This window comes from Porites lutea, chromosome 3, assembly GCF_958299795.1.
Source record: "Porites lutea chromosome 3, jaPorLute2.1, whole genome shotgun sequence".
Classification (NCBI taxonomy): Eukaryota; Metazoa; Cnidaria; class Anthozoa; order Scleractinia; family Poritidae; genus Porites; species Porites lutea.
The window spans coordinates 50,922,010-50,982,957 of NC_133203.1; the positions used below are offsets into that span (position 1 = coordinate 50,922,010).

A 60,948-nucleotide genomic window follows, 5' to 3' on the forward strand; every position below is an offset into this window, starting at 1 on the left:
TCTTATTTTGTGCTATTACCCTCTCCCAAAGCGCTCCGCGTGTTGAGTGCTTGGAAGAGGGATTTTAAAAAAAAACGTGATAGACCCGTAGGTAGATAGGCAGACAGGCAGACATAAACGTAATTAAACGAACTCTTTTAAGATGGGTCTCTAAGTCAAGCTCCGTCACCTGTAAGTCGGCTATCACTCTCTTAGTGATTCCGGATGAGTCTCACCTAATTATTAGCAATAAAACCTTGTATATTCGCACATTTTATATTTAGCCTGGGACCAGGCTCTGCACTGGGGCAAAATGGGAGGGGGGGGCGGGGAATCGGCGAGCGAAGCGAGCCGAGCGGTAGACTGGCTCGCTTCGGTCGCTTCGATTTTTTTCGCTGCTTCACACGTTTCTGGTTTTTTCCCCCACTGCAGAGCCTGGTTTCAGGCCATTCTTATTCTGCTAAGCAAACGTTTCCGCGCGCAAACGGAGCGTTTGGAGTGAGGAGAAGGCGAGAGCGCTTGGTACAGGTAGACACTTGACCAAAGTGGCTATAAAGGCCTTCTGACTGCTGATAATAAAATACTATAAAATTAAGCTATCGATCATTCTAGCGCTTTGTGTGTTTTTCTCTAAACAGCTATTTTGCTGCGGCCCATCGACAGCGATTGTTACACCATATTCTTTGCCGTTGTGCTGAACAACCTTTCCAAGAAAAAACCTCTTAAACACACTTTCAAACTTATATACGGGAATCTGTTTCCTGGAAACTTTGATAAAGTTTCTGTTTAAGGAAGACATAAAAATAATATACAAAGCTTGTATTTTACTCGGTATTAAATAGAACTAAAGAGCTAAAGCGGCTTGTTAAGGATTAATTAGGGCTACCCACACAGTCTCCATAGTGAAGAACGCTTTAACTTCGGCAAAATTACCTTTTATTCTTATCAAGTTATGATAAAACTTGCTCGAATTTTAGTTATCTTTACTCATGTTTACTTGCGGGTTATTAGACCGTTATGTATTTCCAGCGAAGGCAAGAATAACGCAAAAACCATTGTTAGAAGGCACGGCTGCTCGTGGGGTTAAGTGATCGAAGAGAGTTTGTGTCATAGACATACATGTGCGCATTTCTTATAAACTACTCTTCTTTGAATTTTCAGGGCTCACACGTGTTTCAATCGGCTGGATCTTCCACTTTATCGTTCTTATGAAGAACTACTGGAGAAGCTTACCTTTGCGGTGGAGGAATCCGAAACGTTTGCTATGCAATAATCTGACAGTGAAATAACTGAAGAAGTTGTGTATAAACTCGTGTATCTGGTTACTCACCACAAATGGGTTTTCTTAAATATTTCTACAATACTTAGCTTTGCGGTTACGTTTTATTTTGTGGTAACCGGTTTACCGCAGTTTTTGTGCCCTGAATGCGAAACCTCAGAAGGAAAAAAAATAATCTCCTCTGCGCTTAGTTTTATTATCAAAAAGTTTTGTGCGATATTGAAAAGTTAGAATAATTAATTTAAATTGAAGTAATTTAACATTTTCGTGGAGCGAAATGTTACGTTAAAATTAAGATGAAGAATTATTTAAAAAGGTTTCGTTAAAAATCAGATACATGTTTTGTTGCTGGTAGAATGATAATATTTTTTGGACGAATTCGGTGTTAGCGATTCGTTCGTTGTGTAAATAATCTCACACGTCTGTCCCTAATTCTCCAAAAAGGGAATAGCTTAGTGGATAGACATAACATAAAGAACACAATGATTTTTTATCCCTTATATCTCCAGAGAGTTCTAAACGTTAAAATTTAAATCCTTATTTCCATCGTGTAAAATTTTGAAAAAGAATGCTGCCAACGAGGTTTTTAGTTTCAAATGGTTGCAGCGTGGTCAGTATTTCGTCCACAGAATAAAAAGTGAGTTCTACTTGACATGAAATGAAAGAGTGAGTGATAAGTTAACTGAATGACGGTTCATGCATTCGCCGTCTTTTGAACGACTTGGCTTAGAATCGAGCCTCTTCCCTTGTGTTATTGTGGTAACTTTAGAGTCGCTTCGGAGAAACCAAAAAGGATATTTTGCTAAGTTTGTTTCTATCTTTGAAGGATCTTTTGAAGCGTAGGAAATGCGTTTAAGTATGGGCGAGGTATGGCGTGGACGGAAAAGTGAGATTATTTGAATAAATTTATCTTCTAGCAGATCAGATATGAATCATTAAAGTATGTTCAAAGAATCCGTACAAATCGTGGGTAGCTGTCTTGCTTACTCATAACAATTTGAGGTTAAAGGGGTGATTAATAAACAACTTAGCAAGACATACGGCAATTTCACTCTAAAAATATCAAAATCTAACTGAAGAAAATTCTCTAACCCGCTCAAGGTTCCATTTTGTCGGCATATATTCTCGCATACCCTCCCCTCCCCCCCCCCCCAACATTTGACAAAAGATAGGATCACCTCGCTTTTTACAGACTAAAAATGGTTCTCGCAGGGCCACTTGTCTTTTAAAAATGTGGCCGTTAAAAATATCTCGATATCTTGGCTATGTATATAACTGTCATTTAGGAATGCGCTTAGTTTATCTTGAGTTCATAGACGGTGTGTATTAATTGCGCTATGCCCCATGCGTGCAAATTTATGCACGATGAAATGTATTTAAGGTTTTTTTTTCTCGTAACAAGCGTAAGTGGAAATGTGATTCTCAAAACATTTTCGGCAGTAAAGAAGAATGCTGGAAATGTAACAATCATTTTCCTGAACTGGAAGATGTATATCAGAAGAATTAGATGTAGCGACATCGTCACTTAAAAGAGAAAGATCATGAAACCTTTAATTTAGAACTTCTCTCACTAAACTGTCAGTACAATTTTTAACCATATGAAATAAAAAAAGGTTATAGGATTTTTCTCTTTCTCTATGTTTTGTATTGTACGTTTAAGTACCAATAAAAATGAATTGCTTTTCTTCTGTTTCTCTCCTTGCTTTTGTGTCTTCAGCTTCGTAGAGACGAATTCCTGCATCGATCATGTTTATATAACTGTTTACTGTAATATATTATACTGAGCTGGAGAGGTCTCTTTCCATTTTGAATCAAATCCTCAGATTAGAAATGTTATTCACTAGCTGCCATGTAGCTTTGACTGATGGTCAGTGATTGCAAGCGGCAAGTGTATCATAGCAGTTTAGCCAAAACATATTTAAAGGATATTCTGAAATCGGTAGCAAAACAGTACTAATATGTAACAGAAGCAGAAAGGGTGAACATTAAAGTTGTCAAAAGTCTACAACTGCCAAAAATAATTGTTAACAAAAATCGCAAATATAGCGAGAAAAAGTATTTTTAACAAGGAAGACGAAAGTTAAAAAAATTAAGGCGATTTTAACATTATCTGTTTATGAGCGTAGTATAATGCAAGTTGATGCTGTGAGTAAATAAGTAATCGGTTTGATAACAGGGTTTCCACATTGCGGCTCTTCATCTGTTACTAACTACAAAAAATGTATCAAAGAGACTTTTCTAAATCATATAATTGAGGAGATTTAATGTGGAACACAGTAAATAGGGTATGCTTGAAAGAATGATTGGTATGACAACACCGTTTCCCATTGAAATAATGACTCTTTAGTCGATAACACTAACCCCATCCCGTTTTTGGTATGCAAATACAGTACTTCAAGTGGATCTAATGCCAAACATTTCCTAATGACTTAAATCTGGTTATAAAAAATGAGCCACAAGGACTTTGAACTTTTTCGAATGAACTTTCTAGCTGGAGTATCCGATATCTCTTCGAGTTATCATGCCCTAAAACAAAGGCCGTGGGTATTACGGCCTCCCAACATGTTGAAAAACTCTCCCTGAGAAACAGACGGTAGAAAACAACACAAAAGTTAACTGTTAACTTGATACAGGGCAAGAGGCTATTTCGCTTGATTGTTTGTAAACCTCGGGTTGTCTCTATTTTCTGAACTTCTCCTGACCGTCATCACCTCGAAGCATGTGGTAAAAAACACCGGATATGCGCCCAGACTGTGCAATTACACTTAACAGGTAATGTTTTTCTATTTTGCATGATATTAAAAAATATATATTGCATTTTTCTAAAAAAAAAAAAATAAGATAGTTCCGCCCTGAAGAGCCGCAAACCACATAGGAATACATTTGTTCAGGTTGCTCGAAATGTTTGGTTGCTTGTTGGGTTTAAATAATCATGAATAATATTTCTGTCACTATTCAAGTTAAAACTAACTACATGATTGGTGCTTTTTGAAGAAAGATGAACTTTTCGTTCGTCTTCGTTCCTAGTTTCATTTTGGCAAATGTTTGCTGAGTGAATGTTTATTGTGAAACAGTTTTGTCTGGTTTCATAAGCACCCTTCCAAAAACTTGCTTTACGAGTTACAACATGTATAGAAGTCACAACCGAGTCACAGCAAGATCTATTGTGATCGCCTGATGAAAGGCGACATTCCTATGCAAGTTCCATACGGGAACTATGGCCGTAAGCGGAAGTGACGATAAAGTGAAGGCGTAGACGTGAATAATTTTCCCATCTGTGATTGGTCGATCAATTAAGCGAGGAAAGAAGTCATCGGCAAAGAGTTATTTTAGCATTCTCCAAGACAGATGGAGTGTGACAGACTAAATATTTCCAGCGCAGGTCTAGTTCTCTTTGAAATAAGCTACTGACTTTGGATAGCCAACGCTTTCACTTATAGATTTGCGATAAGCGAGTAGCGCTTAAGATCGCTTAAAATGGCTCGAACGCCTCGTACCGAACATATTGAAAATTTTTTCGACATTTTCGATGAAATCGGCAGGTAAGCTGAAGCTTATATAAAAGTTCACGTTGATCAAGTTTAGTGTCACCATATGAAATACCTGTTCTCTCTTTGGCGAATACCCAACGAAGTAAATCTTTTTTAATTCAGAGGGCAATATGCTGTTGTCAAACGTTGTAAGGAAAAGTCATCTGGAAAGGAGTATGCAGCGAAATTTGTGAGGAAAAGAAGGAAAGGCAAAGATTGTAGAGCAGAAGTTTGGCATGAGGTTGAAGTGCTCAACGCCACAAATACGCCTTATCAACATCCTCAGATAATCACACTGTACGATGTCTTCGAAACCAGGAGCGAAATTATCCTCATCTTAGAACTGTGAGTAAACGGTCGATAATTTTTTTAGCGTTTAATTTATTCAAATGAGAATGTATTGTATTGTGACTTTTAAATCAACAGCGCTCTTGGCGGAGATCTGCATAGACATTGTATAGCTTATGACACAGAGGAACCTTCGTCCAGTAGAAGCGAAAGGGAAGTTGTTTATCTTCTGAGACAGATTTTAGAAGGGGTGAAACATTTGCATGACCAGGACTTCGTACATCTAGATATAAAGGTGAGAATTGTCTGTGTGTTTTGAGACGATATTGTGTTTGAATATTACATGTTACCGAATGTTTGTTTGGCTTAGCATCTCCCGTGATGGGATGTCGTTACGCTTCAAGCGTTTGCTAAACATCCTTACAACATTTCCTTTGTTACAGTACAAATAATATCATTGAACCGAAGGAAGATTTTTATTTATTAACGTCTTTGTTTTCTTTTACCGCTTCTAAATTTTTCTCGTGAGCTTTATTCTAAACAAACGTACATTTATGTTTAAAGTCTTTCAATACTGACGGCTTTTCATGCTTTTTCATATTGCTCATTCTAATCATTCACGATATTTTAGTATTACATGCTTTGATATACCACTTATTATTTCATTTCGTACACATTTCATGAAATTTTTCTTAATGAAAACGATCGTATTCATATAACTTAGACTTCTATAAACATTTAATGAAAACCCTCTTAATAATAAGGCATCTAATCAAAGAGGGCTTAATTTTTGGCTGCCGCGAAATGCAAAGGCTTGAGTGGAGCATTTATTCTGTCGCATATATTTTAAATGCTTTCGGTATCGCCGCCTTGTTAAAAAGATAAAATCATGTACATTTGCGCCATGTCGGCCGGGTATGCGATTTTGATATTTTTCCTATAAGCCAGAATTACCTGTCAGTTATACCACAATGCGACTAAGGAAATTATAATCGTGTATTTCCGACTTCTAAAAGAAGAACAAATACTGTTGGACCTTTTTTAAACGAGAAACAAACGCCGGAATGACCTTAGTTTGGAATTTTAACAACCATTACACAGAAGCTTAATGATTTATACCTTAACGGAGTCTGAATTGGTTTTACTGTGGCCTTAATCAAGTGTGACATGCCATAGCGGGAGTTGATTGCTTTTCAAGCGCCTCAGTCCTATTTCTGTAAATAATACCATTTAGGGAGTTTTGAAGTGATATGTGCAGATTATTACAAAAATGTTGAGTACAAGAAAAAATTCAATTTTTCCATGAATATACATGTATGATTTACTGTATATTGAAATCACTTTAAAGTTACTTAAAATAGAAAGATCATCCATATTTTAAAAAAGTGTCAGTAAATCCGTGTTAATTTCATACCCTTCCCAAATTGTTTTTGCAAACATAATTGCCAGAATTTTTTCCGTCATAACACAATCCAGCCCTGTCAGTAAAGTTACCCATATATGGCATTCCTGAAATAGACTTATCAAAGACCTATTACATTTCTTTGGGGTACTCAAGCCTTGGAGTTTATTTTAATTATGAATGTTCTGTTTATAACAACCACAAGAGTCTAATATCTTTCATTAGCCTCTTCTCTTTGAAATTCCATGGATACCTAGCTAGCAGCTAGCAGTGCCTTCTTTATGCTCAGTGGCAACATAGACATTTCTGTGGATTTACCTTGTTAATTTTGTTTGTTCATTTCCTAACTGCTCCAGTTGATAATGTTTTTACACAGCTCTGCCCCCCCCCCCCCCCCCCCCCCCTTAACACACACACAGAGTAAATAAATATTTCTGGTTCAAGTCAGCCCTTTTTAATTTTTGCAGGCGGTTCAAGCTTTAAGAAGATTTTTTGGTCTTTACATTAATTTTGTGTCAAACCAAATTGGTGACAGTAGCACTGTAAAAAAACCCAGGCTTTACACTTTTTTTCGAAAGTAGCCAATGATAAGAACTCTCTGGAAAGGAAAACACATGAAACTACTTGAATAATCTATCACTAACCTTACTCTATTTTAATCAAAATTTTTTTATTCCATTAAATTGGCATATATATATATCTGTGGCTGAATTTACTATAAATGAAAAAATTAACTTTTTGTCAGGCATGATATTTTTCTAATAACTATTTTTAGTACTCTAAACGTCTAGATAGTATTAAGCCAGTGTAATTTTTTTAATTAAAAATAACATGTGCCTTCAGACACTTTAAGCCTTACCTTTGCTATTAGTTCTAAGTAAAATTTTTCAATGTGATCAGTCAAGTGAAATCTTAGATATTTCGGACAGTATGAAATTTAAGATTTGCATTTGTTGAATTTAGCTTTTAAATAACTCATTTTTGTCATTTCATTTTTTTTTCTCCCAAGCCAAACAATATTCTGCTAATGACTGAGCATGCCTATCCTGAAATCAAGATCATAGATTTTGGTCTGGCTCGAAAGATCAAGGATGGTGAACAAATATGTTTAATTGTTGGAACACCAGAGTATGTTGGTAAGGTCCATTTATGTAAACTCATGGATGTTATTATGTAGTGTACCCAACTAGTTAATGTAGGGGTTGTGTGTCACAAATGTGTAGTTCCAGAAAAAGTGCGTACGTCCCCCCACAGTAGCCTGCAAATACAGCTGTCTCTCCTCAGTCCTTGCCACTAGGGGCATTTCACAGGAAAGAGGTCTGTGCCTTAGCAGTGGAAATTCCATACTGATGACGTAAATCAATGTTAACATGACTTTGGTGAGGTTGTCATGGTGCTGCACATGTAAATTTGTTCGATTATGTTTCTCCTGGATGATAATGGTAAAGTTTTGTTTTCTTCTGCAACAAACTCCAGCAAAACTCAAATGCTTCTCAAAGAAGAATATATTCCACGAATATTATTGACTGTTTTGAAGCAGATTCATCGTATTTACATCTGACCTTTTCTGGACTTTTATCTTTTGTCTGTCATTCGTAAACAATAGCTAAAACAATTTAACTCCCACATCGACCAATTAGTACCCCTAGCCAGATTCTGGACAGATACATTTTACCTCATCAGTCATCTGTATGGAATTTCTGTCAGTGAGGCAGGTTCTATGAAATGTCCTAGTGGCGAGGCCTGAAGAAAGACAACTATTACCCCCAAGGAATTTGCATTCCAGGGGCTGCCTGTCAGACCCTTCATCCCGTGGAATTTTCTTGATTTTGCCACTTTATTGAGTACCTCCTGAAAGGAATATTTCCATCTAGAAATTTGTTGCACTGTACGTCTATCTGAAAAGTATCCATGTTTCTACAATAAACTGAAAAAAAGTATTGCTGTTCATGTTAATACAGTGTCTAATAGCAAATATGTCATCCTTTGAACTCCTTAATTTTGCCTACTTACCGGTATATGGATTTGGGAAAACAATACTCATATATAATTTGTTGAAGTCTTTCTTAGCTAATAACGGTAAGTCACTGATAATCATGGGGGCAATACCTTACACTTTATGAACGATCGGCCATGTAGAGCCAATGAACTATGGTGTATAGCTTTGAAAAAAGGATTTAGCCAACCACGAATAAAAGATCATCAATGACAACAATAATCCTTGTTTTGAAATTGTTTAACAGTAAAATGACTGAAAGCAGGTTCAACAGAGCAGCTGTTAGTTTTGATTAACTCAGCAAAATCTTATTAAGAACCCTGGAAAAAAGACTTTTAGAAACCATCCCCCACCCCCACCCCCTCAAAAACTACCTCATTTTGGACCCCATCTGGCCCCAGAATCATCAGTGCAGTGGGTATTAGAGTATTTTGTCTCATTAAAATTGTACTCTTTACAAAGAGTGCTGAATCAAGTTGCCTTTCTTTAACTCTAGCTCCTGAAATTGTTGAATTTGAGCCTGTGGGAAAGCCAAGTGATATTTGGTAAGCTGAAAGACTATGCATTAAGTTGCAGTCATAGGATAGCTAACTCTGTTTATAGCCTCAAATCCTACAGTGATGGCGAGAATTTGCCAGTCAGTAAAATTTTGATGGGTGCTTCCTTAAATGCCAGGCCAAAATTTACTCTTTTAGTCATTATTATCAAACCAGTGGATTACAAACAAAGGATTAAAATTGAACATGACAGTCAGGGTATAGTATATTTTATTATGGCCAAGAGAACATGGTTATAAACTATTCTAACTTTTAGGACTAAGTGGCTATTTTAGTTGAGGTTTTACTGTATCAAGAAAATTTCAGCTGTCCACCACATACATTTTCATAGTACAGTGTATATTTCCCACATAGTAAATCCTCAACATGACAGTGGTACGTCAAGTAAATTTCAGTCAACTCTGATAAATGTTGCTGTAGTACATCAGGTACAGTTAGAATAAGTAGTGCCTTAAATTAACTAGTCTTGATTTCCTTTCAGGAGTATTGGAGTTGTTGCTTATGTGATGTAAGTGCTTTCTATCCTATCCATCAATTACCTTTCAAAAATTTATTTTTAACCCATTTATATTCATTAGGGTTTTGGAAGAGTGGGAAACTGAATGAACACAAGACAACAAACACAAATTATTCTATGGTATCATGGCCAGTAGGGTTGAGTAGGGTTGATAAGCATTCCTTGAGTGCGTTACTTGATAAATGAAAAGAAGTATGGAAAGCTAAGAGCTTAGATGCCCGGTCTCTCCCTTGTCTTAAAAAAGTGGTGAAGACTCCAAGACACTGGAAAACAAAGGTTACTGTGGATTGTCTCAAACAGTTTTGTGCTGCCGTCTAATAGTCCCACTTCCCATAACTGCCCTGTATTTGTGATTTGAAAATATCTATTACCTGTGTAGTTACATACTTTGTGCCTTGATTTAACCATTTGAAAGTGGTTGAGATGATGGTTTCAGTAAGAAATATTAGGATAAATTTAACTAAGGTACGTACAGTTTAATCCCTGTGATATCATTATATTTAGGCTAACTGGACTGTCACCATTTGCCGGAGAGGACAAGCAAGAAACTTGCTATAACGTCTCCTTAGCTGCATTAGATTTTCCAGAGGAATACTTTAAGAATATATCCCACACTGCTCAGGATTTTATTAAAAGGCTTCTACAACGAGATGCTGAGTATGTCAGTTATTAATAGTACTTAACAATAACAGTTTATGTTTTTATTGGCTTTTTCAATCCCTTTTTTTTGTTAATATTAGCCTTAACTTATGTTCAGTAGTGTAAATTACAAACATGATGTACTTATATTGCAGTGACAGACTCTCAGTTCATGAATGTTTAAGTCACCCTTGGCTTAACACAGAAGAATTATTCCAACGAAGCCCTGTAAGAAAAAGTCGGCGTTCTTATGGTTCAGAACAAAAACAAAAGAGAAAAAAGCTTAAGAAGCTTCAGCATCAAAATGGGCTAGTTGATGGTGAGTGTGTATTCAGTGTTTTACTTACATGCCTTTTTCGGTTGGCCAAAATTTCTTTGTCATAAATGATTGTTTAAAGCAATAATTTCACATAACATCAAAACTAACTGAAGAGCGGCCTGGAATTGGCCTTGGGTAGCTCCAAATAAACTACTACAGTATTTGTTGATTATCCTTCCAAGTTATCTTGTGTGTTATAGCATATTGTCACTTTGAGTTCTGATTTATGCAGCATGTAGCAGTCTTTCATCTTGTGGTCATAGCAATTAATGATCCATTAAATCATGTACGGACTGTTTAACTCTGTCAACTTACTACTCAATGATAATTTTGACTGATGAAAAAGTTTTCGTATTTATTAATATGTAAATTTTGTTTCAGGGAATTTGATAACTGTTGTGAATGGCATTGGGGATTCAAGATGAGGAAGTGTGTCACTGCACCACTTGATCATTACTGCGCAGACTTCTCATTCTTGAACTAGCTGTAGAATCCGTATTGTAGAAGATGATTAATTTATTTTCTGCAATTGTATAGTTTGTTCATATAAGGTTGTAAATCTTAGTGTTTGGCTGGCCACACAACCTGCTATATTATGCAGTGGTCATTACATATAAATCGTGATTCAGTTTTGTCATTGATTTAAATTTTATTTTCCTTTGTGTTTGGTGTGGTAATACTTTAATAATTTATTGGCCAGGACAAAAGAAAGTAAAATTTACACCAAGATAAAAATTGAACCACTAAAAAATTACTGTAAGAGATGTTTTTAAATTATATTGATAGGAATAGGGAACTATACAAATATGCCTTCTTGATGGAATTAATTGAAGTCTGTTCCTTTTTTCTTTATAAGTGGAGCAGATGTTAAGTAATTTTCTTTATGGTGGCCTGTTTAAAAGGCTGATCAAGAATCTAATACATAGTTGACTTATTTTTCCTTTATGACTATTTAGCTCAACATTGCCTGTATTCTTTCTTGTGACCTTCAGTTCACTCAAAACTTCTACCATCAAGAACTTTTATCCTTTGCTTCTGTTCAGTCAGAGCAGTAGTATAAACAAGATGAAATAGAATAACTTATGATGTATTTGTAACGCTTTATTAGTGTTTTTGGCAATTCTCTCTGAAATGTGTAATTATTTCCTCCAGGCCCATGGTTACTTTATCCATGAGGTGGAAAACCTGAAAAAGCAAAAACAGACATAGTTTGATGATTAAGTTGCCTACTAACACTGTAGAAATTAATGTAAAGCCTTGATAGTGACTGAGCAACTTATTTATCCTTATAACAATGGCATGAATACTTGCAGTTTAATGGAAATTGGAATCAATTGATCATGTTATTGCTTTTATTGATCCATTGAATCTGATACATCAACTGCAGAACAACATGATACAGAAAGCGATGTAAACTGCAAGAGCGATGTAATCCTCGTTCACGTTTTTAGTAATATATTGTGCTGGTCTTCTTCCAAGTAAAGGTGATCAGGAAATCTGCTCAATTAAGGGGGCTTGGTTGAGATTTGTCAGGCGATAATGGTCACAGAATTAGCAGCAGTGTAAAGAACAAACAAACAAATGCTTCAAAAAGTACAAAAACAATGTATAAAATATAAAAATATAGAAAAGTAGCCAAAAGTAGCACAGATGGGAAAATTGAACAAGACAAGAGTGGATTGCCTTCCAGGTTAAACTCGAAAAACGGCGGCACCAGCAAATATTCTTCCACCGATATTCCCAGACCAAGCCCTTTTCACAGTTTTGAATAACAAACCTGCAGAAGATTAACAAAAGTTAAATTGGATTTGAATACAACTTTTATTATGTCCGCCAACTGGCCTTAGACTGTATCTACACCGGGCCATATTATTATGTTAATTACTTTATTACTTTACTTGAGGAAATTAATGTATGATATTATTTCATGTACTTGTACGTTTTTGTTGTACGAAGAGAAGAAAAAGTCAGCTTATTTTTTATCAACCAATTTATGTGCCAACCTTACAGAGAATGATTTATTGATTACCTTCAAATGAAAAAAACAAACAAACAAACATTTTTTCTGTTTTAATTTTTGCTGTAGAAAACAGCATTAAAGAAATCGAATATAGTTTACAAAGAATGAAGAGCAGTGTTAGCCAACTCGTAGATCAGTACAGCAGGTAGAGTGGCTACAATGTAGCAAGGATATTTATTTGTTTTCTTGAACGTCGCATTTTGATAAGTGCCAAATTTTATTTTTTGTTTTGTTTTTCATAGTGAACATAATAAACAAATTTCTTTGGAGTGACCATTGTGCTTGTTTTATTTGACAAGTACTACACCCAGTAGCATCTTTAATTATATAACTTCACTTTACATTGCGCACGCTCCTGAGTAGACTTTCTCAAAGCTCGTTCCCGGTTTCTGCTGCGACTTCGTCGCCCCAGCGGGGCGGGGCGGGGTGGGGGGTACTTCCTTATAAGAGGCTAATGGGGATGTGCCGCTGGATGGGGTCGCATTTTCACGACTGGATTGACTATAATGGGGTAGAATTTTCAATAGAGTTACTAGAATGAGGTCGCACAGCGGCACATACCAGCAAAAATTAACCCAAGTACCTATCCGACCTTTGATTAGAGGGGTGGTGATTGTTCAAGACATCAATCCGGTCAGTTCGTCGGATGGCATGAAGATCGTCCTGCAAAAAGGGCGTGGGAGTATCTACGTTGTTCAAAAAAGGACACCATATGACTACCCTTCTCCTGGAAATGTGAGTCTTCAGAACAACAACAACGACAACACCAAAAGCTTTATTTGCATGACCATAAAGGAATTACAGTATTGCAAAAGCTATTAGTCTAAACTTAAGTACTAATTCAACTAATTAGTACGTGTAAAACATTACAAAACGTAATAATAATAATAATAATAATAATAATAATAATAATAATGAGTCTTTATTTCACCAAAAGATAAAACTACATATCTTATGTTACAATAAGAGAAGATAAAAACTATGATAAAAATATCTACGTTATATGTATATATTAAAAAAGTGTATCATTACAATAAATGGAGCTTAAAAATCAACCTATTTACAAAGGTGTTCATAAAACGCTCTGTATTAATTTTTGGACGTACACAGCCTTTTTTCCTAAGATTATGTACATACGTCTTCTGGACAGGAATGATATGTTTTAGTGAGTGGCAATCAGTTGATATTAATTTCTTTAAAATGTTTTGGTCTTCTTTATTTAAAAGATTCTTGATAAAAACTGGAAATGAAATAAAACGGCGTTTATGGCATCGGTCTAAAAAATTTTGTATAACCGTAAGATCGGACTCCGATGCCCCATAGACTGAAAGCGCATAGCTAAAATTAGGTAAAACAATAGATATAAAAAGGTGATCTATCTCTGCCTGAGAGTAGTGTTCCTTTCTTAGTGTTCGTAGGACGTGTAAACACTTGTTTGCTTTGACAAGCTTGGTTCTTACATGCTCATTGAATTTCCCGTCACTCTGTAGAGTTACTCCTAGTAAAACGAAGCTATTACATTGAGGAATATTGTTAATTGGAGAGTAGAGTACATTGTGATTTTTCTTTCTAACAACCAGCTCTTTACATTTACTAGGGTTGCAGACCATTTTATTGTTTTCGCACCAGGTTAAGAGCTGTCCTACTAAGTCGGCTGACGGGTCGCGGTTCCCAGTGATAGGCGAAACTATAATGGAATCATCGGCGTATTTAAAAAGAAGAGGGCAACCGTTAAAGAAAATCTCCAAGTCATTCAAAAATATATTAAAAAGATACGGTCCGCTTACACTACCTTGTGTGGTTCCTCTATTGACAGATTTCCAATGTCCTAAAAAATTACAGCTAACAAACGTTACAGTTTGTTACAAAAATTATAGCTAACGAACGTTACAGTTCTCATTCATTCATTCATTGATATTAATTTGGTTCTTAATTCAAAGCATTGCGAGATAAATGAAACTAATTGACAGTTAATTAGATAATCAGAAGAATTCATAAGAAGAGATATTAAAGTACCGTGTGAAAGTGAGTTGAAGTCAGGTATTTTAGTTTCTAGTTTGGTGAAAAACGGACGGCGAAGTCGTGGGAGTCGATACCCTGCGAGCAGAGGCTACATTTTCGCGGTATGAAATGGCGTGCGAAAATGTAGCCTCTGCTCGCAGGGTAGGGAGTCGACTGCGAGGGAGACCTTTTTTGCAGTGACTAGGGTGTGAGGACTAATAATAAAGGGAGGTGTGGGTGTCGGTTTCCTAGTACTGAATAGAAGTGCTGATGTGATAATCAATAACGCGTAGCGTGATGTCAAGGAATGAGAGCTTAGTGTCGGAGATTCTGAGTGTAACGTGAAGAGAAGTTAGATACAACGTGAATATAGTCTTCCAGTTCCACGCGGCTACAACGTGCGACTCCCCGGATCCGATGACGTCGTTGTATCCCTTGCGCAGTTGAGGTGCAAAGCCGTGGTACTGGCTTGCTCATGATCATTGATCATGGACTGCACGATGTAAGGTGATGGTAATAAAATTTGCACCATCCCTACAACACTCGCAATGCGATAAGCCCGACAAGCACGAAATTGATACTTGTGAAAGGGACAAAAATATAGGACTGTTGCTAACCAAGAAGTTCATTCAGTCTTCGTTAGACTATGGTTCCTTTTTCCGAGAGTTTTCACCTGAGACCCAACACTGCTATGCACAGAATTTAGGAATAGATTATTCTGGCTGGACAGATCTGATTAACGGCGGAATTTTCTTTAGCAGTGTGCTGGTCCCTTCTGAATAATGGAAAGCTCCCTTGAAAGGAGGTACACATCAGCGACATCTGTGAGTCTGCCCACCTTTCCATCAGAAACATTGGGAATACAAGACGCTAATTACGGCCTCGTATTTCGGTAGAGCGAACGCCTTTTTCATGCTCTCATTTCCTCGCATACTGTAACTACTACAAATGCTTGGTGATAATTGTGCCCTCCTATCCCATCTCATTGATAAACTATAGCTAATTTTAAAATCCAACATCGCTACGAGCATAAACACCAGTACAGAAAGAGCAGTTTTGCAAATTACTACTCTTACATGAAACGTAAAAAACCCTTCATGTACCAGCTGGCACCAGAGTATGTTTCACAATTAGGGACGGAGAAGGGACGTCTGAACACCGGCTAAGAGCACCCTTCCTGAAGAAATAAAGGTGGCCGAGATTTTCAAGTGTCGAAAAGAATGTTGGTCACGCCTGTCCTTATGGACTTGTATCTCCAGAGACTTACCTAATAAATAACTGATAAAAGTCGTTCAAAATCCATTCGATGTTACGCAAAAATTTTGCACATGAACATTTTAAACAATTACAACAAACTATCAAGTCGCGCAAAATCAAAGGCTAAACCAAATAAACTAACAAGACAAGACAAGAACTTTCATGGTCTATATTTTAATAAGTGAGAGGAAAAAAGACAAAACTACTTCTACGAGGTATAAAAACACCTAGAAAACACAGTTCAACCTCCACTAACGACCACCTCTCTACAACGACCACTTTTTTTGGCGAACAGTCCATACATTGACTGTTGTTTAAACCTCTCTACAATGGCCACTTCTATAGATTATTTCAAACTATAAAAGAGGTTGTTTTATTGAGGCACGTCGGAGCCAAGTCGGAGCTCATAAAAACACGTCCGCCCCCATCCACGTCCATCAACTTTTCTTCAATAATTCTACGGAAGTTTGTAAGATCAGTTAATTTTTAATTTTCCATTGTTTTTGTGTATGGTAATATATTATTCCACCGACCTTAATATATGCTAAAGAATTTAAAACAAAGGAAAAACAAAAATTAACTGAAATAAAAAATTAACCACAACATACACACTGTACATCAAAGTCTCAGTTCAAAAGAGCCACCCATGAACTGTCGATAAAACAACCCATGAGGCTCCAAAACCCTTCTTCTTGTTTTGCACGCTTCTGACAGCCACATAAGTTATAGTTACGAAAATTGTAACTCGTACAGGCCCTTGCATGCATCTATTAAAATACGCAAATCGCTTGGACGCCAGTCGGTAAAATATGTACAAATCTATAAACAATTTTTCGGATTTGTTAAAGTACACACTAAAGAAGTCGATCGTACACATTGAATTGTTTTGGTTCAGAGAATTAGCCAATCAATAAACACAATCTAATAATTAAATAGCCATTTCGTCTGTTAAAATCAATGGACATGGCACTGGTTAATCGAAAACAAAAACGGTTATTCAGATCACTCTGAGGCTACTGTTCACTAAGATATGTACAAAACAACTTTACAGTCCTTTCCCTTTGTTGTAATGGGATGGAATTGGTGAGTCCTGACTGGTACAAAATCTTTTACATCCAGTGACCACATTCAACCACTCACTGCCAATTATCATCCTTTGCTCTTCATACCTGGAGCCTGATTCTACCTATTATCAGGGAAAGCAAAAGCTTAGTAAATGGTTTGTATCTGTACATCAACAAGCCAATGAAAATAAACCTGGAAGGAAGAAGCGCGGGATTTCGGGGGGTGACAATGCTGTGTATGCTCCAATAACCTTAATGAGAGCAACCGCTGATTCATAAAACTAAAGACGACATAAAAAGGTGGAGTATGATTGTCTGGGTGGCCGTCTGGGTGAGGGTGGTCCTAAAAGTAGTCTCCCTCGTAACCTGAGATCAGGCGTTATTTTTTTTATTTTTTGCTTCTTTGCTTCTTTGGCTCGAGGGGAAAAAAATAACGCCTGATACATTTATTTAACAAGCCGTCAACCGCCCCCTAATTTACATAATCTAACGTCTGCTTGACCTGTCATGTTATTAGCCAATAAGCGTTTACCATAAGGGAATCAAATTTGGCGCGAATAATGTCTCTTTTGAAATCAATTTTAGCTAGGGAACAGAAATTTTTTTTAAAAGTATGTCCATGTTCAGATGGCGCTTCCTAAAAAAAAAATTTAAATGTGTTGTTTTTGTGATGAAATACTGCTGGCTGGAGCTGCCGTACCTTTTTAACAGCTACAAATAATAAAGACTTTACTGGTTAAAGCTCGTTGACTTCGTACTGTACCGAAAGCAGTGGAAAAAAAAATTAGGCTAAAGCACCTGAAAGGTGTTGTGAAAACGAAGATCGCTCAGAATAATTCGCAGGTTTGTGAAGGACGAATTACAGTCAAACCAGGTCAAGATTCCATTCATGAATTATTTGAAAAGTGAACCCGTCTGTCGCTTCTGTAACTTGTAGCCGGTATCAAATTGCATTCAAATGATCGGTGAATTTTAAGTATACGATGAGATGGAAAATATTTCAATGGATGAAATTTCTATTTAGGCATCCTTCAAATTCAAGAAAACTCAGTCGGCAGAAATTTCATAACGAACTCGAGTGCGTACTCACTGCTCATTACGCAAGCAAAAATGCAGACTGAAATCAACAACAACTAACGGATGGCGGCATTTTGGCCAATCGGAACGGCGCAAATCATCCGTATTGTTTCCTATCCAATCAGAAAAAAGTCCAGATTCTGGCTTTTTTACATGTGATCCGACAAAGAAATGTATCATGCCCTCTTCCCGTGAGAGACATAAAGGGTTAATAGGGAGAGGGCATGATCTCAGGCTATCTCCCTCGCAGCCGCTTCGTCTCATCAAGTAACGCTCCTCTCCAACATAGGGGAGGAGGGTTGCGTAACGAGGCAAAAACGGCTGCGAGGGAGACTATCCTAAAAGGGAATGTTGTTGACAGTGACTGACGTTTCTACAATCTGTGAGCATACGCTAATTCATTGCTTCCATAGGAGAGTCCATTCTCGTCCCCAGAGCCACTCGGCTTAATTTGTAATTTCCCTACCACGTGACCAAGAAACGACGGGCTCTGGGGACGAGAATGTAGGAGAGTCTATCTCATGTTTCTACAGAGACTACGCAACACGACGGCAGAAAGAAAAGGACGGCAAAGCGCTTCTTTGGGACAAACGAGACAGGGGTATAAGCTGTTTGTCGTTATAGGAGGGTGGAAATTATTGTCACGCTTGTCGCACAAGGTTTGCCTCCTTCTTTCCTCTGCCGTGCTTTTGCGTAAGTTCACCAGTGTCTTGAAGGGGACAGGAAGAAATATTCCTGACCCACTTCGCACGCCTCCGTGTCTTTCGTTTGTGGTTCGTAAAGTGAGAGACAAAGCCGCGCGAAAGCTGAACAGAGCTGGGAGATCAAACGAAAAAGACGATGAGGGAGGGGGCGAGGGGAAAAATTAAACCAAGACTATGCACTTTCGCTGACAGTACAGTGTGCAGTAAGGCAGGCAAAACATCCTAACATGCTGGTGTTGGCTTGTTCAGTTTCAGTCTTGATACTAACGCCTAGAGAATTGTGTTTCCTACAAACAATCAGGCGCGCGTTAATGCTCAAAGCAATAGACCCTTTTACCTATACGGCGGCCATATTGAATTGATTAGATTTAAGGAGTTTTATGGGATGCCAGGGGGAATGTGCACTATTCTATATACTCGCTCAGTTTTTACGCGCGCTTTTCGGGGCAATTTTTCTTAAAGTTTTCGTAGAGTAAGATTTTAATGGGACAACAGATCGTTGTGCCGTGTTTGGATGTAATAGAGACCTTTGGCATCAGCGTTTTCATGGGAAACCGCAAACTGCAGTTTGCAGTTATGCGTTTGCAGTTTCGCGTCGCCGGGATTTCAAATTTTAGCAAGACGTTCATTGTTTAGTTCCGCTATGTTGTTTTTCATCAAGTCGAAGTGCATCACTTTTATCGCCCAAAAAACAGGAATAATTCATCGATTCGAGTTACAAAATCCAACAAACACATCGCAGACGGATATAAAAAGATACTTCTTGCCTTTGAACTTTTAGAGGCCAAAAATATTTCCGTAAGTCACTTACCGTTCGTAGCCCTTCCTGCCGTTCAAACGTGAACGGCAAACTGCAAACGCGATCGCAACACCGTGGTTACTTGACATTTTGCAGTTTTCCATGAAAAACCTGATGCTAGTTTTCCGTCGGAGTGTCCATAATATTAATTGCTTCTTTCTTCTCTCGCTGTTTAGAATCAGTATCTGACTTCTTCTTCTTACTCCTTATTGGTTGTACTGGAAGCCTGTCCATGGGAGCTTTTCTCTTACTTGTTACTATTTCCCGATCGTAGCCCTTCTGAAAGAGCGTGGGATGAGGATGACTGTCAACTGGTCTTCCAAATTAAAATGATTTGAGCAAACTTAAGTATTTTTGTTTACCTTGAATCCCTTCGAAGAAACTGGTATGGTCTTTCACCATATATTTCTCGGGAAAATGGCGATCATTATTACACCCAAACACGGCACAACGATCTTTTTTTACGATTACAATCTTATTCTAGTTAAAATTTTTGAAAAATTGCCCCGAAAAGCGCGCGTAAATACTGAGCGAATATCGAGGATCGGATCGTGCTAATGCCCCCTGGGATGCTGGCGGTTAACATTGGCATTACGCAGACATCAAGTGCAGGCCATACAAGACGTGAACTGTTGAAGGGTCGTTCCACAAATCATACGAGGTTAAATGCAGGCAATTTAAAATCACTCCTCTTTTTCCCCTCACCTCATTCCTCGTCGTGAACTCGTTTGACCGCTGCTTAGCTTTCGCTCGGCTTTGTATCTTTCTAACTTGAACCACAAACGAGAAAAAAAAACATTTGAAAAAACCGCCAGCAATGCAGGCTAACGTCTCCACATAGGTGTTCTGACAGTTCATCGTCACAAAAATTCGAGAAAATATATAGAAAATCATTTACTAAATCAGAGCCACATTTACAGGTAATGACTGACCTTAAGCTTCTCTGCGAGTCTCTGTTACATCCCGAAAACCGAATCTGGATAACTTTAAACAGGTCCTCGGAGTTTGTTAGGGCACAAGCGATTAATCCTTTCGCAGGACAACTTGCTATTAAATATGGATAAGTCTCTACGTCAATTAAAGAAAGGAGATCCCCAGATCGGATGTTGAACAGTTGAAGGCAACAAGCATGACCATAGGGAAGAGGAGAAAGAACGACACAGTTCTCGTCACTGACAAATTTTAAGTCCATAGTGCCACTGTCCGTTTGTAAGATGCCCCACAATTTCCCTGAGGATGGATCAAGAACGTAGACGGGACGACTTCTACCCCAAATTACAAGAAACTCTTCATTGGGCGAAAACCGCAGTCGAGCTGATCCACTAATAGTATTTGGTAACTCAAATTTCCAAAGTAAGGTGTCACCATTCCTCATATGAATAATTTTATAACGAGGGTAATCTTCTGAAATGGTGACCACCTTACATTTACTGTTACACGCCAGAAGTCCCAAACCCGAAAAGGGTATCAATTTTTTGTTGTTTTGTGTGTCCAAAATGATCGCTTTCCTTCCAAAATTAAAAACAACGCGTTCGTCTGAAATAGGAAACATTCCTGTGACATTTCGATCGTACCGCCAACTTCTGATGCGCTCAGTCAAATCCGAATTCCACAGTTCAGCAGTGTCTTTGCTCGTTGTGAAAAGAACTCCTTCTCTCACGGCTACAAGATGACAGTCAATTTGACCAAACATATCACTAGCACTGACACCTTTTTTCTCTGCCTTGAGTTCTCCACTAGAGGAATCCCAAGCTGTTATTTGTGCATATCCGTTCTCACTTGTGACAAGATATAAAGTCTCACCATTAATCGAAAATACAATATTGCGCACAAAAGGCTTTCTGAAAGAATCTTTCTTTAGATCGATTTTTTTCAGGGATAGCACCTTGATAATATCGCTACCAGGATAACTCTGTAAGACAGATTGTTTGTTTAGTACAAACAAAAACGACGGTGAATCATAGGAGAAAAAGACGTCAGCTGAAGAAGCCAGCACCGAATCGCCTAATAAAAAAGCGTATGGGTCTTCAAAAACACATCGGTGAGGAGTAACTTCAAGTGAAACTTTACCATTATCTTCGTTACTCACTGTGTAACAAAGACGATCTTCACCTACACGAAAATTGCAGCCCTTAGTGTAAAAGTACCAACAATAAAGGCGGCGGCGATCTGGCGAGAACTTCATCATTCCACCTCCTTTTGACCCTTCAACTTTTGTTAGAGTTCTAAAATCATTTATCACATCAAGCAAACAAATGGCTCCAGTTGAATGAGAGACTGCTAATAGCCCTCCATCTTGAGACAAGGCAAAAGTCAACACATCCTCATCTCTGACGGTACGGGTTATCTCTCTGCCATTCAACAGACTCCACAGAATAAGACACTTTGCATCATTGGGACAGTCAGTGAGAATCTTGTCACCAGAAAGTGCACAAATGGAAAAGCAACAGTGGCTTTCACGATAAAGTTGAGTCAGTTCTCCGTTAAAAGAATATGCATGGCTTAAGACACCGGGTAAGATGACATCCTTAGAAGGGTGAAAGATTACGGAGTTGAAACGAGACAATAAAGCGCCACCACGCACCCGGGACGTCTTAAAAGCACTTTCATAATGCCAATCTCTGTAAAGTTTCTCATTAAATGCAGGACGTTTCCACAACAAATTGCCAGTATGAAGTGACCACAACTGAAGTGTTGCGTCACGACACTCGCAAACCATGTAGTCTGACTGTGGTGACACATCAAAACAAGCTACTTCTGATGAACAGTAAAATGTAGTTTGTACGGGTCCCTGAAGATCGTTCTTGTTCAAGTATTCAATGTATGATATGTTAGAATACTTTGCCTTTAAAAGGCTGGATGCCTTAGAGAACAGATCTGGTCCTCCTTCATTCAATACAGTTTGAAAGATCACATGAGGAAGTTCGTTCAGTTCTCTACTGTGCATCTTTAAAAGAAATAACAACGACTCAGCTACACTCTTCTTTTCCACACAAAACTTCATGATGCTTACAATATCTTCTGAGGCAACTGCGATATTAACAAGCAGCTTTGCATACACAATTTCTAAGTCGAGAACATAGTAATTTACAAGATCTTCAAAGCTGCATGGTCTTGTATCTTCATCCAACTCTAGAATATGTTGAACGCCATGTTGCAGTGCATACTTTGTAGTGTCGCTTAACTGCTCTGATCTATGAACACCTTTTCTCTTTACCTCATCCAATTCGCCGATGCAAAGATCGGAAAGAATGCGGTGACCTTCGTTTTCATCTACACTATGGTTGTGTTGCGAAAAGCGAATCTTGTCAGACAGCCAGTCCTTGAGTGACTTGTGAAAAAAATGTACACAGCCGTCTTGAACAGGTAAAAGCGACGAAATACAAGTAATGGCCTTGCTCACTTTACGTTGAAAAGCTGACGAAATTTTGCCCGGGAACAACAGTTTCGAAACAAACCCTACTGGCAGCGGTTCCCTCGCTGCCGTAATCGCACTAAGGAAATCCAGAAACTGGTCTTCAGTAATCTTCAGTTCTTTACAAAGTTCGCTCTCCAGACGTGTAAAATAAGACTGGAAAATAGACGAAATACCCGAGGGTACGGTGCAGTTAAGCTCCTCCAAGGTAAGAAATGACAAATCATTCTCAGTTATGAAATCTGTTAGAAGCTGGGCCCATAAAATCAATCCTTCTGACTTCTGCGCAAGCTCCTGAAAAATAACCTCATGATTCTCACTTTGCAACTTACAGCTCAACTGTTTTTCAAACAAAAAGCGAATGTCTTTCAAGTTTTCTTCATCACTGGGTTCAAGCAGAAGGGGTTGCAGACCTTTTAAGCTGTCGCAAATATTAATCTCTGGTCTTGTTGTCACGAGAAATCGAATCCAAAGCGGGAGTTTGTTAAAGCATTTGGCAATCACATCAAGCAACTCATTGCGTCCTTGGTATTCACTTTCATCCAAAGCATCAATTATCACAAGACAGGACGGTGGAATTGGGGACGGTTAGTCTGCTCAGTGGTTCTTCGAACAGCAACTCAAACAGATCCCCCACTTCCATGTCATTGATCTCCACACCCAAGTTTCTAGACAGTTGTTTTACAAGAGCTTTCTTGTAGTCTGGCAGAGAATGTGACAGCTGATAGGCTAAAGATTGTAGCATCACCTTGGGGTTCCTGTGGCGCACCCTGTCATGTTGGCAAAAATGGCTCCCAGACAATTTACCCTCTTCGAGCATCCTTTTGCTCTACTCGGCTGCAATAACAGATTTCCCCATGCCTGCGTTTCCAACGATAACCATCACACGATGAGGAGAGTTGCCGTCTTCTAACCAATCATTGACTTTGGTGAAGACAGACTTCCGGGTTCCCTCTAAATATCTTTCTGAATGGTATCTAATAATGTTTTCCGTGTCAACCTTTGCAAGTTTCCTTAGGATATCTTCCTCCTGGTCCGTGTTGACTTGAGCTTGACGTATTTCTGTAACGACTTGGTGTACTTCTTCCAACTTTAACGTGTTTTCCTTCAGTTGTGTTTTGATGTCAATTTCACAGTCAGCCCACTCACGTAACGCGTCAAGATAATCTTCCTCTCCGCCTCGCTCTGCCTTCAGTCGGTCAACTTCTGATTGCTGTAACCCAAGAGCTACAAGAACAGCACTGATTTCCCGCCACAGAACAGAGAGGGAATGAGTGTCAACTCCAGTACTGGCCACATGACCATACAACACGTTACGGAAATACTTGACACGAGCAAGATTCGCCTCGTGAGAGTTGTCACTAGCGGGTGGTTTAGTGTGCCATCCTGTGGGGGGAGGAGCCAGTCCACAAATGTTGGTCAGAAGAAGAAATAAAAGAGTGATGTCAAACGTGTTGGAGTCTGGCATGGCTCCTCCAGGCGGGAAGAGTTTGTCCCACTGATGACCATTTAGAACTCTTCGCCGCTTGAGGTTGTTGAGAGTGGAATAACTGGCGTTGAGATCAGCAGCTAAATTAGCTGGAGGATGATGATAATTGAAAACATTTCTTAGAACTGTTGTTCCACCATCTATAAGAAGCCTGCTCAGCTTGGACCCATTTGTCTTTTCTTCAGAGCTGGCCAGGGGTGATGGTGCTGCAGCTGCCATTCTAATCCATGGTGCTTGTTCATTCAAATGTGCTATTCAATCAGCTGATTCAGTTCTTAGATTCAAAATCTTCATCTTCTAGTTGTCATTTTTGTATAGCTGTAGGTAAATAAAAAATTGTTCACTGTAAATACCAGTTCACCTACAAGTCCATATCTGTAGTTAAGAAAAAAACTTAAAAGTGTTTGTTGAACCGTGTATCTGATGAATGCAGCAAAAACATAGTGCCAATAAGGTTTTATTCAAAATTACACAAGCGCAGTGAAGAGAAAAGGTACAGAGCTACGTTTAGCATTCAAATAGATTTCTAGGTGAAAGGAAATAAAATTATTGTTAACACAGTATGCGCACATGCTTTTTAAAAGAAATGGTAGTTTACCCTAAATGACCTAATAGACACCCAATCCCAAATAAACGCCTCTTGTCTAATAAACACTCCCTCTAAGTTGTTAAAATTGTATTAGATGCCCCTCTCTCATAGATGCCCCCTTTCTAATAAATGCCCCCAATGAGGATAACTCAAAAATACTGAGAATTAGCGAAAAGGAGCAAAATCATTCAATTCATTCAGTTTCTTGCTTGATTAACAAGGCATTGCACATTTCATCTTGCTCAATGTCAAGTTCAAAATAAGGACAGACTAACGATGGCAGCACAATAATCCTGAGTGAGGATTCTGACATTGCTGTTGGGGTTTGAAAGAGCGATATGAATCTCTAAAGGGCTTAGACGTATCAATAATATTGATGGAGTGGATATGTTACAGGTCAAAATTAAATTCTGGTTACACTTTTTTAATCTAGGTTGATTCTCAATCCCATTGTCTCTTAGCCCTAATTTACAAATAAATAGGGCTAGGAGACAAAGGAAACTGACAATCAACCCAGCTTAAGAAATTTTAACTGGAATTTAATTTTGACAAGTTACAGATATTCTCCTATTTTTAAACTCTCTTGATATTATTACCAAAAGCATATTAGTTTCGTTGAGCTTGTTCCAGTGATGAGAATAAACGCCACTCTCCCTTTATATGCGTCCTACATCATTGTATCTATTAAAGACCCCTGCTTAGATCCCTAAAATTAAAAAGACGCCCCAGGTGTCTGTAAGGTCATTTACGGTACAGGTTTATACAAGGGTAAAGCATAACAATAACCAAGAGTCTGGGACCCAGGAGATTTTTGAGGGTTCTAATTTTTGCAGCTTTTCCAGCGATCTGCGCAAATAAGTTCCCGCAAACATTTTTCCCACAAAAATTAACTCCAGAGTAAATATTCTCTAACTTAAATTCACTTCACAAGACTGAGAAGACTGAGAAATCCTGTCTACAGGTTCAATCATAACTTGTCTCTTTCATTCAGAAACAAAGAAATATTGGTTTATTGCTTGAAAATATGTATTTCTATTGCACTTACTCAATAAGGTAAAATAGAATAGCAAATGAAAATCAGGCATTTTATTGCTGACATGTGGGTCTAATGTCACATGCTAGCTGCATTTTACCATTTCTCTATGCCAACTTATTGATTGCCTCAGACTCAATCACCATGCTATGATTTATGAGATGCAAACATTAAAAACAAATTATGTTATGGTTCGATTCTTGACCCTTTGAATGTAACCTTGGAAAACAGAGGGCTTGGCCTGTGGAACTTGCAGAGCCCTGGAACTTGGCGAGGGATGTGAAATGTTAGATTCTTGAGGTACATTTCAAGGACACAAATGACTTGTGTTAATGCAGTATAAAGAAAAATGGACTGTCACTTTGAAAGAAAACAGCCTGAAAGCCATGTTTTCCAGATAATTACGTGGACAAGATTATCTGATTCTATACATATATCACAAATTGCTGTAAAGAGCACGGCTACCCACTTGCAACTCATTATCATTATTAAAAATTAATGAAATTTCACTCACTTTTGACATACCACCAAAGTTTACAAGTAATGGTCCAGTTGGCATGGTGGAGATGGCTCTAAAAATAAATTATACAAAAACAGTCATCAACACAGGTGAATTTTTTTTGTCTCAGTCCAACGCAGTCACACTGCCAACACTGCTGCCTGGAAACGTCAGGTTGCACTCACATATTAGAGAAATATACTGCATATTGTAAAGCACAGATTTTAAGCAGTGGTATTTAAGCCAATCATGAGAAACAGCAAAATATTATGCTGAATGAACAATAATAAATATTAGTACATGTATATACACACTCAGTGATCTTGGTGATTTAAGCAATCTGATTGGTTCGCTATCTCGGACTATTCAACAATATTCACCTCCTAGCGAGTGGATAATGTGTGAGCTCGGTGTTTTTCCCATTTTTTTAGAGAATGATCTTTTAAAAGTAGACAAAACCCTAGGGCTGAATTTTTTTAAGGCAAGAAGAGACTTGGAAGGATTCAATACGTCGGCGCTTTTCAGTTTACTGTAGCTGAGTTTTGTGCTTGATGGACTGTTTACAACTCCCGTGTATTCGCGTAGAAGAAGCCGTTTCGTGAATTCAGCGTTTTCTAACAAGAAAATTTGGCTCAAAAATCGAAGTTTATACATAACAAACAAATTTAAAAGGAAATGTTTGCAAAAATTCTACGTTTCAAGTAAACAGGAAAAAGAATGATACATGAAGACGACGTCTTACCTTGAGCAACCAAGCCACCATTTTGGTCAGCACTTCATGCGAAGAACGACAAAACAAAACCTTTTGGCTATAAACTTGGTGAGTCAACAGAAAACAACAAAGCTCTACTTTTCTTCTCAGGTAAGGAAACAGTTCAAACTTTTAGTGGTTACACTACCATTACACTGTTATTTGCGAACTGATAAACTTGTAAACTTGTTTAAAAGTTGCTTTAGTTTTAATTTTTTCCTTTTTTACCCATTGTAAATATAATAGGATATGGTTGTTAATTTGTAAATATTTTTCAATAATGACTGTAAAGCGCCTTGAACATAGGATAAGAGCGCTATAGAAATAAAGTTATTATTATTATTATTAGTATATAGCCATGCATGTTTGAAAATTCTGCAAAGATCTATTTTTAAACTTACGCGTGATTTGATCTGTCAATCAAATCGTACTTTTTAATGGTTTCCTCTCTGATTTTGTTGAGATCACTTCGTGTGTATATACTAAAACAATTATTCTTTTCAACCTCGTTGAATAGTGGCTTTGGGAATATTTATCTCGCCGCTTTCACGGCTTGGTAAATATTTAGCCACTATTCACCTCGATTTCAAAGAATAATTGTTAATTAGTACCAGCGTTTCATATTATGATCACCAAGTTTTCATTTTGTATTTTTTCACATTGTTCTCTTAAAGTCTGTTGCTATTGTTCTTTTGCTTTTGTTTTACAACAAGCTGTCTGTGGAGGAGGGGGAATCATTGCATGACAAGTGCATGTTTAAAACAAGAAATGGCAAACTGACAAAATGGTGAGATCACAAAAGAGTGAAATTAAGGTGACTCGACCCAGTTTTTTTGGGGGGGTACCATCCTACTTTGAAGCTCTCTGGTATCCCCACCTTTACTTTTATCGTAAGTCTAATACATAGAATGGATAACATATAGATCAATCTACAATATAACATAAAATTTTTGGCGATGGGAGTAAATGTCACGTGGTTATAATGGCATGCCCCTTTGAGGTCTGAGTCGAAAATCTGCTGTTGCCGGCATTTTTTCGTGAAAATCTCTCGGCTACACATAGTGCGCATTAATGCCTTACGCTGAACAGAGTTTCACCAAAATCGTAAAGACCCAATTCGAGAAATTCAGCGGTTTCCAAATTTAGGTCATAATTTATGCGAAAATGATAAGCAAACTTTACACGGATTATATCTAATAAACTATGAGATTCATCTCTTTATTTTGGGCATCGTTATAACAGATGGGTCCTTGCAAGTCAGCAAAACGCTTTAGGGCCTTGTAAATGCGCGCGATTTCGAGCAAAGCAAACATATAGAAAATATAGTTTTCGCTATTTGTTGACGTTTGTCAGCGTTTAAGAGTCCTTCTCACGAAAAAAGCATTTTCTTAAAAATTCGTAGTTTTTTTTCCTTCAAATTTTTTCAGGACCACAATTGATTAACTAACTACCCGGACTCTGAATTTCATGGTCATTGAAAAACTGTGACATTACCTTCTATAAGCCCAAACTTGAGTAAACATTGAAGATTTTTAGCGTTTTGGCTGAGTTTGTGCTTTGGGAGTTGTCTATTGTTTCTAGTCTGTCATTATACAGCATTCTTGTTCAGCACGCGTGCAAAGACCGCGCTTGGCTGACTTCCGAATGCTCACCGAGATATAATAATTTTGGTACAGTGAGACAGGCCATCGCGTGATACATAGAGGTTTAAGTCACAATTTTTAATCAATTCTCGTGCTTCTTGTGCCTTTGCAAAAAAATCAAGAAGTGCTACACACTAAATCTACTTACTATTAAAATAATATCATTTTTTCATAGGTTTAATGCAAGCCAATAATTAAACCAAGTCGTGACGGGAATATCTCGGTGAGCATTCAGAAGTCAGCCAAGCGTGGTCATTGCAAGCGTGCTGAACAAGAATGCTGTATAATGACAGACCAGAAACAATAGACAACTCCCAAAGCACAAACTCAGCCAAAACGCTAAAAATCTTCAATGTTTACTCAAGTTTGGGCTTATAGAAGATAATGTCACAGTTTTTCAATGACTATGAAATTCAGAGTCCGGGTAGTTAGTTAATCAATTGTGGCCCTGAAAAAATTTGAAGGAAAAAAAACTACGAATTTTTAAGAAAATGCTTTTTTCGTGAGAAGGACTCTTAAACGCTGACAAACGTCAACAAATAGCGAAAACTATATTTTCTATATGTTTGCTTTGCTCGAAATCGCGCGCATTTACAAGGCCCTAAAGCGTTTTGCTGACTTGCAAGGACCCATCTGTTATAACGATGCCCAAAATAAAGAGATGAATCTCATAGTTTATTAGATATAATCCGTGTAAAGTTTGCTTATCATTTTCGCATAAATTATGACCTAAATTTGGAAACCGCTGAATTTCTCGAATTGGGTCTCTGCGATTTTGGTGAAACTCTGTTCAGCGTAAGGCACTAATGCGCACTATGTGTAGCCGAGAGATTTTCACAAAAAAATGCCGGCAACAGCAGATTTTCGACTCAGACCTCAAAGGGGCGTGGCATTATAACCACGTGACATTTACTCCGATTGCCAAAAATTTTATGTCATATTGTAGATTGATCTATATGTTATACATTCTATGTGTTAGACTTACGATAAAAGTAAAGGTGGGGATACCAGAGAGCTTTAAAGTAGGATGGTATCCCCCCAAAAAAACTGGGTCGAGTCACCTTAAGTGAAATGACTTTCCTAAACAGTAAAAACAAATGACTCCCTGTTTTTTTGTTGTGTCCAGTTGCTATTTCTTTGCATTCTAAGAACTGGCAAAACTCTGCTCTGCATGTAAAAACTCACAAATCTTGTTGTGCCATCACATTTGTCACTTTCTGTTTGTGACCTATCCCAGTAACGTGATCTTTATCATTTCAGGGGTCTCTCCTCTTCCCAGGGGCTTCTCAGTTTTCAAAATGGTGTCAGTTTCTGCCTCCCCATCCCCTACCAAAAAATTGTTTAATACAAGTCATGCCCTGTTTAGCAGAGCCCGGTGGCCCCTGGTGTATAACTTTTGCCTTCCGGCAACTAGAAAATCTCAGATTTTTCATACAAATCATATGTTGGGCACCCTAGATTTCACAGTTTCAGAGCACTGGGCTCCCTTCAATTTTCCTTAAGTAGAGCACAGCCTTGAATTGTTTAGGACAAAGGACAAAATGCAGGCCATCTTGTTTTAAAGCCATTTGTTGGCAATTGCAATAGAGCAAATTTCACGTTATAGTTATTACTTTTGGGTACTTGGAGTGCAAACAAATTTCATCTAGCAAATCATATCAATCATGCAGGTAATAGTACCCTGTTTATAATAAGGATAGACTTGCATGAAATTATATACTCTGTTCATTTGTGGAACTATTAGCAACATTTTTTTGGACTTTGGACTTTTTACTTCTTCATCCTCATATGTGTAAAAATTGACGGCAGCTTCACTTTGTAATATGCTCTGCCATCTCAGTTGACTTCCCCAAGGAAGAGCTATTTTCAGCACATGTGTTGAGCTTGCGCATGCACATCATACAAGCTCTGCGTGACAACAATCTCGTCAACAGAGCCTTCAAATCTTATGGCTGGTTGGGAATGCGCATGACAACTCCAACGAAAGAATAGTAGGGAGGAAAACCGGTAAAAGGAAAATATGTATTATTTCTATATAATTTTAGTCATTTCACCATTTTGCTATTTGGTGTTTTAAACACACTCGCATAACAACACTGAGAACAGCTGCACCACAAGACTGCTTACCTGCAGCATTCTGGGGTGATATTGCACAGCTCACATTTTAGCTTTTTGATTTCAACAGCTTGTTTACCACAGTGCACAGTGAACTGAGTCAAGTGTAGTTTGGTCTGAAATCATACAGATCAACAGATCAACCATGTGACTATGTGTCCCAGAGCTGTCACTAATATTTCAAATTGCCAGGGTAAATGCATCTAGTCAGTGGAGAATATTGAACATCTAGGAAGTTTTCTTTTGCTTCTATTTTATATTTGCTTCTTATGAAAGTGGCCAATGCTTGTAGTAACAGGGGTCAGCTCTAGTGTCTAGCAGATGGATATGATTTTAGAAATTTTCTCAAGTTCAATACTATTAATTACCTAAAACAAATGTCCAATTCTTGACTAATCCTAATCCCTAATGCATGGTACAATATTAATCTGTTATAATTTATGCCCCTTGGGTATACCTACAGGAATTTGACTTGTTTTCTAGGTCAGCAGTCTATTTCCCAATGCCAGGCTCCTTATGGACCTCACAAAGTTGTCTCAGGTACAACATATGCATGAGAACATTGATTTATGTTTTACTGTATTCCAACAAAATATAGCTCATGCACACACAAGGCAAATGAGAAGAGGCACAGTGACAACCTGTCCCAGAGTTTGCCAGGTGAGGAGAGTAACATGGAAAATTGAACCATGCATAACTACCACATAAACCACTCAAAAGCGGACAAAATCAGACTGCCAGACACCTTTACTAGTACAGCTAACACCAGCATGAAAGAACCCATTGATTTGTATGATCAAATTTCTTAATTTGCTTTTAATATGTAGGCGTTTTTATGTGGACACTTTGATAAAGAATGGTGCGATTTTGAGAAGACATGATGCAATTCAGAACAAAAAATTATGCGATTTGGAACATGAGTGATGTCATTTCGGCCATTGAGAAAATAATGTGATTTTAAAGAGAAATCGGAAAGACCGTAAAGCGGAAGTACAAGTGCAAAGGGTTTCTACTGCTCATGAACTATGAAGTTGTAAAGTAACACGTTCCCAGTAAGATCAATCAGTAATCAATAGTTAACTTTGTCATAACTAACCTTAGTGTTCAAGGCAAATCTGTCTCACAGAATGCAAAGTCTTAGAAGACCGAAGGCGTTCAACAAGCAATCAAAGTATTAGTGAAACCTCAAGGAAATATGGGAAATAACAAGGAATCTTGGGAAGGTGTTCTTCAGGTAAGCCAGGCTTAGGCCCCCGCCCGGTTCAGACGCCAAATTATTTAGGGCTGAATTGTAGCTGAACTAAGTTCAAAAGGCAAAAAAAGCTCAGTTAAAATGCTTCCTAAATATGTTGTAATAATTTATACATTAGGTTCGGTTCTTAAAAAGTTCGGCGTCTGAATCAAAGCTGTTCCAAAGTCGCTCCAAAGGCGAAATTCCCGGCACTGCTAAGCGAAAAGAACGTAAACGGCTAAGGGCCTCTTCACATGAGCCCGGTTGACAGGGCTGGGGCCCGTTTCTCGAAAGTCCCGATAATTAACGGGCCCGGTAATCTGTTACCGTTTACATTAAAGATCGAGGTTTCAATGGTTTTGCATCCAACATGATAAAACTGTCAGTTAATGAAACAAAATGGAATAGTTTGTTAGCCAGGACCCGCGCTCTTACTCTTTATATTTCGATTTAAATATTTGATTTCGGGCCCGAAAAGTTACCGGGACTTTCGAGAAACGGGCCCCAGGCCCGGTATATATTGGGATGAATTTCGCCTTGGGTTAGACTACGAGTACTCCCTCATTTTTCCTCAGGGATAGTCAAGAGCGAACGAAACGCGAGCGCGCGTAAAAATCATCGCCTTTTCTCGCGTGGGGTGACTTTCACGCGCGCTCGCGTTTCGTTCGCTCTATAAATATCCCTGAGGAAAAATGAGGGACTACTCGCAGTCTAGCCTTGGGTTCATATGAGAAATTTCAGCCCGGTTTTCCGAGATGAGAAAAGGTCAGAGATCCTAGGGAAGCGTTCTGCGCTAAATTTGAGAAACAAAGCAAACATTGTAGGTAAACCCGTCAACACCAGAGTACTTAATTTTAGGCTTGTTCATGCGCAACCGTCTGCGTAATTGTTTAGGCCTGCTCGGCTTACTTGTGAGACAAGTGCAGTGCCGGATACAGACCTTGAGATAAGGGGGGGGGGGGGGGCTATCATCCAGACCCTCCCCTAGATAAGGGGGAGCCCGGTCTCCAAAAACTTTTTTCCACTTTTCGGGCCTCAGTTTGGTCTAAAAATAAGAGGGGGGGGGGGGGGGGGGCCTCCCCTGGATCCGCCACTGACGTGAAAGAGAAATTTCTTCGCCCTTGAAAGTTTGTAGTATTATGGCTGATCACCCCTTTTCAAATTATATCTACTAACAAAAGCACTCTGTGCCTCAAATAAATTTTATTTCGTGTATAACGTGAGTAAAGAGAAGATCATCATAAAAATATAATTCAATACATTCCATTGTTTCACAAGAACTTAAATAAATTATACAATTTGTGAACTACATGTTTGGTTTCCAAAGATAAACTAGTTTTCTTGACGAAGCAAATTTTTGTCCCATTTTCTAGGATTATTAACCCTGACCTGTCCAGCAAATTATTCGCAACTGTACACTTAACGTTAAAAAAAGGAGGTTATAAAAATATACAATTTGCACTTCAATTTCGTATCAAGAGAAAAAACTCTATGCATCACAGAACTCGAGGTTGTTAAATGGCGCATTTGACCCTCTTTATTCCAACGAGTTCAAAAACACGATCCACTATTCTGCAATGCGACCAATCGAATGCATCCTTAGATAAACCACTTATTTGCTAGAACAGTCTCACCTTTTAAAGTAATCATGAAATTTATTTCTGCTCATAAACAACCACTTATTTCTTTACATTTTAACGCGGTTTCTATGGATTCACAAGAAAATGTCTCCGAGCTAAGACCAGTTGCAAAAACGCTGAGACACTCCGACGAAAAGCCGTTCTGTTATATTTAAAATCACTGCTAGACACACATCTGTGAGGTATAACACTGACACTCTCTCTCCCCTCCATTCAAAGTTGTTCCTCCAAGTTTTGAGCATGGCTGGTATAAAACTTTCTAGCTTGTAGGTTTTAAATTTTCTCAATTTTAATGCCTAGTTTGTGAGTACCACATTGCACTACTGGCATTACTGATAGTTACAAGGAAAAAGGGGTTACTAACTAGTTCAGAGGTAACTAAGCAGAGATATGTTAAAGAAACTTAACACATACGCAAAAAAGATTTCAAAAAAGGAAACTTTATCATCTCGGAAAACTACATGTTTACACAAATTTTTCTTTTTGGATTCCATTGGTCTACATAGTGACAAGCCAAGCAAAATTAATGACGTGTTAAATGGTAATTATAACTTTCTATGACTGGGAGAACCTTACATGCGCAGTACTGAACAAAGACGATATCGTTTAATGCACCTGTCAATGGTAAGACTTAAGAAGAAGGGGGGAAAACGCGCATCCAGGAAAATTCGTCATTCAAAATTTTCAGTCTAGGCAAGAAAAGGCATCGGAGAATAAAATCAAAATCTGTACCCACTTACTGTGATAGCTCCCCCCCCCGCCCCCCGCCCCCCGCTTCTCTCTCAGCCCACCTTAGTGCTTAACATGTACAGGTGCATAATAATAGACGAAAAACTAAGATGTGGCCGGAAGCAGCCTGACAACCACAGATAATTTCGTTGATTTTGAGACAGCTCATTGAGGATTCTGATCTCCAAAATGCTCCAAAGTCAAAAAAAACACAACCTAACCCCAAAGGATATAATCAATAATGTCTATCAACGGTTACTTAAAACGTTTGGATCAATTGAGTGATCAGCATCTAAATTTTCCTCACAATATCACTGCTTAATCAAACAGAAAGGTCATGAGAGTTACGGAAATGATCACCAATGTCCTGATTGTTAAACAAATTCTCCTAATCAGTGACATGGGAAATGAATGGTGAATACTGAATATGGCAGCATGGATAAAAGTCGAGACGTTTTCAAGTTCTTGCCTTGTGCCTTAAATGACAATGTAACGTCTTCTCCCTTATTATGCCTTTTAAAATTCATTTTATTTTAGCTTTCAACGTATGTAGTAGCAATACAAGAGTATAACAACGATATTTAAATGTGGTTTTTAATCAATTTTTTTGCCAAAAAAGCTGAATGATACTCTTCAAACTGCTCTTTTAAACAGTGATTTTATAAGTGGAAATAGGATGTTGATCATTGATGCGGCTTAAAGGATAAAATTGAAAACTAAACGACAAGTCTTCAAGTTTATTCATCAAAAGTCATCGACACGCTCTGCGTATTTGATTCTTTCTCCCAACCCTATAGAACCAGTTACACTAAATTCGAAAGATGTTTCACGGCTGAAACGAAGAAAACTAGACGAACCTTTAAGGAAACAAGTCATCAAAATAACCAGAAACTTTCCAAATCATGGGCAGTTATACTTTGTTTTAATCGGACCAGCCAATCTGTTTTGAATGTATAACTGCACATGATTGGACACCAATTAACAAGACGGTAAATGATCATAAAGGAGGCAATGTAGACAATTGGGCATGAATGCTATAACACAGATAACTCAAATGGAATTGACAAAATCAATGTGCAGAGTACACAAATTATTGTCCTTACTAATTTTTACACCTTGATTTTTGAGAAATAATTGTAAATCTTTCTACTTTATAAATTTACTACTTGAAAACGTTTTCATCAAGGTACGCACTAAAGAACATCTCACTGCGCATGCCGAGAGCGCGTTCACAGAATAGTTATTTTAAATATTTACTTGCCCTCGCTTTGGTGCGAACTGGTGACGAGATAGTGCATGTGTTACAAACGTATTAGCATTTGTTTCTTTGTATACCGAGAAAATCAAAGTTTCTTCCTTTCATTCACTAACCTTTTTACAGACGAAAACCCTTGTCAAATTTTCGTTTCCGTGATCAAAAACCTTAACAATCTTTCCAAGACTGAGGACCATGAGCATACATGCTAACAATACGCCTTTACTGTAGCGCCCCTAGGGACAATAAATACTATCAACCAAGAATAGCCTAGAGTTTGCAATCTGAAACTCAGTTCGAAATGTCACCAACTCTTTGATTTCGACTTGGGAAGGGACTACGTTTTACATCAACATCTACCTTACGTGCGCTGGTCACGCTATCCCCAGATCCCTCTCTGGCTAAATTTTCGCTTTGCTCACGTGACGCTTCCCTTTCACGTGACAAGGGAGGTAATTTTACTCCAGCTGACGATCGCCGCACTGGATTTTCTTGCTGACTCGTTTCTAATGACGTAACTGACGTAATAGAGTCACGTGGGTGACGGTTAGTGGCCTGCGCTACACTTGAGTCTGTACGGTTTTGTGTAATGGCGTATTCTGGTGGAAGATCTTCCTGGAACGGGCTGTCGTCTGAACCTGAAGCACTTCTAACAGTTACTGTAATGCCGGATTGTGGCCTCCCTTCATTCCGCGAAGCGCTCAGAGCAGACTCTTGTTCTCTACGGGTGCGGCGAAGTTTGTACTCTCGAAGAAACGCTTTTGTCGCTCGTCTACCGGACTAGAGAAAAAAACAGTAGGTAAAATTAGTTTCCTTTCGAGGAGGGCAGCGCTGGACCTTCAATGGTGACTTCACGTACCGCCCTAACAGAGATGGGTCTTTGCACGAAAAGGTCACATGGTACAAGAAGCACCTTACTGGATGGTAAACGACGAAGCAGGACCTTGAAAAAAAGGACATCAGTAGCCTTTTGAAAGAACGGCGCATGTTCGTTTCCAGTCTCCAGAGGATGGGACGGAAAGCACACTGGGAACAACGACGTGAACGACGACATGTATAAATTTGTTTTATTTAGCCGCAAGGAGAGTAAAAAACCTCTTGACCTTGTGACTGATGGTCCTTCTTCTTATGTTTTAGTTTTAGCTGGTCAAACCTGCGCTAAACACTCAATTGTCCATCCTAAAACTGATTGCCTTATAAAGGTTTAACTACATTAACATAAGCCTCAGATTCTGTGTTACATGGTGCTGTTGCAAACTGCTTTAAGGTCAACTTCCAAAATACTTAGAGAAAAAAAAAAACTTAATAGAAGAAAGAAAATAAAGTATCCTTGGAGGTACTTTCAACTTGATATTTCGCAAATTCTCATGACCTACGTTAAAAGATGGCAAACTAATACGAGCAATATGTTTGAAGATACTTACTTCAACGAGGAACTGTTTGTCCAGATATTCCAGGTTAAAATCGTTTGTCTCAATGTAATCAGTATCTATACCAATCGTTCGCTCGACATCTTTTTTCTGTAAGCAAAAAGGCAAAAAAAGATTTCATTTAATAGATCTATACAGGAAAAGAAAAAAAGAAGGAAAAACTACTGAATAAACTGATATAAACGCCAGTGAATTTTTCTCACCACACCATTGCAGCTAGGGCGGGACAAATGGAAGTGGCACGAATATCCCCAGAACGGATTTAGTAGTAAGCTAGGGATGCAATAGATGAACGACCTAAACAATGGCCCTGGCCCTTCAAACAATAGCAGGCCAATAGACTACGAGTAGTCCCCATTTTTCCCCAGGGATAGTAAGGCGAGCGAAACGCGAGCACGCGTGAAATAACCCCACGCGAGAAAGGTCAGACGCAGTGGGGTGATTTTACGCGCGCTCGCATTGCAATCCCACTACTATCCCTAAGGGAAAATGGGAACCACTCGTAGTCTTCAGTTGCCTGCGTGCATACGTCTTCTATTTCCTTGCAACAAAGGAAATAGGGGACGTCTGCACGCAGGCAAAGTCTACAGGCCAATAACAACAGATGTATCTGACAGCATCTTGGCTGCAGAAAGACTCTTGGAAAGAGCGCGACTCTCGCGATTGTCATGCGTCCATCGAAGAAAAATATGAGTCAGAAAGAAGAGGACTAGTCTGCTGTCAATAATACGTAGGCGCACCACTTACCTCGACGTAAACTCTTTTAACATTTACAGATAACGCCGTCTAAAGTAAAAGATAAGGGCAGAAACTGCATTAAAGAACAGTTGCAAATCTTATGATGAAGATTTCACTGATAAGTGAAAAGGTATTAGAGATTGCTTATAAAACAAAATGAAGCAACAGACAACACGCAGTTTTCAAGGCTCCGCCACCGGGATAATCATTACTTGCGTGCACATTGATTTCACTAAAATATAGTGTTTCAATGCCTTTTTGTAGCTACAGTTCTACCTTTTTTGGCGTATAGATTACAATATCATGGCTCCTAATTTTATTTCCAGCAGTCTTTGAAGTTCAACACAATAACTAAGAACACTTACAACCTTGAATTATCAGGAGAGCTTTGAGAATCACCAATAACATTGCACGTGTAAAAATCTTTTTTTGTTCACCTGTAGTGTCTGTATAAACTCTCCTAAATGTTTTATCTCTTTCCTAGCATAACCAAGAAATCTCGTTTGTAGATTAACTCCCTTTTTCTCAATGAAAGCCATTAACTCTTGAAACGTAATCTGCAAAACAAAAGTTTATATCAACCATTTTACCCCCAGAATCATTTTGACTAGAGGCAACCAGGCCGTTGAATTCCAACCCCAGCAGTAAGTTGCCAGGTAAGATGCAGGCCCTACAGTATGTAGCCCTATTCATTTGGTATGTATGAACCATACACACCAATCTACTTTCACTTACTATGTACATTTGAGATTTTATTTTCTTTTTAACATGATTATTGTATTGTATAACGCGCTTTTGAACATAATTATTTGCATGGAAAAGGTGCCTTTTAAAATTTTTTATTATTATCTTTAATTATTAATATTATTATTATTACTTGAAAACGCAGTCGGCAATCGACAACCGTAATCGACATCAGAGGGATCTTTTCTTCTAGTACGGACGGGTAACTTTGGAGGTTAACCAAACAAAAACTGTCAAACACGCGGAGTTTTTTACGAATTTTATGTAACCAAGGAGGAGACGAAGCCTTTTTCGCGCAAACGCATCAGCGTGGAAAAGGCTTCATTTAATTAGACTGTGCATGGAGACAAAATGGTTCTAACCTCTCCATCTTCGTCCGTATCAAGTTCTTCAAAGGCTGCTCTGTAATCGGCATCTGGGCCGAATAATAACTCCGCATCTTCCCTCGTAAATTCTACTGGCTACATACAAAAAGGATAATAGCGAGGTTGATTATACCAAGCCTTGCTTCACAATCTAAAGAAAAAACACAACATTACCTGCTAAAAAAGAGTTGTAAAGTACCTTCTTGAAGACGCCTCTTAGTTCCTTTAAATTAATAATGCTGTCCTCATCAAGATTGTTCCTTTGCAGTTCCTACAAGATACAGAGATATCAGCTCCATTAATTATTTCCAATTCTATTAAACAACGTTTCGATCGCAAGCTCTTTACTCCATTAAATCTTTTCATGTTAGTTACGAATAATTGACTTTATCATCAGGTTTGATAAAACAGCATCACAGTTTCCTTTGAAACTAACGAACGAACGTAGCTTTCTCTGCCAATCGAAATAAATATTCCGCACGCCTTTTAGTTTATTTCACAAGGAAACAGTTAGCCAGAGTGTTCCTCAGCTGAGTAGAAAAAAATATTGTGACCTCATCGGTTTGCTTTCCCACGGTCTGTAACATTGACGACATTACGAAGTTGCCTTGAACTTCTTTTTGAAAAAGAGGCTAAGCATGAAAGTATGAAGTCTTTGATACGAAAGTGGATTTTTATTCACAGTCAAAATGAAATCATTTTCGTAAGAAAGATTTTGGCCTCAGTTTGAAAGTAAGATTTTCAAAACAAATTGGTGTTTACCCCGCTTGGCGAGAGTTAGGTGTCGTTACAAAGAGCAAGTGTCAAGTGTTAAAATTACTGCATTAGGGACCTTACGATCCGACAACGGCGACGTCCATCAAAAGGACGCTGAAAAATAGACTCCGTATCCTTTCAAACCATTTCGCAATTATCCCAAGTCGCCCAGTTACTTAAAAGAAGGGAATTTATGTTAGAACTGAAGAGACGGGGCCGCACCCGAGTTCAGACAGAGAAGGTAGAATTTATCACCTTGCCGTTCCCGTCCTCAAACAATAACTTAACATTTGGTCATTTCACGTTGTAGTGGTTCAAGGAAGGGCGGCAAAGAAATGTACAAAAAAGCGTGATGCACGTGCAAAGTTGTTGTTTTGCTAACTAAACCTATTGCTTTTTGACGCTGCCGTTGCCGTTGCCGTTGCCGTCGCGTCGTAGTTTCGTAAGGTCCCTGTTTTTTACTTCACACAAGTACAACACAGTTGACATTCTTTGCTCAGTACGTAAAAGCAAGAAAACAGTAATGTCACGAACCGCCATAAATCTTCCAACAGCCTTCACCATCGTTTGATGCTCCTGATGCATTATGGCCTGTTGGTGTTGTAATTTCAGTCTCTGTCTGCAAAGTAATAATCAGCACGTTAGCAGCTTACAAGATTTCTCATTATAAACCTGATTCTTATACAATGAAAAGGAGAAATGATATAAATATAAAAAATATATGATTGAAGAGGTAGCTCATCAACGAAATGGCTCTTATCTGCCATGTTTTGAATCATACTAGAATTAAGAAAAGCTGGAGAGGAGGGAAAATCCGCAATACCTACAGAAATACTAACAACACATGATATCGTGTAGCCGAGTCTGGAATTCTATCCCAGGCCACATTGGTGGGAAGTAAATCAGTACTCAGTCCGACCACTCAGAACACACAATTGGTCATAAGAGTCCCTACTCTAGCATTATTCTCCAGACCAGTCTCTCTCTACATTAAGCAACACACAAGTACCACAGAATTAGGTATATTCATTTCAAAGTTAAACTGCACAAAGATGAAAGCAAGGACTAAACATTACTTGGAGAGCTTGGTGGCTGGAGGCTTTGGAGGCTTATTGCCTTCCCGTTCCGTAAGAAGAGTTTTCATTAGCTCTGTCTCGGTATGTGAATACTGGAACAACAACAAAAAAGAAACAGTTACATATTATAAAAGAAAAAAATAACTACAAAAGGTTGACAAAGCAAGTATACTGAGCAAGGGGCAAGGGAAAAGGACCAAGAGTAACTCATACTTGAATTCATTCTTATTTCCGACTCGCTTAGGAATAGTGCTAGTCAATGATTACAAAATAAGGCCAAAAAGAGCTACAAAATTACTTATTTACACTTGATCAAAATCCACACTTATCATGTAAATGACATTCAAGGATAAAAAGCAACGCTATTAAAACCTGACGTTTTGGCTACGACATTTCACCATCATCAAATGCAAATGAAAGAGACTATGAAACGATATAATATATAGGACACAAAGGTGTGAAACACAACATTAAATTTGAAGAACAAAAGAGTGTAATAATTAAGTGAAAAGTGTGCTGGAATGCAGTTCGTTTGAGTGTTTAAGGTTGGCATTTAAGTCACCAAAAAAGTAACACTTCACAAGTGCAAAATATATGCATCATATTTTTTCATCACATAATTTTATTAATTTTTTTCCACTCACCAAAACTATTCCTAGTGTTTTATTATTCCATGTTCCAAACCGCTCTGATTTTTCAAAGAGCTTTGCAAAATCTTCTAGAGGTTGTAGTCGCTTGAAAAATGTGTCTTTAGGATCCATTGATAACCACCACCCTAAAAAAAAAATTACCAATCAACACTAGCTGTAGTCATTGTTTTGATTATTATCTATGAACACTTGTCTAAAATGCCATTAAGGAAAAAAACTGTCAAAAAGATTGATGAGCTTTAGAATCAGTTATTAATGTATTGCTGCTCCACAAACAATCTTGAGTTAAAAACAAACATTGATTCATAAGGAAGCTTAGACTAAAAGGGCAGTTGATGCCATAAAAGAGTGAGGCCCATATGAAGTCTGTATGCTCTTTTTCCTTTAGATCCATGGACAATGGTAAGGCACAAGAGAGCCCGGCATGGCTGGACAGCCACACGGCTAGGCCCTAGCCCAGTTTATGGAACATTTTGCATGAGACCAAAAAGATACGACAAGTGTTAGCTTGCTCCTCACATTCCAAACCACATTATAGAGACACTCAGAAATATTTTATCAAAGTGATGCTATTTTGCTACCCACACCATAAGTACATTAGTTATTTGCAGGATGCAGAAAATTATAAGATGAGTTGAGTTGAGTGGCCATGAGGGACATAGGAGTGTCACACCCGCTGCCTCCTGAATGGTATAATGGTACATAAGAGGGTTACTCTGTAAAAGCATTTTGCCAGTATCCACTCCATATATAAAGCTGAGGTGAGGAGAGACGTACTGTGTGAGGGACAGTTAAACTTGTCTTAACTGGAACAACAAGTGATGTGGCACATGGCCAGGACTTCAGGTCTAAAATCCTGATTCATCATTAGCTATCTCATGGGGAAGTAAATAAAAACAACTGCAATTATGAATTCAAAACTACTCACCATCGAATGCATGAATTGGATAATTGCACAAAAGGCCTCCATCTACATACACATCTTCATAATCATTATTCATTTCACGTACACACTGAAATACACCTTCAAAAACAAAAAGAGCTCACATCAACCAAACTATCATAAATTTTATCTAGAAGACATACAAAAAATATTGATATTACTACCACAATATATGTACTACAGAGTACATTGCTCTTTTATAAAGGAGCCTGCAGAATTGCTTAAACAGCTAGGCCTCTTCTTTTCATAAACAATTCACTGCTTCTCTTCCTGAGTGTTGACAACATTTTGGATGCAAAAATGTAGAAGCTGTACGTTTTTTTATTTTCACAACAAATGTACATAATTGTAGAACCAGATGTTCCACAATCTGCAAACGTGACATGTAACATACAAATGTCAGAACCTGCAACAACAATACTGCTGTCTTGAACTGCCGTAAAGAATGAGCTTGTTTACCTTATGCCATAGGGACACACACTTCGAGGGGGAGTGGGGGAGGGCATTCCCTATAATGGACTATGCAAGGCTGATACAATGCCTGGAAGAAGTTCGGAATTTAAAAAGGGTTGGAAAAACTGCCATTTACATGTAGGTACTTTCAAAATGCCTCGAATCTGAGATATACCTAACAGCTGATCCACCTAAGTACTGGTATTTAACAACAGTTTTTTATGGTTTAAATGGTTTTCAATAAGTTATTAAAAAATAATAATAATAATAACAATAGCAATTCTGAAGACATTAGACTTACCAGGAAGTGCAACAGACATTCTAACAGCTCTTCTTATGGGTGTATTTGGAGTCGTCTTGGGGTGAAAGTACTCCACTGACATCTGATTCAAGTTGGTAACCACAATACACAGCTCTTTACCAAACCGCTCATACACCTGTACATGTAAGTATTTATAACAAAGTGATTCTTTATGCATGCAATTCCTTTGCAACAAGACTGCATGGAAATACAATAACCACAAAAAAGTTTGTCAGAAATCCTTGGTTCAGAGACAGCCCTACAAGTGAATGGCCATGTCATCTTCATCCTTAACATATCAACTAGAAGGCGAATGTGTGTTTGTGTGTGTGTGTGTTGGGGGGGGGGGTTGCGGGGGTGGGGTAGGGTAAGATGCTACATAGAGTGAAGCAGCAGCAAAGTGCCACTTTAGATGCTGAGTTCCAATCTCACCTCTGGTACCTCAAATCTGAACCAGTGCTGGAAAATTTCCACTGTTCTATTCTATTCCACTCTGTTCTAGTCAAGTCAATGTGAGTTTTTATTTCTGTTCAACTTGTCAATGTTTGGAATTAATGTAATTAAGTTAGCTGGTTTATGTCTCAAGAAAATATAAAGAAAACTTAGTAAGACGTTTTGTCTTTTCTGACCATCTGCTAAGAACATTATCAAGGAAAATACACAATAATATCACTGACATCAATGCAAATACTGATGACAAAAATCAAGTCAAAGATTATTATTATTACATCTCTACAAACACAAAATATGGGCATTTTTTCATATTTCAAGGCTGTATCCCTTCACTGTGACATTAAAAAGCTGTTATTGTTGATCGGAACAAAATCACTTTCCCATTGAAAGAGAATGCACTAATCAATGAACTTTAACCTTTTTCCTTTAATGATACTTTGTTATTCAGTTTGCATTTTCTATAAAGTTAAAAACATGCAGAAGATTTTGTACTAAAGTTTGTACTAAAGTGTCGGTGTACTGAAAAATTTAAATTCTTTCTGTTATAAGAAACTTCTTTTTTACCCTATGATAGAAAGCATGTGCAAATCAATCACTCATCACGGAGTTCAAGCACTGAATAAGTTACTTTGTGTGTGAAAACTAGGAAAAAAGGACATATTCATCATCCTAGCAGTTAATAACTGAAATTTCTTTTTCACAGCATTATCTTACACAAGTCACAATACAGTCAAACCCTGTTAATACAGACACTGTTCAAGGCTGCCATAGAAAGTGTCACATGTATTATTATTCCATATTAGCGGGGTTGAATTTAGAGATAATGTATTAATAAGGACTCTCTTTCCCCAGGAACAAAGCAAACTGTCTGTAATAATGAGGGGTCCGTAAAGCGGCCGGGATCTGACTGTAATTTACAACTATTCCACACACCTCCTTAAATGTAATATCGCCATCACCCGTCCGCTCCTTAAGCTGTTCTCCAAACCATTTCAACATTCTCTTCCCTGGATTCCAGCCAAATCCTTTCAGTAGGTTTGGAAGAAGGCTACAATAACCACAAGTATGATCTAACAAAACAAAAATACCAAGATCAAATTACATTGAAACTTATCAAAATTACACCCAGAAATAGCAGCATGGATCGAGGCAGCATGGCTTACATGCAAGGGTCTGCAGGAGCACAGAACTTGTAATTGGGTGGCCCAGGGAGGGTTCCAATCCTACCCTGTTTGCTAGCAGGATGTTTTTTTTTTTTTCGTAGTGTAAGGTTCAACTCTTCAGAGCCTTTAACTATAAACACTGCCCTGCATGGTATATAGAGGTTACTACCAAAAATCACTAAATACCGGTATGTTTTTATATTAAATACAAGTCCCTGTAAGCTTTTGATTGGCTCACACTGTATCAGCATCATCAAATTACATGTAAAGAAAACTGGTGCTATGTAAATTTCATCATTATTATTTTAATTATTTTTATTATTATTTTATCTACTATGGAAAGCTATATGAGACATTACATGGGAACTGTACACAAATCTCTTAGTTTACACCAGCAGGAGATCACCCTGTGATTAATGGACTTCATGTAGCATCCTATATTCAGGGCAGTAGTCATTTCATTGCTAATCTGCACCATCAAGTTTATATTAATTAAGTACAACGGGTATGAAACCTGACAAATTTATTTCTCATACTTTTTTGTATCATTTTTTGGAAATTGACCATGCAAGACCCAGATTTGATATTTGGTGACCCTCAGAAACACTCTACTCTTCTACCTATACCTGGAAAATTACATGTACATGCAGACCAGGTCACCCTTTGATGGACAAGACAAAAACCGCTGTATTGCTAGGTTACTTTGTGTAAAAACACAGGTCTTGAATGACATTTATAGAAGTTATAAACAAACACATGGGATATAAAACCCACCAACTAAAATCCGTCTTAAATCCTGTTCCAGAAATTCCCTCAAGTCACTTGAGTCATACCCTAGTGATATAAGTGCTGCAATTATTGCTCCTGCACTAGCCCCGGCTACTCTTTTAATGCTTCTCAAGATGCCAGCAGATTCCAACACCTGTTGATTGAAGTCAGATAAATAAGGAAGACTGTACCATAAATGAAACTCATCCACAGCACCCATAAAAGCACTTGGTAGAATATATATGCCTCTTACAGTGGAACCTCAATATCACAAAGGGCCAAGGGGCAGGTAAAAATTAATGTGTTTGCTATATGGATTTTACAAATAAAAGCTTTTTCAAGGACTGACGCTTACAATACAAATTACCTGTTAACCAGCGTTACTCAAATTCTTGTATGAACAAAATGCATCTATTGAATGGCTGGCAACTTGGAAAGGGCATATATATAAAAAACAGTTTACATGTAAGAGACAATGACCCAGTTCCTCACAAAATAGTTAAACTTTACCCAGGCATAGTTCAGCTACATTTCTAGAGAACTTTTCTAGTCTAAGAACTTGTAAGTGGATTTCTCTGTTTTCACATGACATCACCAAAATTCAAACTAAGAAGCTATTGATTCTCTTGAGTTTCCACTTTCCACTTTTCACTGTACAATGTATTACAGCACCTACCGTGTAGCATGAAAATTTTGCAGGAGTTTTATTTTGGGAATTGGCGATTTTTTGTCGTTTGCGGGAACAAATTTTTGTGGTTCCAGATGACTGAAATTTCTGGTGGGAACTAATTTTTGCGATTCTCTGTTCAAGTAGCAGAATATTTAAGGTATGTTGAGTCAAAGTTCACTCTACTTACATATTTAAGGGAGAATAATATGGTAATCACTGTAATATCTTACTGCACAAAGGGACTGAACAACAGCAAAACAAAACAAAAGCCTATCCCTACCATACACAACAAGTACATTAAAAGCAGAGTTTTTAATTTGACTGAAGGGAGTTAATTTTTGCGGCATTTTATTTTGTGGGTTTTTTTCTGCGGGAACTAATTTTTGCGGATCGAGGTCAATCCGCAAAATTCGCAAAAATTAGAACCCGCAAAATTTTCATGCTACACGGTAGACACCTTTATTGATACAAATTTTCTGTTTGAAAGAATTCTTCTTTTTGTGATAAAGGATGCGAGAATTTCGAAGCTTTTGCAAGATGCTGCATTTAGCTGTCAGATGGGAAAGCTCTCTCTGTATGTGGGTAAAAAACATTACTGAGTTTTTGAGACTTTGCTATCTAAACATTCCTTGTCTCAGAATAAATATTACTTTAATCTTTATGAGTTCCTCAAGTGATGAATTCATGCATTTGTAGAAAGACTCAAAAACAGATGTTTCTGTTGGTTCCGGTGGCCATATTTGTACCCCTTAAAGGGACACCAACATGGCATCTTCATACAAAGTTTTACAAATCTGGGTGAAACGATTTTCCGAATATCTTGCACACAATAGTTTGCATTTTTATTTTTGATGGCATGACAGTGAAAACAGAGAATAAAATCCTTTTGACCCTTCATTCCACGACACTAAGTAATGATAACACAAAATGATACTGTGGATTAAAATTTAACCCTATAAGGTCAATTTAGTAAAAAATTTTAGAGTGTAATTTACCAGAGTGGCTACTGTTTTTAGATGATATTAGATCAGGAGTCACGTAGGGTTTTTGGTCCACCCACCATGATGGGCTACACATCTTGGAACATAACTTCCACTTTTAGTAGTGCTATCTGTTTCTGCTAATAAGCCACTAATAACAATAATAGTAATAGTGAAATTCTTCTAGAGCGCAGCTACACAATCTTAGCGTGCTTTACAAAGGTAAGAAATAACATATAAGAAATTTACAAAACTAAATTAAAAATGATTAAATAAAAATGTTTTGAGCTTTCTTTTAAAGAGAAACAAAGTTTACACGCTTTTAATGTCTATGGGCAAGGAATTCCAGAGAGTAGGTGCAGCTACTGAGAAACGCAGGTTTTTTTCTATATCACAGACTATAATGCACTTAGCCTCGCTTTGAAACAGAGGCTTGGGACAACTTGGAAATGGACCATACATATTTTAACAAATTAAAAAATTCCATTAAAGGTGCTTTGGATAAGGAAATTTGGATTTGGAATGTCAAACCAAATTTTCACCAAATTTTTCAATAAATCATGAAAAACAAAAGCATATTTCGCATAATTTAGATTTAGAAATGTAATAGAAATTCACGTCAGATAAAAGGAATTACAATTTGCCAAATGACGTCCATTTTTGGGTTTTTTCTGTTAATCCACAATCCTTCCAAGGCTTTCTGACTTACAACCCCCAACAATGTTTGCTGAACACTGATGATGTAATAGATTAGATCAGGCAACATTATATTATGATGACCTGGCTGGCTGCCCAAAAGGAAAAAACGGAAATATCATTCTGACATCTACTCACTAGTAGCTTGATGTAAGCTGACCGTACGTATATTTACAATTTTTTTTCTCAATTTTTCCTGTCAGGTGATACAATATTACACCCAAATAATATTAAGCTTATGGAAGTTTTTTTAATCAAATATTTTAAATTTAAAATTACACGCTTGTATTAGTTAACTATGTAGCTAGCCACTTTCATGAAGTGATGATTTCGCAAATAAGAAATTACTAACATGTGTCATATGTGATTGTTCGAGCCAAAGCTCCTCTTAGTGTGAGCTTATGTGACTTATTTTAGTTGGTAAAACTTGTTACCTGACTATACATGTATGTGTATGTCAGTCGAGGACAATGATCAAGTTACGAAACATTAGAGTGTAGTAAAACATAACACTAACTAAAACATTTTGAGAGAATGGTCGAGGAAACGATGTTCTTTCGTGGCTTCCTTAATGCGAGGCATCTGTTGAAATTGTCTTCGGAAAGGGTCAAACCGGAACATTATTGCTTTTTGGAATAGGTAACAGTTAAAATTTCAAAATCTCTATTTTTTTGTATATTCAATAAACCCGTTATAATGCCAATATGCTAATAGCAATTAGCAAATTAGCACACAATGGGTAAAGGTTAAGAACGAAATATCTCTACACAATGCACTCTCAATATCTTTAGATAAAACAGAAATCTCAAGCGTATTTCTCAAAGTAAATGATATAAAAAGTCTTAACATATAGAATGTTATATTCCTTACCAATTCACTTTGTTTCATAACGGAGGCAAATTTTTTCTTCGAGGAGTTAAGCCGTACTTCATTACGAATGCAACAAATTAATCGCGATTGTCAAAGTTGTTGCTGACATTGAGGGGAATGCGACAAAGAAGACAAAATTCAAATACGCTTCGATCTCTCAGACCTTAAACTTGCGTTTTCTTTCACGTAAAACAAACTGGAAGTAAAACTATCTCTGCGATGCCGAGTAAACAGGCCGTAGCGAAGGAATCTCGGCTGGATGCAAAAAGTGTCATAACAATCAAGGAACTTGAAAACAAATCAAAACAGCAACACGCACTCTACACTGACCTGAAGAGCACCAACATAAGCCATTCCTTTGTTGCCCCCTCCTTCAAAAACCAAATTTTCGAAAGGAAAAGGGAAATCTCTGTACATGTCCTCTTCATGAGAAGTACTCCCTCTTCGATATCTGTCCGTAGTTTCAGCAGCTCTCAGAGATCCTATACTTCCCAGTAATGAGGCCGCTTCGATGAAGTTGTTAGGAAGATTAAGAGAAGTTGCGGATTCTTTCTTGGGTTGTCCATTAATCATATCATATTTTGTGTGTCCGTTCATGTTCTTGCTAATAGGTCGAGCCATGTCCGTGGGTTCGATTTTCCTGCTCTCATGAAATCGTCGAGAACTAGAGACCTTTCTCTGTCGGTATTGCGGTGTAACCCCATTGAGGTTATTTATATTCTCGGTTCTTTGCATAGCCGGTCAGATCTATCCCACAATGCACTGCGGAACACTTGAAGTCATCTGTAAGTACAGAAAGTAGATTACAAATGAAACGCAATATGTAATAATCCATGAACTCAAATTTAATAGCTTCAAACTGTAAACATGCAACGTATTAAGAGAGAGCAAAGAGGATACAACGCGAGCGGTTCTTTTTTCTTGTGTTTGCGTTGAGAGATTTGAATGGAAAAACATTTCGCGTTCGCGTCATTTTAAGGGCAGCCGCGTTGATGTATGACATATTTCATAGTTCTTCGTGAGCAAGTGCACTGAACGAATGAATAGAGTGGATTTCCTGTCACATTGACAGGTTTATCCCTCCGCAACTTTATGAAAGCATCGACATTACCAATCTAAATGAACAGCGAAGTAAACAGAGAAAATGCAAAACATTATCGAACTTGGACACATACATGGATCTATTCAAGGTCCTCTTTTGCCAAAACTTCATTATTTCTCGTAAATTTTTGACAAGCGAAGTGGAACCACAGTGTTGACAAGATTAGAAGACTATTGAACAAAACACAGTAATTCTCACCTGATCAAGATAGAATAAAAGTCTTTTTGTTGTGTAAATAGAAGCAGAGATAAATGAACCTCCATGAGCCTTTAGTCTTAGCTTCAGATAACATTTTTCGTTGCCTTGAAATGCAACACGAAGTAATCCCAAGATCATTCCACACCGACCAAAGCTTTGTGATTAGTAAATTAATCCGTCGCTGAGCCAATAAACACAAGTCTTTGCGAACAGGCAAAGTGTTAATTTGAATGACAACACAGCAGGGTCATGCACAATGGCCTGCTCGTTATGGAACTAATTTTCATGTTAAATGTCGCTGTATGTAAACAAATTGCCATAGAAACTAGGGTTAAAAATGGTATGCAATCAAACCCGGTCTAGGTTTACAAACTTCGGTAAATTGCTATCCGGTCGCTTTAATAACTAACGAAAAGTTAAAGCGCATGCAAGCTAAAAATAATGTATTGTTAGACAAAACGATTTAGTAACAGTCGAGTAATATAAGTACATCATTTTTCAGTTCAAATGACCGATTTCCACAAAAACCAGTTTCCCCTTTGGTATGTAAAAAGCACGCGCTATTAAACAGTTCATTTTTTCAGAGGAACTCACAAGAAGTTTAAAGGTCTAGAATCAAACATTGTCCCCTTATATATTTACATCACATTGCCGTAATTTTGTTTGTAGTAACAATAATTAAGGAACTGATCAACCTTAGCATATTGTACACCATGTTGTCATTAAATGCTATCCATTTGCCTTTTAAACACCCATTCACTAGAAAGGTATTTGCAGCGCGCGATTTCTTTGTTACTTATCAATAACAGTACTGTAAGGTTGCTATGACTTACACAGCAAACAAATAACAATCGATTGGTAATCCATGTATTAATTAATTTCCAACACTTTTTCATGCAAGTTTCACAGATCACTGTCCTAATTTCGGACATTCCTTTGTTCACTGTTCTATGATCAAATGCTAGTATGTCTTGAAAGGCAACACTGAACGAACATAAGGTAACTGAACTGTAGGAGTTCCAGAAGAAGGCGCGGCAAATTTTGAGTGTCATATCGATCGACTTCCAACGGTGTCAAATGCATAAACAAGCCCACGAAAACTACTGTTATTTTTTTAAGCAACTTTTCCCTTTTTTAAATTTCTAAAACTTTTTCTTTTAATTGATTGATTGAAACTTTCTAATCGATTGAAACGATTGAAACTTTCTAATCATGCACCTTTTTCACTTGCTTCTACTATTTGAGAAATCAATGAGAAGTTTCAAAACAAGTTTTCAAAAACTAACCATAATTTAGGATATTCTTTGCTTGAAAACTCAGGCCAAAACGCCAATCAAAATATTCTTTTCGTTTCTGATTTCCAAAATTTACTTTAATTTATCCTTGTTTATTTAACCTGCGGTTTGATCACATCAATTCAGGTCTCTATGTTTAAATTTTTTAAAAGAAAAAACAAAATGGGACGGAAACATTACGGACAAGGCCAGGGGTTAATTTCTAAAAAACTGTGGGGTTGCGTAGGCGGGGAAGTCAGTTTAATGCAAAACTGCATTAGTCAGTCATAATGTGGGTTGTTAAAGTTAAGTTGGCCACCGTGATACTGAGCGGGGTTGAGAAACTAAAGTTTCGACCGCTAGCCCTTCGTTAGAGCTTCTCAATGGCTTATTTACTATATCAACTTTGATTTCAAAAAATCAGGATAGGGAATCTGCTTCGCATGTGGTATTAGTTTGTACTTGAATTATAGTAGTAGACTGTGTACCAAGGAAAAGTACTGCTCCGTGACTTTCATTCTGAACGGTCACAATGTTAGGGTCACTTAGTGGTTGCAGTGTGTTTTTTCCTCGAATTTTTCTCTCGAATAAATCCCTCTTGCTCAAAATGCTCACTGGTAAAAATATTTATCTTTGATTAAACGCATTGTTTCGTGAAAAATCTGGCTTGGATAACAACAAACGAGAGCCTGAGAAAAGGTTAAGAAGAAGCCGTCACCTTACCATAAGATTCCTTCAGATGTACACTGTAGAAAGTGTATTAGCTTATTTTGAACATAATTATAGCATATTAATAAGTTTTACATCACCACTGTAAAAGAACAGTGATCGTAACAATAAAAAAAATACGTCCAAAAAGCAGTGTGACGCAGGTGAACAAATTCTTGTTTTACTACCATGACGTATTTTGTTTGAAATTATTGCGTTAATATATTCCTAAAACCATTTATAGAGAGAATGAAAAAGGCGTTCAACTAACGTCATCGTCAAGTCAAAAATAAGGGCTGAAACCGGAAATGTGTATTAAGTACAAAACACTGCTGAAAAAGACCAATAAAAAGTGTGACGAATGTTATTTTAGAGCTGGGCATGGATGAAATCAGCCTGGATTTTTTCAGCTTCGCAGACGAGGCGTTTAAACTTACCTGGCAAATTACGAAGAATTCTAAATTGGCTGTCTTTGAGATAAATGAACATTTATTTGGGATTAGTTAGATAGATAGGGGTTCATGTATCGATAATAACACTTAGCCACTTTGGATTAGATATAATATTGAAATAGGTTTTAGCGCTAAAAATGCTAACAGCTTCCTGCTAAGTCAGGAGCTAGAAGTGGATTTGATCATTTACCGGAGTGCGGTTTTCCTTATGGTTCACGTACGCAAAAGAAAAAACGGCTTCGTTAGATAAAAATAGAGCGCAAAAGAACCGGACACACTTGCGCGGGCATTCGATTCTGTTCAGTATTGTCGTTCAAGATTGAGCCTAGACTGCGAGCAGTCTCTTTCTTCAGATTTTGTAAGGGGAGTGCACGCGCGCGAGCGTTGAGCGGCGAAGTCGCGAGACGCGAGAAACGTGGGCGGCAGCCGCCTTCAGTCACGCGCGTGGTCATTTGCCTGTCTCGGGCGTTTTGCTCGACGGACCAAGAAAAAAAAGAGACTGCTTGTAGTCTAGATTGAGCAAGTATCAGGCTATATAAACATCCGACATATTAACAAAAGAGAAAAGAAACCTTCTTTTGTGGTAATTCTTATACAAATTTTTTAACAGGTCCATTCCTTTTAATTTTAACAATGTAAATTGCTAATGATTCAAATATATGTTATAAGCCTGAGCCGGGTGGGGTGGGGGGCTCCCATATGAATCGCCCCGTGAAAGGGAATACAAGACAGTCTTTGATTCTGGATCCAACGCCATGAATTGGTCTGAATTCTGGATTTCCTTAGTGGATTTCGGATTCTTTGTCAGTGGAACTTAGAAACCCCATCGCACCGTAAGTGGGATTCCGAACTCCTTGAGTTGTCTTCCAGACTCCAACTACAAAAAAGCCCTGAGGATTCCAGATTCCACAAGCTAACTTTTTTTCCCGATTCCAGAATCCGGCTTCCCTCACATGTGGTACTGAATGCTGTATGAAAATGACCGATCGATATGTAACCTGAATGTAGGAATGTAGCCTGCGAAGCGCAGACGTATTTCGGGTCGTCGCTTCGTTTCTCTCCCTCCGAAAGGGTAGCCGATGCGACGACCGGAATTAAGGCTGCCCGTAGGCTAGTCTGCTACACAGCCGTTTTTAGTGTCGTCACGCAGACTCTAAAAACGGCTGTGTAGCAGACTACCCATAGGCTAACCGGAATGCCAAAACCTCAGTTTTACCCATAAAATAATCGTCTGCGTTTTGCTCAAAGAAATACTTTGATAAAATGACAAATGTCGTCCAGTGCTGTGTGGTCTCCCTAAGGGGTAAAAATAAGTCATCCTTTATTTTTATACGTGAATTCTCCCGGGATAATAGGACACACAATGTACCTATAAGATGACCGGACATTTTAAAGTCTTGACGAAAAGACTCGCAGTGTCTGCTGAGTTTTTCTGTTTGTCTGTCTTTGTTGTCAGTCTTGAGCTATTTTACAAAATAAACATTGTTGAAATTGCTGTTTAATCTGATCATGTCTTTTCTTGAACTAAGCTTGGCATAAATTTCGGCTTTGTGAATCAGAGCCGTAAAAGTAATTTTAAACCATTTTGTCGCAAAGTTTTCCTGATCCCATAAAAGACCGAAGTCCAATTAACATCCTCTGGTACTGATTTTGGTTTCATTACAGCACTTAAGTAAAGGCTTTTTTAGCTGCGCTGAAAGATAAACTGAAAGCGATACTCGAGGTAGGTAAAAACTGATTTACATGACTGAAGTGATAAAGAGGGGAATAGATCGAACAGGTGGGAAAACGCTCATTTTCCTTTCGCCTGGTCGCGTTTACTTTGTTCGCCGGAAATTCAGCCTTCCGCTAGAAATCATAAAACTATGATAGATATAAGAATTATTGTAACTTAAATATTTTCCTTCCCTTCATTTATTTTTCTTTTAACTGGGCCGCCTATAGATTAGCAGTTGCTATTTTGCGGCCAGTCTATTTTAAAAACACTTTTAATAAATAAAGCTGAAGTTGAAGTTGAAGAAATCATAGCACTCAGTGAAATGTGCGAGTGCTAAAAGTTCTTTTTCCACACTAAAAAAAAGAGAACTCCCAAGCAAAGTTAATAAGACAATTGTTACTACGTATGATACTGCTTTTTGTCTTTCAGTCAGTATGGATTAAAAACTCATTTTCCCCCCTCAGTGATTTAATCAAATGCTTGACCGACTTGACCGTTTGTTCTGAAATAGCTGAAATAGTGCTTCTAAATTAAATTTGCACACATTAATCGGGGAAGATGAAAAGGAGGAAAAGATTACTAGAATATCTCGATCAACACCTGACCGCAGAGAGTACAAGATGTCTTCACACTCAGTGAGATGGGAACGGCGTGGTTTGCATCTGAAGTAATTTTAAAAACTGAAGTCCGACTTCTGACCCGATCACTCAAGCTGATTTTGGACAGACAAAATTCTCTCACTAAGATGTCGAAGGTTCGAGACAAAGAATTTTCGAGGGGATACATTTCACTACTGAAATGAAATGTGTCCAGGGGTTCGGGAACGTTTTTCCAATTTGGTAGCTGTTATCCACAAAACTTCATCTGAAAGATAGCACTTTTATGAAAATGAACCCAAGCGAGGAAAGAGAAATTATTCCGGAGTCGAGTCCGTGAGCCCTAAATCATTTTCATTATTGTTGCACCCGACTGAGCTAATAAGAGCCTGCAGACTTGAGACGGAAGGAGGTATGGTTAAGATTGTGCGAAGTTCAGAGTTCTTGTCAGCGAGTTAATTATATTGACTTTACATATACAGCAGAAAAAACGCAAAGTTTGCATACGCAACGTGACCGGGGGGTTACGTTATTATAAACTGAGAGGAAATGCGGAGAACGGAAGTCAATGGCAGCCGAAAGTTTGTTCGTGGTTTAGAATGGCGGGCATAATGGTGAATCAGTTGTAGCCTTTACCGAGGTTGAAATTCAGCTATTGAGTACCTTCCTGAGTAATGTTTACAGCTCAGTGTATAGTCCGTCAAGGCCAGAATAACAAAGTTTGCCTCTCCTATCAAAGACCAGATTTCCTCAGGAAGACTATTGAGTTTTCGCCGGTCTTCTTGTGATCCCATTTTATGCCGCTCTTAAAGGTCTTAGAGGTGTTCATTTCTATCACTGCACATGTACAAGGTCGCTCTAACGTTACTTTAAAGCAAGTGGATTTAAAAAAATTTGAGGTGTGATCATTTGGAAAGTGAAATTCGCTTTAGTAAATTTCTTTGCATTTGTTTTAATTTGATGTTTTGCAAAATGATTGTTCCCATGCAACCGCGGAAGGCTTTGAAATAACAGGACAAAATTGTTTGAATATTAACTGCTTGTCTGAGAGATTTATAAAATTGCATGATGGCTACCTTCCTTTGAATAACTTCAACCATATAGCAAAGTTACACTGTCATTTCTGACAATTAGACACAAACCCCGTATGTTGCTTCATAGTACGGTTCAGGGGCTCCCAACGTTAATTTTTGGAAAATATCTGTTCGCAAGACGATTTTAGATCTAGAATTTTCGTAACATTTGTTATAAAATTTCTTGCTTGCCTGCCCCTCCTAAGATTTTCTAACATCTAAAAAATAGTATAATTGCCCTTTTTTAACGGATTTTTACCCTAAAAAGGTCAGAATTTTCGGGAGCCTTTTTTCTGGCTGAAATTTTCGAAAAGGTAAGTTTTGATCTCTATAATTTTCGGATCACTAGACTTTCAGCGAGGAAATCCAAACAGATGAAAAAATTTTAGAGATAAAAATATGCCTATATCTACCTTTAAATACTCAAATACGTTCAACAATGCTATGTTTAAGTGGTTTTGAACTATATTCTCGTTGGGTCCCCCTGACGGTTTCGCTAAAAAATTCTCCTCGGCCTTTACTGAGAGTCTAATTTTACCTTGAGCCGAAATTTGAATGAAAATTGCCTTGAACAATACTGGGATATTTCTATGATATCGATTTTCCACCATTCCCTTCTAATTATTCTACAGGAAGTCGTAAAGAATAGAAGCCCTTTCAGAACGTTCTGAAATCTATGGAATAATAATTCTCCGGATGGGCGGGGTGTAGATGTATAAAATTTTGATGAAGCAACTGACTGATTATGTAAATTGTTTTCATAGAGAGTTTGCCCCTAAAGAGGCTTATAAGTGATCTTAGATTTAGAGATTTCAGGGATAAAAGAACTGGATATGAAGTATGTATTTGTCTTCGGAATCAAGCTTACCACACAGGCCTAATCCTCCGTATTGCGCTTGACTTTGTCCCTCTACTCTTCACTTTCTTCGCGCTCGAAACAACTGGATAGCGAACATCCTAATTTGCGATCCTCATAAGATAGATCTCTCAATAACATTGGCGAACTGAAATTTTTTGCTGTCTCTGTCAATTTAGAGCAAAATAAATGCTGCGGAAACTCCCAACTGTTCACCCACACGGCTTACAATCAAAGAGCGTTGAAAAGAGCCCACAATAGAACTGCCGGACACAGCTGCGTTATTGCTTACATAGATAATAAGTAGTTATTAATGACAAAAGACTCGCCAATTATTCAATAATGAGCATGAAGTCAGCATTTCCCTTGTACTTTACATATCAAATGTAGGTAGGCTCAGGCTCCTGCATCTTCACTGTTATATCTTCAGTGCGTTAAAGAACCCACGCAATGTCCGCGTAAAGAGTAGGGCACGGAGTTCCCGGTGTAGTGGTCTGGCCTTGTTTCACGAGTTGGCACTTCACATAGGATTAAAATGAGTACGAGTATAAGTATCCTAGCTTTTCTTACTGGGTTCGCTCTTATACTTCACGGGGACAAACACACAGCCCTACACTTTCAGGATCAGGGGCCTTTTTCATGAAGTCTCGCTCCGTTAAAAAGTTAATTTATTTGATAACAATAAGCTATTGTTTTTAAACAATACATAGGATATACTTACAGCTTGGTTTAGTAATACGGCCCTCGGTTTAGGGAAAGCGATGCAATTTTCACCCCGTTCTGTCAACAAACAGAAAAGGGTAAACAAGGGAACTAGACGAGAACTTCTAAACTTCTAGTGTATTAAGAGGACTCGAACAGACACGCACGAGCGACAGTAAGTTCCAAAGTTTCCTTAGCACAATTTCTATTAAGTAAACTTTTATCAGTCTAGCGAGCACCGTCAAGTGTCTGTTGGATGTCCCGGTTTAATACATGTTTTGCTACATTTTACAAGAAATCAGTTGTATCCTAGTCTATTTATACACTTACTTTCACTCTCCGGAGGAGTTCAACAGTTCAGAATATGCAATGTTTGTTTAGCAGTCAGAACCATTCAGGGTACGAACCGATATGATTTGCCCATGAAAAACGTGCTCGAAGTCATACGGTAGACATTAAGTCCTCACAAGGTGAATATCGTCTGGGGGATAAGCATTTATTTTACTGATCAATTGTTTATCTTCAAGAGAATCGACCAAGAGATCAGAGCATCTGCCGCCTTCTAATGTTGCGTCTGGGGGCATAAGCAGCTTTAGTAAATGGATTAACTATGATCAATGATGTTAACATTATATTTTGGAAGAAATCTTTTTAGCCTTGAACTTTCATAAGTGACTAGAATAACAGACAGGTCGCAAATTTGCAAACAATTGACGCATTTTTTTTAGTGTGATGACACGTGCAAAATTAATCCCACGAAGTTTCATCAATATTATCGTGTATCATCAGCTCAAAGCAGTGGACTTGAAACAGATTTCTGTCTATAACGATCCGTTTTCCAATTCTCACGCAGTCTTTATAGAGTTCTCTTCAACCAATCTTTGTATTATATACTTTCTGCTTGGCCCAAGACAAAGCAGGTTATCATCAAATACACCTCAATACGTATAGGGTCTTGTCAACGCACTTCAACTTGGTGTACAAGGAAAGTCATAACCTGTAGAGGCTTAATTTCATTCAGATGGTCGTTATAATCACGATCGGTTAGGTTTTAAAGGGCATAAAATTATTTTTAAGTTAACAAAATCATTTTGGGACCATTAGCCTAGAAAAAGGCATTCTTGTTCGCAATGGCCACACCTGTGATAGAACAGACCAAAATTCTCAGTTATTCGAACAGCTACCGATGTTTGTCATTATATTACAAAAGACAAGCTGCAAGCTTACAACACTCTAAAACCACCCCATATATAAAGTGAGATGGCAAAATACGACAAAATATATTATATAATTTTTCATAATTTTCATACTCGCCTGTAGGGTGTTTTATTTGCGCTAATTAGGATGAACGGTATTTTATTTATGATATCGCGAAACCTCTAATCGCTTTTTTCTTTGCTGTTTTGTTATTTATGTCTATACAACTAGTCAGTCAGCTAGAACCTCGTTTCATATTCTTCTTCAGTATGTGACGGCTCGTTAATTTACTAAAAAATCCCGGCGATACTTGGAGTATCCACGTTTTCTTCCCGAAAACAAAGCAGATTGCCAACCCGAAGTGTAACCTTCATTTGTACTTTTTCGCAGCTGAAGTTAAGATGTTAAACGAAATCAAACAGACCTAGAACGAAAATTATTGGAATATGTCTAAAACCAAACCAGTAGCAAACAATATCTCGGTCCAACTTAAAACCATCTTTCTCCTGAAACAATAGTACATTCGTCAGTTATCTTTGTTCAGTATGCAAGTGACGTTCACTAAGTTGAACACCACTCATCCATTGACTTCCAATTAGTCGATCGTTTGGATATTGTTTGTTACAGGTTGCATTAATAGTGACTTTCTATGGTTAAGATTTCTTCATTTACGTTGTTAAGACGAGTTGCACTGGATAAATTAAGCAATGCTTTCGAATGGTACCCGCCTTGATTATTTACCCCAATTGTCAGCGCCCACTTACTTTGTATCTACAGTGCCTGAAAGCGAGCTAACTATGCTAAAAGCTTCGTGCATGAGAAAGTTAAGCCTCTCCTGGGATATTTCAAAGACTATAATAAGTTGAAAGCACAGCATAACCATCGTACAGTGGTTCATACATGCCAGGCCTTTGCGGGTATAATTGTTAATTTACATCGTCAGATTATAACCGCTCTGTCTCCTTCAGATTAAAACTGTTATTCCGATTCCCACTCAGCTGCTAAAGAAAAAGAAATATTGATATCCCTGAAGAAAGTTGTGTTTTGGCTACATATATCAGTAATGCATTTTCCTGAACTAAGGGTACGAATACGGATATCCACCAAATAGGTAGCCTGCGTGGCAGGCGTTTGAAAGGGAAGGGAAAGGGAGCTTTGTGAAAGGGAGTTTTAGACGCGAGAGAACGCGAGGGGCGCGGGAGGAAGGAGGGAGGGGAACGCCTGCCAGGAAACCATTGTTTTTCTCGTTTTTAACATCTACCAAGCAAATGTTAAAATCCTGATTGGTCAAAATTTGATAAGATCTAAATAGCTTGTTGTAATTGGTCACCTACATGTCATTCAGTAACTTGAGTGTTACCACTCACAACTAAACATACGTCGTTAGTGAAGCGTGTTGAGATTTCTCTACGGGAATTCATCGTTAAAAGGCATCAATTTCAGCTTCAAAGGAGAATACAAAAAAGCAGTTAAAGAACCGTATGAAGGAAAAGGCCTGTCAGCAGATGAGTTTTACTGTCTGGTTCTGAAAAGTATTATCTCCCAACGGCTTGTCGGTTTTACTCGCCGGAAGAAAGAAACGAAAAATCATGCTGCCAGTGTGCTTGTTATCTGCTGTTTGACCCGCGTTATCAACGGCATGATAATTGAAGACGAAGCGATCTTAGCCTGCGTAGCAGGTGCTTGGAAGTAGTGGGCGAAAGAGAGAACGGGCGCGCGCGAGGGAGACACGCAAAGGGTGAGGGAGCGCCTGCACGGAAGGCCCCCGAAAATCGTTTCAACTCGCACTCTGTGAGTGCGGATATTTCCAATTGGTCGAGAGGCTCCCGAGGGAAAAATTAACCGCGCGGGGCGACAAAACTGTCAATCAATAGTACATGGAGAACGTAGTGAAGATCTTACATTACACCACTAGCTCCTGAAGCCGCTAAATTGTATACAATCGAAGTTCAGGTCTCGGAGGTCACTTCAATCTGGTTTAATGGGACTATGTGGCCGTAATCTCAAAGAAAAGTTGGAGTGTTCAAACGGTATTCACGATGGAAAGAATTGACATCAGATACGCATTAGCAGAAGTGGCGAGAAACAAAAGATTTGTCGAGTCGTGGCAATGAAGATCAGAGGAAATATTCCGTTTGCTCAGGAGAACTTGGCCGCTTGTGTTGTCGATGGAACGTATACCATCAAAACTTAGACATGA

The 60,948-nt window shown here is 38.1% G+C and overlaps 3 protein-coding genes, 1 long non-coding RNA gene and 1 pseudogene across 5 annotated transcripts in view; 2 read left to right on the top strand and 3 right to left on the bottom strand.

The window, feature by feature from the left end:
* The window catches only part of LOC140931404 (uncharacterized), a 32,823-nt gene extending 29,881 nt beyond the window's left edge, over positions 1 to 2,942 (top strand). For both annotated transcript variants that reach the window (XM_073381220.1, XM_073381221.1), the window contains exon 28: positions 1,141 to 2,942. In XM_073381220.1, the coding sequence (XP_073237321.1) occupies positions 1,141 to 1,252 (112 nt within the window). In that variant the 3' untranslated portion in view covers positions 1,253 to 2,942. The remainder of the gene's footprint in view (positions 1 to 1,140) is intronic.
* Positions 2,943 to 4,577: 1,635 nt separating this feature from the next.
* LOC140931405 (serine/threonine-protein kinase 17A-like) lies at positions 4,578 to 12,799 on the top strand. The gene is made up of 9 exons (XM_073381223.1): positions 4,578 to 4,800; positions 4,912 to 5,133; positions 5,215 to 5,371; positions 7,488 to 7,614; positions 8,971 to 9,019; positions 9,513 to 9,539; positions 10,053 to 10,205; positions 10,343 to 10,506; positions 10,888 to 12,799. Exons 1-9 carry the CDS (start codon positions 4,736 to 4,738, stop codon positions 10,929 to 10,931), a joined length of 1,008 nt encoding a protein of 335 aa, XP_073237324.1. The 5' UTR covers positions 4,578 to 4,735; the 3' UTR covers positions 10,932 to 12,799.
* A 2,459-nt stretch (positions 12,800 to 15,258) lies between these two features.
* LOC140931406 (uncharacterized) lies at positions 15,259 to 24,701 on the bottom strand (annotated as a pseudogene).
* Positions 24,702 to 34,615: 9,914 nt separating this feature from the next.
* Positions 34,616 to 50,392, bottom strand: LOC140931407 (uncharacterized). Its single transcript, XM_073381224.1, has 15 exons — positions 50,174 to 50,392; positions 49,204 to 49,656; positions 45,664 to 45,811; positions 44,660 to 44,796; positions 43,274 to 43,409; positions 42,505 to 42,600; positions 41,571 to 41,701; positions 40,927 to 41,018; positions 40,385 to 40,469; positions 39,294 to 39,365; positions 39,092 to 39,190; positions 38,423 to 38,542; positions 37,995 to 38,033; positions 37,242 to 37,337; positions 34,616 to 36,597 (listed from the first exon to the last, which is right to left on the bottom strand). The coding sequence occupies exons 2-15, from the start codon at positions 49,606 to 49,608 to the stop codon at positions 36,109 to 36,111; spliced, it is 2,145 nt and encodes a 714-aa protein (XP_073237325.1). The 5' UTR covers positions 49,609 to 49,656; positions 50,174 to 50,392; the 3' UTR covers positions 34,616 to 36,108.
* Positions 50,393 to 57,244: 6,852 nt separating this feature from the next.
* LOC140931412 (uncharacterized) lies at positions 57,245 to 58,022 on the bottom strand. Its single transcript, XR_012164960.1, has 3 exons — positions 57,882 to 58,022; positions 57,571 to 57,629; positions 57,245 to 57,367 (listed from the first exon to the last, which is right to left on the bottom strand). It is a non-coding gene; the product is annotated as an uncharacterized lncRNA (long non-coding RNA).
* Between the last annotated feature and the right edge of the window lie 2,926 nt (positions 58,023 to 60,948).

Bases quoted from the DNA above. Each gene is read 5' to 3' on its own strand.
- LOC140931405 (XM_073381223.1), top strand. From the start codon at position 4,736: ATGGCTCGAACGCCTCGTACCGAACATATTGAAAATTTTTTCGACATT. The intron at 7,615-8,970 runs GTAAGGTCCATT...CTTTAACTCTAG, and splicing joins TGGAACACCAGAGTATGTTG to CTCCTGAAATTGTTGAATTT. The intron at 9,540-10,052 runs GTAAGTGCTTTC...CATTATATTTAG, and splicing joins GGAGTTGTTGCTTATGTGAT to GCTAACTGGACTGTCACCAT.
- LOC140931407 (XM_073381224.1), bottom strand. From the start codon at position 49,608: ATGCAAAGAACCGAGAATATAAATAACCTCAATGGGGTTACACCGCAA. The intron at 43,410-44,659 runs GTGTGTGGAATA...TTACATGTACAG, and splicing joins GCGATATTACATTTAAGGAG to GTGTATGAGCGGTTTGGTAA. The intron at 38,543-39,091 runs GTTAGAACCATT...TTTGTTTTGCAG, and splicing joins ATACGGACGAAGATGGAGAG to ATTACGTTTCAAGAGTTAAT.